The sequence below is a fragment of the Triticum aestivum genome, chromosome 7B (assembly GCF_018294505.1).
Source record: "Triticum aestivum cultivar Chinese Spring chromosome 7B, IWGSC CS RefSeq v2.1, whole genome shotgun sequence".
Classification (NCBI taxonomy): Eukaryota; Viridiplantae; Streptophyta; class Magnoliopsida; order Poales; family Poaceae; genus Triticum; species Triticum aestivum.
In genome coordinates this window covers 760,419,752-760,491,840 of record NC_057813.1, presented here as the reverse complement: position 1 = coordinate 760,491,840, position 72,089 = coordinate 760,419,752, and the positions used below count along the sequence as shown (strand labels likewise).

General features: G+C 43.4%; 1 protein-coding gene and 3 pseudogenes across 1 annotated transcript; 1 reads left to right on the top strand and 3 right to left on the bottom strand.

Annotated features, from left to right (window-relative positions):
• The first annotated feature begins 3,679 nt into the window (after nt 1-3,679).
• Nucleotides 3,680-11,990, top strand: LOC123162479 (uncharacterized). The gene is made up of 11 exons (XM_044580260.1): nt 3,680-3,827; nt 3,932-4,184; nt 4,354-4,576; nt 4,697-4,817; nt 4,923-5,507; nt 8,750-8,929; nt 9,025-9,283; nt 9,508-9,736; nt 9,842-9,989; nt 10,100-10,300; nt 11,194-11,990. Exons 1-11 carry the CDS (start codon nt 3,795-3,797, stop codon nt 11,224-11,226), a joined length of 2,265 nt encoding a protein of 754 aa, XP_044436195.1. The 5' UTR covers nt 3,680-3,794; the 3' UTR covers nt 11,227-11,990.
• Nucleotides 11,991-19,076: 7,086 nt separating this feature from the next.
• On the bottom strand, nt 19,077-33,146 carry LOC123158824 (putative disease resistance protein RGA4; annotated as a pseudogene).
• A 21,111-nt stretch (nt 33,147-54,257) lies between these two features.
• Nucleotides 54,258-54,761, bottom strand: LOC123156128 (pathogenesis-related protein PRB1-2-like; annotated as a pseudogene).
• Nucleotides 54,762-70,043: 15,282 nt separating this feature from the next.
• LOC123155746 (putative disease resistance RPP13-like protein 1) overlaps nt 70,044-72,089 on the bottom strand; it is a 3,735-nt pseudogene continuing 1,689 nt past the window's right edge.

Below are 72,089 nucleotides of genomic sequence, written 5' to 3'. Positions count from 1 at the left end.
GGCTCATCTAAAAACCGTGAACAAATCTGTACACCTTTGATCTACTCATCCAACACTGGATCTACTCAACTAACGCTGGGAACTACTAGGAATAACCACAAAATGGAGCATTAAAAATGGAGGAGGACATACTCAACTAACGTTAGGGGGTTTTGGCAACACTCACGGTTAATACAATTCTACCATGAATCATAAACATTTATCATGAAATACGGGAATAAATAGTAAATTTATTATTGCCTCTAGGGCATATTTCCTTCAGAAACCCCTAAATTAACCCTCCAAAACCCCCTAACCCCCCCCTTCGAAAACAAAAAAACAAAAACCTCGGCTCCTGCTAGATGCTGACGCGAGGATGCCTTTTGGTCCCAGTTGATGTTACCAACCTAGACTAAAGGTCCTCCTGCCTGGACGCCTCGCAGCAGCCACGTGGAGCCCCTTCTGTCCCGGTTCATAAGCGAACCGGGACTTTAGTCCCGATCCTTTAGTCACGGTTCCAGAACCGGGGCTAAAGGGCCTCTGAAACCAGGGCTAATGGGCCATTTTCTAATAGTGACTGCATGAAACCAAATTAATCCGATCTAGACAACAAAGCCCTAGGTGAAATGGGGAGGAAATTGATGACATCCATGGAGTGGCGGCTCATCTAAAAACCGTGAACAAATCTGGACACCTTTGATCTACTCATCCAACACTGGATCTACTCAACTAACGCTGGGAACTACTAGGAATAACCACAAAATGGAGCATTAAAAATGGAGGGGGACATACTCAACTAACGTTAGGGGGTTTTGGCAACACTCACGGTTAATACAATTCTACCATGAATCATAAACATTTATCATGAAATACGGGAATAAATAGTAACTTTATTATTGCCTCTAGGGCATATTTCCTTCAGAAACCCCTAAATTAACCCTCCAAAACCCCCTAACCCCCTCCCCTTCGAAAACAAAAAAACAAAAACCTCGGCTCCTGCTAGATGCTGTCGCGCGGATGCCTTTTGGTCCCGGTTGATGTTACCAACCTAGACTAAAGGTCCTCCTGCCTGGACGCGTCGCAGCGGCCACGTGGAGCCCCATCTATCCCGGTTCATAAGCGAACCGGGACTTTAGTCCCGATCCTTTAGTCTCCGTTCCAGAACCAGGGCTAAAGGGCCTCTGAAACCAGGGCTAATGGGCCATTTTCTAATAGTGACTGCATGAAACCAAATTAATCCGATCTAGACAACAAACCCCTAGGTGAAATGGGGAGGAAATTGATGACATCCAGGGAGTGGCGGCTCATCTAAAAACGGTGATCAAATCTGGACACCTTTGATCTACTCATCCAACACTGGATCTACTCAACTAACGCTGGGAACTACTAGGAATAACCACAAAATGGAGCATTAAAAATGGAGGGGGACATACTCAACTAACGTTAGGGGGTTTTGGCAACACTCACGGTTAATACAATTCTACCATGAATCATAAACATATATCATGAAATACGGGAATAAATAGTAACTTTATTATTGCCTCTAGGGCATATTTCCTTCAGAATTCGAAAACAAAAAAACAAAAACCTCGGCTCCTGCTAGATGCTGACGCGAGGATGCCTTTTGGTCCCGGTTGATGTTACCAACCTAGACTAAAGGTCCTCCTGCCTGGACGCCTCGCAGCAGCCACGTGGAGCCCCTTCTGTCCCGGTTCATAAGCGAACCGGGACTTTAGTCCCGATCCTTTAGTCTCGGTTCCAGAACCGGGGCTAAAGGGCCTCTGAAACCAGGGCTAATGGGCCATTTTCTAATAGTGACTGCATGAAACCAAATTAATCCGATCTGGACAACAAAGCCCTAGGTGAAATGGGGAGGAAATTGATGACATCCAGGGAGTGGCGGCTCATCTAAAAACCGTGAACAAATCTGTACACCTTTGATCTACTCATCCAACACTGGATCTACTCAACTAACGCTGGGAACTACTAGGAATAACCACAAAATGGAGCATTAAAAATGGAGGAGGACATACTCAACTAACGTTAGGGGGTTTTGGCAACACTCACGGTTAATACAATTCTACCATGAATCATAAACATTTATCATGAAATACGGGAATAAATAGTAACTTTATTATTGCCTCTAGGGCATATTTCCTTCAGAAACCCCTAAATTAACCCTCCAAAACCCCCTAACCCCCCCCCCTTCGAAAACAAAAAAACAAAAACCTCGGCTCCTGCTAGATGCTGACGCGAGGATGCCTTTTGGTCCCGGTTGATGTTACCAACCTAGACTAAAGGTCCTCCTGCCTGGACGCCTCGCAGCAGCCACGTGGAGCCCCTTCTGTCCCGGTTCATAAGCGAACCGGGACTTTAGTCCCGATCCTTTACTCGGTTCCAGAACCGGGGCTAAAGGGCCTCTGAAACCAGGGCTAATGGGCCATTTTCTAATAGTGACTGCATGAAACCAAATTAATCCGATCTAGACAACAAAGCCCTAGGTGAAATGGGGAGGAAATTAATGACATCCAGGGAGTGGCGGCTCATCTAAAAACCGTGAACAAATCTGGACACCTTTGATCTACTCATCCAACACTGGATCTACTCAACTAACGCTGGGAACTACTAGGAATAACCACAAAATGGAGCATTAAAAATGGAGGGGGTCATGCAGGCGCGGGAGAAAAATTCTTTCGAGAAGAGCACGGTACCTCGCGTCCGCCGCCGCAACTACAGGGGGGTGGTGTCGGTCCGCGCCGTGGCCGACAACGCTCGCCGTCGCCCGAACGTCCGGTTCCGTTGTCGTCCCCGCAGCATCCGGCTTCCACGCCTCCGCCACGATTCTGGATCTCAGAGTCGCCTCCGCCGTCGTCGCTCGAGAGGGAGAGGAAACAGGGGTGGAAGCACACTCGCTCGAGCTGAGGGGCTCGCAGCAAAAAAAGAAAAGAAAAAAAGACCATCTGAGCGACGCGAGTCCAGACCCCTGGTCGTAACACATATCTGCCGTAGGATAGAATTTGATCCGACGGCGCGCGAGACGGTCGCTCAGCCGGCTGCTGGCATCCCGATGGAACAGAGCGTTTTCCCATTTGATTTCGTCCCGGCCGCCGTGTCCTGTCTCCCTTTTCATTAAACAAATGGGCCCGTGGTGGACTGTGGAGGAGTTAACCCGCTTCTCTGTCCCTCCTCCGCTTTCCTTCCACACAACACGCCCTTTGTCTCTCCCCGCAGCAGCAGAGCACAGGATCCGGTGGGGACGCGACGGCGTGCTAGGAGGAGGCGACTTGGCGGCGTGCTCGCCAGAGCGCAGGGAGGACGCGACGCCGCGGGCCACTCGAGGTCGGCAACTGGGTATTAATCCTTCATATTTTGATGCAGATCCAGATCTCGCATAATCTCCTCCCTTCTCATCCCCTCCCTTGTATAGGTTGAGAAGACATCTGAAATACGTCAATTCACGGCAGCAGGGATTCCATATCCAGCCAGGTAATTGCAACCTCTATGCTTAACCGTGTTTCATTGTGAAAGATATTGCTTCTCAGTTTTGTCTATTTTCACAATACAAGGTCCATACATCTTCTCTAGTATGTATTTCACGATTTGTACTTAATTACTTGGGAAATTGGAATATTCATTAGTTAGTGGCCTCACAAAGCAAGTTCTCTCTTGTTAGCTGAGTCAGCATACAACTGGCCCGGGTGCCCAAATAATGGGTCGCCGAGGTAGTACAACAGAAATTGAGCTAGAACGCATGCTACTTGATGAAGATGCAGAGCCCAGGGCCCTGCCACTCCCACTTTTGGAGAAATTAACGGATGGTTTCTCTGACAACCTGGAAATTGGAAGAGGTACCGTAACTCTCTATGTTCTTCTTGTTTCCGCTCTTACTTGGTCTGATCTAATTGTAACATCAACAACAACTCAAGTTTACCCATGCATTCTGTGGCTTTAGGCAGAGCTTGAGAATGGGACCATCGCTGTAAAGAGGATGTTCAACACACATATGCATGAGAGGGAATTCAACCGAGAGATTGAATGTCCAATGCAAGTGAAGCACAAAAATATAGCACGTTTTTTGGGATACTGTGCAGACACCCAAGGAAGGATGGAGATCTACAATGGTCAATTCGTCATGGCAGATGTACAACAAAGATTGACCTGCTTTGAATATATACCTAATGGGAGTCTTGATGAATATATCAAAGGTAGGATCATGTTTCCATCATATTTTCCTCACTGGTTGCTATTTTGGTTTGTTCAAACAACTGAAATATATAAATAAAATACTTTAGCAGCTGATGTTAAAATATTAAGGTAGACAAGTATCTTGGATATTAACTAATTGAAATCCCATTTTTCATCTCCCTTTTTTAGATCCGTCCAGTGGACTGGAATGGAGAAAGCGGTATAAGATAATCAAAGGGATCTGTGAGGGGTTAAATTATCTTCACCAAAAAAAAATATTGCACTTAGATTTAAAACCAACAAACATATTGCTGGATGAAGATATGACGCCAAAATTTATCGATTTTGGTTTATCAAGGTGTTTGAAGGAAGGGGAAACGCGGGTCTTTACTTCAAACATAGCTGGAACGATGTAAGCCTAACTATGGCCTGATGGAAACAATATCTTTCAGTTTTGTCATCTATAATTATATAATGCACTCTCTCTGTTTATTACTAATTAGTCGTACCACGTGTAATTTTTTTCATGCAGCGGATATTTGGCACCGGAATTCACTAGGGGTGTAATCACATACAAGTTTGACTTGTATAGTCTTGGTGTTATAATTGGGGAGATATTGACCGGGCGGAAGGGGTACCAGACTGTTGAGGAAGTAAGGACAATTTACATATGTCACTCTTCCAATACAAGGGTTCAATTTTAAATTAAAGATCATATGCATTAACATTAACATGTACTCATGATTGCAATGCCCTAGGTACTTGAAAGTTGGTGTAACTGGTCAGATGAATCACAGTTGGAACAAATACGAGTATGCGTTGGGATTGGGATGGAGTGCATTGAATACAACCCAGGGAAGAGACCAGAAAGTATAAACCATATAATTGATAGGCTTTTAGTAACTGAAAGTACAATGATAATTCCAGCAGGTGGACCAAGCGAGCTTCTTGTCCTTGATAAGTTGGCACTCTCCTTCCCATTCGAGCCAAACATGGTTATCACGTGCCCGCTGCAGCTAACAAACAACACTGATAAACACGTGGCATTTAGACTTAAGGAAAATACTGGGAAGTCGTTCCTAAGGCTGCCATTGTATGGGATTGTGACTCCAAGGTCCCTTTACACACTTGATGTGACAATGGAAGAGCATAGAGAGCTGCCACAAAAGAGAAACATGTATATGATCCTCGATAGTGCCACAATATTGGGGGATGATGTTGCCCACATATTTGAAAGCCAGCCAGACGATTTTTTCAAGACAGAAAGAAAGACAGGGAATGTTGTGCAGATCATACTGAAAGCATTTTATACTCTGCACCATGATACGAAAGATCCATCTAAGGTACATCATATTACTACTTCAATACGCTGGATGATCATAGGATTTGCACATCTATTTTTGTTAGTTTTTGTGTAATTTTATATTAACTGAGATATTACTAGGCCTTCAGTGGAGATTCAAAATATAGAAAAATTACTAGTAATCAAAATAGGCCGTCCAAAAAATATTAAGTGATGTTTCTCAGCTACTTATTTACCACATGTTAACTGTTATTCAATTCTTCACCATATTAGCAATGATATATCTTTCAAAATATAGCCAATTGCATCTTCACACAAAATTATTGGGCGTTAATGTTTTCATGAAGTGTCAGAGTTTAGGATGACATAACCATGGGTATTTTTTGGAAAATCTTATATTGTACTCCCTCTTTTCATTATTATAAGATATTCTAATTTTGTCTAAATCAGATGTATGTAGACACGTTTTAGTGTGTATGTTGACCCATTTCAGTCTGTATTAGTCCATATTAAAATATCCAAAACATCTTATAAATGTGAACCGAGGCAGTAAAAAGAAAACACTAGTAAAAATTGTGTCAAACTTGTGGCTAAACCTGGGTTGCACTCATGATGAACAGTAGAATAAAAACAATATCAAGCAAAATAGAAAATTTCTGAAAATTTGTGGCATCATACTTGACAAAATGCTTGACATGCTTGCCAAATTTCATGGTGAAATGAAATTTGGTGAGCTTCATACAAAAAATACAAAATTGCTGCTCAAACAGTGATATGAAGTTTGAGCACTAATTTGGGTTTTTCGTTTTGAGCTCCTCGGATGTCATTTTGCCACCAAATTCTTGCAAGCACCAACAGCATTGTGTCAGGTTTTATGCCACAGAGTTTTAGCTTTTTTTGAATTTTTTCCCTATTTGTTTTGATTTTACTATTCATCATGGGTGCAATGCACCTAGGTTTATGAAAACCTGTCTGACCTTGCTTATATGCTACATGGGTCATATCTAGTTACATCTTACATGTGAAAATCTGACAGCCAAATAAGCAAAATTTTCTTCTTTTTTTGAACCGTAGATCAGAAGAGGAAGACCCAACAGTAGTAAGCAATTTTCTCAAATACTACTAATTATAGTACATGTGACCCAACAGTAGGAAGATGGTTCAACAACGTTGGCGGGACCGGATCCTAGCCGCACCACATTTCTAGCTTCTAGACGCTCAAAATTAGCTATAGTGTGACAGACTAAGCTCTAACCACGCTTAATATGTTCCCTTACTATATGTTCTTTATTTGACCAAATAAACCAGATCCAGTGGGCATTAGCTTAGAGCAAAACCGGACTGGATTAGCCTAATGGGCTTATTGCCCTGGAGGTAGCCACGTGGGTGATTTGTAAGAAGTTTTGTAATGGAGGATTTTTGGCGCTAGTAATAGTACCAAATTTGAAATTATATTATTATATACTAGCAAAAGGGCCCGTGTGTTGCAACGGGAGAAAAAAATATCATAATCTCCAATGTAATTATGTAACACTTTTTTAATTCAATTTTTGTGAATGTCAGAAATAAAGTTACATTGATTATTTCTTTTTGGAGTATAGAATTTGGACGTATCATACCAATGTTTGTCATGACCCATTTCCGATCTCCGATGAAAGAGTCTTTCAATCAATTTTGTTTTTGTTGTTCAGGAAAGCATGAATATATATTTAATTTGAGAAGGTGTTTTTTCTAATTTTCGAGAATATTTTTTAAAAATGGAATCATTTTTATGGTGACTAACATTTTTTCGAATATTATATTTCATTTGTAATAGCTTTTGTGAGAGCATCAAACTATGATGCATCCCAAACTTAATTTTAAAAATGATTAACATGCAATATAATAGCATATTTAAAATCTACACATTTTTCTAAGAAATTTTCATATAACATGTTAGATTTGAAGTTAGGATTTGACAGATATCACTATTTTTAAAATATTTGAATTTGAAAAAAGAAATTAAACAAAGAGAAAAAGCAGGTCGGGTCGAGCAACGGTTACGTGGTGCAGCCAAAAGAAAAGAAATAAAAACCAAAAGAACAGAAAGAAAAAAAGAGGCCAAAAGAAATAAAATGGGTGCAGGGATCGAACCCAGGTCTATCGGATGCAGGGCACAAGCTCCAACCTGGCGGGTATCCAAACGCAAGGCGGATGCAGCAGCAATGAAACATTTTTTTCTCATATATATATAGGGGAAGATATTTTTTATTTTTTTTTTGTTTTTTTTAGAAAAGGAGGATGACCCCCGGCCTCTGCATCTGGGAGATGCATAGGGGAAGATATATAGTTCCTGTCTAATTCCAACGCACGCTCAATTGCCACATCACACATGTTTTCCAAGTCGTCCCATATGGTCTAGAAGAGTACGGGATTGAGAAGCTGTAGTACATAATTTCAGAATACAACTGTATGGTAGGAGAAAGGTGTGATGGTTCTTGGGTGTCCCTACACCCTCTATGAACAGTAAATTCAAAGCAACAGAAAAAAAATCCAAAAAACTCTGAAACTTTGCGATATCGAATATGCTCAAGTGCTTACCAGTTTTCATAATGAAATATTATGTAGAGAAAGGCGTGCACATTAGAAAATCTTGAGCATATTCTCTACATAATATTTCAGTGCACGCCTATCAGTGTTAGAAGTGCTCAAAACTTTGAGCACTGAAATCTTTTTGAGACTAAAAAATATACCGTACATAGAATCGTTGCCTCCATTGCGCCACAGTCGTCTTCATCGCTGCCACCATGCCAGAGTCATCGTTGTAATTGCTCAGTTTCATCGTCGTTGTACTGGTCAGTAGCCGTCATCCTTACAGAAGGATTGCCGTAAGAGCTGGGCCCGCCGTCATTGGAGCCTTTGTGGTTTTCATCCTCTTCCACCATGTCGTGATGGTCGTCACAGTCAAGACTTGGGTACAAGGAAATGAAACATAGCCTAATAAGGAACTCCTACATCTGTGCCAATAATTCCTAACATCATCTGCTAGTATTTTTTCCCATACTCCTCCGCTTGCTGGGAGCCCAGTTCCATTACCAAACTAATATTTGAATGAGCCTACAAACCATATCATCCTCATGTTTTGTCTAATATATGCAGATTAAATACATATAGTCTTTGTTTAGTAGAAATTTAAAGTTTGTTTTGCTAAAAAAAGAAATCCAAAGGTTACCCATAAGTGCTAATCAGTATAGAATAAATGTGTAGTCCTTCATTAATCCAATGAGTTTTAAATACGTGCAGATTGGATCCAAATCACACCATCTGTCATCCGGAGATACGGGATCCAAACCACTCGACCTGTCATTTGATCATATAGGATCCAAACCAAACCATCTGGCATTTCAACATTTGAAGGACATAACAGACAACTTCTCTGACAAGCGAATACTTGGTAAAGGTGGTTTTGGTGTCGTATATAAGGTAAGATTAAAGCATATGTTTTTATGATTTCCCAAATATGTAACCATACCTCACCCAAACCCCATACACCCCTATTACTATGACACTTCAAACAGGGAGTGCTACAAAGTGGGCAAGTGGTTGCAGTAAAGAAGCTTGTAATGGGAATGCCGACCTCAGAGAAGCAATTTGAGAATGAGGTTAATCTTCTTATGAAACTAGAGCACCCAAATATAGTGCAGCTAGTAGGCTACTGCTACGAAACAGTGCGATTGCATACGCCTCACGAAGGAGAGTTTGTTTTTGCTGAGAACACTGAAAGTTTGCTTTGTTTGGAATGCCTGCCTAATGGAAGTCTGGATAAATACATTTCAGGTACGAACTTCAAATTAGGAACAAATCCTGCTATCTACAGTTTCCATCTTTATTTGACACTGCAAATTTGTGGTCTGGTCACAGTTCATAAAAGGTGTGCTCTAATGAAATAAAAGGAGAATATATAATAGAAAATTTCGAAGTAATTCTATCCATAGAGCATAGCAATAATATATTTTAGGACAACACCTATTGAATGCTCTTATTTGTTATTACAAATACAGATGCATCTTCTGGACTTGATTGGCGCACACGGTGGAAAATAATTGAGGGGGTTTCCTTTGGTCTACAGTACCTTCATGAGCAACCTAAAGGTCCCATTGTTCATTTGGACCTAAAACCTGCGAACATACTGCTAGATAAAAATATGGTACCGAAGATTGCAGACTTTGGTCTGTCAAGATTGTTTGATGAAAAACAAAATATTTCGACTGCATTACATGGTGGGACATTGTAAGTAAACGTCTATTGATAAGTACTTGATTTTTCTGGTAATCAGGAGAATTTGTTTTGCTTACCCTTCGGTTAATAGTATACTTCATACTCGTGTATATGCAGAGGTTACATGCCGCCCGAATTTACACGTGGTAAGCTCACGCTTATGTCAGACATATTCAGTTTGGGTGTAATAATCTTGGAGGTAATAACCGGACACAAGGAATATCCATATGATATTAGAACAGAGTCCAAGGATTTCATTGAGCATGTAAGACAATATAGTTTAAACTCTAAATATCGAAGCCCCCATTCTATCGATACCACATCACAATTTACAATTGTATAGTAATAATCTAATTTTTGTTCATTTATTCACAGGAGCTTCAAAAATGGAGAAATGTGCTGCAAGAAGAACCGACATCATCGACATTGCTAGATATGGATTCCCATCAAATAGAAAGATGCATTCAGATAGGTCTAATCTGCGTCAATCTTGAACGGTCTAGGAGGCCTACAATGAAGAAAATTATCGATATGCTGCAAGGGTCAGGAAGTATAGATTGGTACATTACCAATGAGGTAATGTCATCCACAACCCATGTATAATAACTTCAGGGAATTAGATAGGATATACTTCTTAAGTGAAGGAAAATCCACTTTCGTGTCCCTAACTTTGCCCCAAGTGCACTTTGGGTCCTTTTAAACTTTGAAGCCTCGAAACCAGCCTTGGACTTTGGACATTTTTCTCTTTTGAACAGTACTTTGATGTGGTTTTTGCAATCTAATGGTGGGTTTTGCTGACATGGACTCGTACATGGTACCATAATATGTCAAGTGGCACCCTGAACAATCAAAACTCATGATAAATTTGTCTGGAAGATAATGTCATATTAGCCCTCTCCCTTCTGTTTTAAACTTGCACACCGTCATTAATTACCTCACCTCCCACAGTTGGTGAAGTTTCACACACCGTCAGCACCTCACATCCCATAGTTGGTGAACTTCCACATCATTTCCCTGTAGTAATAGCTTAAATAAAACCAGGTCCATGTCGATGCCACATAAGCGGAATACATGTCGAAGTCAAAGGAGGGTCTAAAAGTAATCTATTTTCGCTATTTGAAAGTTTTGGGTACAGAATTGGATTTGAGCAGAGTTCATGACCGAAATTAGGTTTCTCTCTTAGTTTTTTATTATAGTGCTCTGCATCAACAATTGAAGCTAACAGTTTCTTAGTACTTACACCCAAGTGGTTCTCAGTAGCTGTCATTTCAAACTATGTGCACTTATATCTTGAAAAATGTTGAGATTACATACTTTTATAGATAGTTATGTTGGATGTAAAGACCTACTTTGTCATAAATTATTGTTTAAATTCCAATTTTGGAGATCTTTCGAAAACAATAGCTCCGTTGAGAAAAAGCGGAGTATTATCAAGAAAAATATAACCAACAGTCTGATCCTTCCTGCAGCTATCATGCCATGACATCCAGGAGGAGCCATAGTTCATCAAAGGAGATTGTCACGACTTCGATCGTTCTGTCTCTTTTGAGATCAATAACGAGGGAACTCCCTGGTTCCATTACTGAGAAAGAAGCCTGATACATCAGGACTAGTACAAGGGTTCAAAAGATTAAAACAGACTCCAGGGCGTGCCAAACGCGCCAACAGTGAACAATGATCACTGCAAGAACAAATGCCACATTACACATCTAGCTGAAAAGGGACAGGCGGTAGAGTGATGAAGCCAAAGCGACCAGAAGGCGTCGAGTCTAGAGGTAGGGAGGACCGAGAGGAGCAACCTCAATGGCGTCCTTCTCGGTCCCCACTTCACCTGTGTTGGCCCTCTCGTCAGCTGTGCAGGTGTAGACCGAAGAGGTCCATCTGTTCCAGCATATGTTATTTCGAGATCAGGCGCTACTTCATGATTGTCCTTAAAACGAGACGACACCATTGAAGACTAGATTGTTTCTCTTCCACAAAGCCCTCAGAACAGCAGCAATAATTGAATTCAGTTTCTTCCCAGCTACCCAATGGGAAGTGATTGATTCATAATTCTGTATAGTGGTATGCGCCTAATTAATTTAAGTTTGCTCATGTTGTTCTGCAGGGATGTTGATCCCTTTCTGTTCTTCTTGCAAACTGTGCTTATGTGGACGACCGCCTTTGCAAGCGTTTGATTTTTTTTTTTGCCACACATTTGAAACTCTGTTAGTTCTTGGATTAATACGCAGCACAATGGACCAGGTTTCCGTAAAAAGGATAGAGTTTTCCGGAGCTTATGGCAATTCATCAGCATATGTTAACTAGAGTTGGAGCAGGAATAACCATTTAGTAGGCAAGGGCACACGATGGGAGGTGTTCTTGTTTCACTTCAATTTGTGGCATACAGAAGAGCGATTAATGAAAGAGCTGGTGTTGTACTTTTGTTTTGTTGCTAGCGAGATGGGTGAAACTGACCCTGTATGACTTTGTGGGAATCCTTTACTATATATAAGGCATGACATTTTTTTCTTTTTTTTTTGCAGGGAATAGATTAGTCATGTCGGTTGGCAAAGTTTTTACTTGCTATGTCCAAGGTTCATAACTTGATATGTTTTTTTTTGCTTGTTTATTCGAAGGGTTAAACAAACAAACGAAGAGTAAGTTGTATTTCTCTCTGTAATTCCTCTGTTTCTTCCAAAGGAGAGGAAGAAACAAAGAAAAAATTGGTTTGATCCAGCACACTCACAACTGCTCTTCCATTCAGCTTTTTCAGTAGTAGTTTGCCACCAGTGTGCAACAGAAGTACTATCTTGTTCCTAACTGTAAGACGCTTTGACAGTTGAAAGGGTTTAGGAGTCTAGCTTGCAAGCAGAGAGGGATTCATTCCTTGGTGAACAGTTAATGTTTGCTGACCTGATATTTCGCTGGAGAATACAGTCGGGCTCGTTGGGGTTACCATCGATGGGCCGGCGCCTTTTTTCTCCCATTCTATTATCATAATGGAGGAAGGCGGTTTTTGGCATCTGCGTGGCGACATTCCGTCCAACGGCTGCCATGCGCATGTGCTGAGCAGCAGTCCTCTTATTGCTACGGCTCAATCCGATGGCCCACAATCTTGCTTAATCAGTGTTCAGGTTAACTGTACCTTTTCCGCGTCTAGGCGTGTTCATCATTCCACATTATTACAGACCGTAGGAATCAAATAAATTCAGGTTCATCAGCTCACGGTTTTACAATACAATCCAGTAAATTCAGCGACTCTTCATCATCCCACGATTTTAGTAACCACGGGAAATAGCACAGATTCAGCAAAACATAGGATATGGATAAACAAAAGAGCCGGCTGCTCTGCAACCAAAGAGCAGCAAGCGTTGCCACCCCAGTCCCGGTTGCGCATACCACTTAACTACTGGACTGTAGTGGTCCCAGTCGACGTAACTAAAAAAGAGTCAACCTTATGACTGATATCTGCAGCTGCCTGCAAGTGTTCAAAAGTGCTTCTATAAACACAATCACAAATAAAACAGACTTACCTTCCGTGCTATATATTATTCATATGCTAAAATTTGTGCTTGATTATAAACAAATATGCTCCAACCTGCTAGTCGATGAACCACGAGAGATGGCCATGCTCAGTTACTCTTTTGTTTGTGCCAGTCAGCCTGAGCATCATCCGGCGTCAATCAATGAAATTAAGCACATCATCAGTGGAAATACCTGTTTAATTTCCCTAAGAAATGTGTGTTTCTCTACTTGGTTCGGATAAAACTTTCCAGTAGTATGGTGTATTCTTTTGTTAACATGCCACCAAACTTAGATAATCTTGTGTGGCATTAGCATGTGAGCAAGCCAGTGTTGTCATTCCATTTCTTGAACTATAGCAACTAGACTACTCACGTAGTGCATTTGATCCACACATGCATTTCTCAAGGTACAACGGATATTCAATGAGCTCATGCTTCTCCCTCGTCCACAGCAGCACGATTTCTCGTGTGTCCCTGTCAAAATTCTTTTTAAAAAAAATCGACGATTGTTTGGGCGGTAGGAAAAACAACGTGGCGGCAGTAAGCGTGTCAAAAGTGAAGAAATCCAAGCGGAAGAAAGGAGTAACTTAACTAGGTCTTCATTAGCACAGACTATCTGTTCCTCTTTTCGTTGAGTCATCTTTGTGCAGATTTGTTTTTGCCTCCCTGTAATATGTAAGTTGCTCCTGAATTGCTGATTACGAAATGTCCCTGCGCCATTTGTGGTGTGTTGCTACTATTACGGAGGTAAAAACAATGTATTTCATGACAGTGTGAAACTGAACAATCACTTCCCTCTATAAATTTAGACGGACACCACGTCAGTCACAAGTGTCAATTATAAACTGAATTTACTTGGTGTACCCCAGACCCGGATGATCCGCCGGCTGACGGGCAAGAACAACATCACCGGACGCCAGCCAATTGACAGCAGCACGGCGCCCCAAGCGCAAGCAGAAGCTCACAGTGGAGGCGCAGTACAACATCAGGTTGGTGGCAGGCTGCCCAACACATGATGGGTGGCGAGGTGCTGATCCTGAAGCTAGTCTAGTTAATTCAGGTGTTTGCATTTGCAAATACGTACTCCTCAATCCTATAGTTGCACGAGCCTACCGTATATATAGCAGTCTGCGGTTTCAGTTGTAAGTGGAGAGAGATGATACGCCCATAGAATATAAATAGGTGAATGAACCACATATTATGTTTGTTGTATTCCAAACAACTCGATGCATCTCTGCATCCACGTTACAGACATGTATGTGTGGAATCGATTAATAAGTTTTCTTCTCAGTCAAATTTGAAGACAATTACACAAAACATATTCATAAATTTAGGAGCAAAGTCGTCCGACAACAGATGGAGACAATTATCCATCATTCATCAAGGAAAGAACCCTTGTCTTGTTCCAAGTTTTTCAACATACTGCTCCACCACGGTGGTAAGCTACTACTAACAGGTCGGATTCATCTCCCTTCCTCTGTTTTTGGGAGAAACAGAGGACACTGAGAAATACAGTACATGCCACTGGGCACTCCTACCAACTCCACCTTTTGGACTTGCCAATAGCCCCATCAACATCGACGATTTGGTGGGAGAATTATTGACCTCTTCTTTGTATTCCATGCTCCACCCATGGCCCCAGACACTGCTGTCTGCCACTTCCCTCTGCATTGAGCCACCATCAGGCCTCTCGTTTGTTTTTTCACGCTCGTTCGCCCCGTTTTTTTCTTGCTATACCCGTGTCCCAGCAGCTACCGATGTTTTTTTTGAGAATGCAGCTAGCGATGTTTGGGGGATACAACTGACACGGAAGACTTCAAGCAAGCTTTTTCTTGTTACAAAGAGAACACTCACCATTTCCCGGATAGCTTCCACATGTGTTGGCCCGCACATCAGTGGGTGATGACTGATGAGCTTAAGATCAAGATGGATTTTGCTCGCTGCAGCCTATGGAGAATAGAATGGTGAAGAAGTCATATTAAGGATAATATCACAAACTCAGAAGGTTCAAAGAGACATTAAGAACTAAGCGTAATACTCACCAGTGAGTACCATGCAGGTCAAGAACTTCTTCGGGCATTTGTACATTAGAACTTGAAGCAGTTGAAAACTTAATCCACCAGCCTGGCATTAGCTCTAAACAAACTATGTACCTACAGAAGTAGGGAAAAGGGCAAAAAGAGGGAGGCACTCAAAGATCAATAGATGGTTAGGCAAGATTACCATATACGCAGTCGAACAGCAAATCGTCAATCCTTGGCAAAAGTGACATCCTGATTTAATGTTGACTGATAATATCAAAATTCCACTGTTTTGTCATCGAGACCAGCGCGAACAAAATAAAAAAAATTACAGATGTCAAAGATTCTGATAAATATCTTTCTCATAAATGGAGGTCCTATAAAGTCTTAAAAGATGCTGCCCTGGATTGTGGAACAAAAGAAGTTTCTAACATTGCTTACTAGGCTGGGAAAGGAACAATGACAAACTTAACAAAGGCAATTTATGTCTAATGTTTTGCCGAGATGCAGCTGAGGACAGCTATCACGCAACAGAATAATATTTGTTCAATCTGAACATTGGAACCATAAACACCGAAAAATAATAAACTGGAACTTTCTAACATATTCCTACTGTTTTTCATAAACACCGAAAAATTATGCAACCACCTTCCATACAGATGCAAAGGGAGTACATACTGGACGAACCTTTCGTTAATAGCCTGAGGTCTCAACAGATGAAGTTGCATCTACTGGGTAGTACCATTCTCACGTGGATGTCCGACGGATGATCTACAAGCTAAAGTAACATCTTAATTTACGTGAGTCACTGTTGAAAATCCTGGTCAATTCATGAACTTACTGTGCTGTTCCGTGAGTATGTTGACAATTGCACAAATTTGAGTGCAACTCATGTGAAAACCTGCAGTACGCAATGAGGGCTCCTATAAGAACATGCCTTGATTCTTTTATAGAGAAAATAAAAATATTTTTTGATTATATTAACTGAAAACATCACGATCGCAAATAATAATCACTGAAGTGTAACCAAGAACCACCTCATGTTCTTTTAAGACGAAACAAGTGACTACAAAACGTAACAATATGTGAAAAATCCATACCACAATCAGACTAGTATCCAAAAGAAACTGTTAGGATAAAGTAATTGGAACAATACGTATTCAAGGTTTGGTAGTAAACATGACCACTCGCCACATCACACAATTTTCCTGCGGAAGAACACTCACAGCTCACAATCCTCTTCATAGGTTGAGCTGACAACGCAAAACTGAAGGGCAAAGAGGTACATAATGGTAATAAAGACATAGACCAACATAATAGGCTAGTAGGTTTTCAATCATGTGTGTTGGTGGCATTTCAAAATTTTAAAATTGCACATGCCCTTCAATTTACCTCCACTACAACACATTGCATACTTCACTATTTAATACAAAACAGGAGAAGTACCGTTAGACCTGCTACTATTATACTGTTGATTACCAAAGTTGTACCACAATCTACAGCTATTAAGGGCATCTCCAGCCGCGCCCCCAAGAAGGCCTCCCCAGGCGATTTTTTCGCGCCGGCGCCGAAAAAACGTCCCAGTCGCGCCCCCAGGACGCCGAAAGTCGCCGGTTCGGGCCTTTTTTCCGCCCGGCGGTCACAGGCCGAACCCGGCGCGCTGGGGAGCCGTTGGGGGCTCCGGCGCTAGTGAAAAGCGCGCCTGGCCCACACCGACAGGGGAAAAGTCAAGTTTTGCTTCCCCGACTCGCCTCGCACCCCCCGCGCCCTCGGCCACCACTAGCGGTATCCCGGCGACGGTCGCCGGCCTACTCCGCCTAGATAGCCATTCCCCACCTGAAAATAGCAGCGCTTCGCCGCGGCAACCCCTCCCCGCAGCACTAGGCGGTGCCGGCCGCCGTTTCCGGCTGCGGAGGCGCGGTTTAACGGCGGGTACACGCCCACGAGCGCAAGGTGTTCGGCGTTTTGACTGACTCGGCGATGGACTCCGATGAGGAGGAAGAGCTCGCCGCGCTGCTGGAGGAGGAAGCCGCGGCCGACGTCCAGGAAGAAGAGCATCTGATGGTGCTCGCCGCCCTCGCCCAGCTGCTGGCGAGCAATGAAAAGCCGCGTCGAGGTGGCTCGGCGCCGGGGCGGGTGAAAGCAAAGAACCGGCATCGTCTGCAAGGCTACTGCATGCTCTACTCCGACTACTTCGCCGATGCTCCACTTCATGGCGAGAGAACATTTCGGCGCCGTTATCGGATGAGCCGAAAGCTCTTCCTCAGGATTGTGAATTCCATCCGGGAGTTCGACAACTACTTCAAGTGCAAGATGGATTGCACTGGCGCTCTTGGATTCACCTCCATCCAGAAGTGCACGACAGCGATGAGGATGCTTGCATATGGAGCTCCCAGTGATTCACTCGACGACTATGGGCGCATGGCCGAGTCCACCAGCATAGAGTGTTTCTACAAGTTCTGTCGGGCAGTGGTGGCAGTGTTTGGGCCACAATACTTGAGAGCACCCAATGCGGAAGACACTGCTCGGATCCTAGCCCAGAATGCAGCAAGAGGATTTCCTGGGATGCTTGGAAGCATCGACTGCATGCATTGGAAATGGAAGAACTGCCCATTTGGTTGGCAGGGGATGTACAAAGGCGCCAAAGGCGGTTGCAGTGTGGTGCTTGAGGCGGTAGCCACACAGGACCTCTGGATTTGGCACTCCTTCTTTGGTATGCCAGGAACTCACAATGACATCAACGTGTTGCAGTGCTCTCCTGTTTTTGCCAAGCTCGTTGAGGGCCATTCTCCTCCGGTGAACTTCGAGATCAATGGGCACCAATACAACAAGGGGTACTATCTAGCTGACGGCATCTATCCGAGATGGTCGACATTTGTGAAGACGATCTCAAACCCTGTGCCAGGAGGCAAGAACGCCTGGTTTGCGAAGGTTCAGGAGGCTTGCAGGAAGGATGTCGAGCGGGCATTTGGTGTGCTCCAATCTCGATTCGCTGTTGTTCGGTACCCCGCTCAGACATGGTCGAAAGATCAAATGTGGGAGATCATGACTTGCTGTGTCATCTTGCACAACATGATCATCGAGAGCGAGCAAGAAGACCCAGTGTTTGACACTGAACCATACTACAGGCAGGGTCCTCTAGCCGAAGTTGATCACCAGCTACCGGCAACTTGGACTGCCTATCTCAGTATGCGTCAAGAGATCCGAGACCCACAGGTGCATCATCAACTGCAGAAAGATCTGATTGAGCACCTATGGAGGCTCAAGGGGGACGCCGCGTGATGAAATACGAGTTTTTATTTGTTGAACTATATAATTTGTATTGAACTATTTGTTGTTGTACTATTTTGTTGAAGTATTTGATTTTTCTGTGATGAAATATGTGATAAGGAATAATTATGTTGATAAATGAACGCCGAGACAGGGCGAAACCACGCCGAATATGGGCCTATTCTCGCCCATATGGGCCGTTTATTCGCCGAAATTGGGCTGCAAAGCGGGCCAATTTCGGCGCCTGGGGGCGAGCTGGGGGCGGCGACTGGGCGAAAAACCGCCCCCAGCGCCGAGTGTCTCGCCGGCTCGCCCCCAGGGGGCGATTTTTGTGCGTCCTGGGGGGGCCAACGGCTGGAGATGCCCTAAGAAACCCAAGAACCTTAGTTTTGTGTGAAAGTTGAAGATAAAAAATGCCTTTTTAGACCGATGCAAAGGGAGAAGATGTTGGGTACCCCTACTTAATGATAACCTGCTATATGAACTGGGTCTAAGGATGTACTGATGGGTATTCTACTAAAGTTCCAATATACTGTTGAGTTTCATTAAGTGACATCAATTATGAAGAATGGAAAACTGCCTCGCATTGGTAGCAATGCGTCTCTGAATTTGAAAAGCTGGAAACCATATTATGAGTAGAAACACACAGAAAAGCCACTTTTTCCATAATTATCCATGATGGTGTTTTGATCCTCAAACCTGAACTTTCTAGATACGCAACCAAATCTTCATGTGTGGCGACCAAATGTAAATACAAATCATCAGGAACTCTCTCAGAGCAAACATGAAGAATACCTGCACAACAAACTAAGAGAAACGGTGAATGCAAGAAAAGATGGCATCGATAGCAATGTAGCAGCAGGTGAGAAAATGGCAAACCTTCATATCGGCAGACAAGCTCCAAAATCACTCTTATTCCACAATTATTCTGTGTTGATAGATTGATACTCACACCCGAACTAGCCATACACACCCACCAAGTCTTGAAGTTGAAGAGTGATACTAACCGAAATTCAAATGAAAAGAATGTAGAAGCCTATGAGAACAAAGCAACAAACATAAGAACACCTGCACAACAAGCCAATAAATGTGCTGAACGCAAGAACACCTGGTAATGATAAACTTTTGTATATAGCAGTGGTGAGAAAATTGAAAACCTTAGTATCAGTAGAGCACCAATGTAGTCTGATTTATTGCACAACCATACAGTCATGCATGCATGTATACACCATAAAGTTGTGATTTCTGATGGCAAGCGAAATTTCAATACAAAGTATGTAGAAGCTTATGAGAACAAACATAAGTACACCTGCGCAAAAAACCAAAGCAAATGGTGAATAAATGACAGATGTCATGAATTTCATCCAGGAAATAATTAAAGAAACTCCCAAAAGGAATTAACTGGTAATTAAATTAATTTCCTCCACTTATGAACAAAAATACAGGTTGCACAGAGAAACAACTACTAAATAGTGCTTTTGTAGGATAACCATTTTCACTGCCAGGAGTATAAGCGGAAGTTGTCATAATAAGTAAGGTGCGGCAGGACTGAAGTTCAGTTAACGATGTACATACCAGATTTATGTTTAGGAAGGAAGAAGATGGTCATAGTGTCTGCGGCATAGCAGTGAAGTACATCAGTTGGTCTTGATGAGTGACGACCGCCCAGGTTCATAAGTAAAGTATGTAGAACTCTATGAGAACAAACATAAGAATACCTGCAAAGAACCAAAATATAAAGTGAATATGTAACAGATTTTATGATTTGCTTCCGGAAGAGAAACAAATAAACTCTAAGAAGGCATTGAATAATAATCACATTGGTTTTCTTAACTTGTGAGAAACACAAGGCTTGTAGAAACAAATCATAAGTGATGTTGCAGTTGTACAATTTTCCCAAACTTTGAGGGAAAAATGGTATTCTTAATTCTGATTAGCAGGAGCACAAGTGGATGTTGTTATACAACTGATACTGTACATAATGAGTAAGGTTCTAATTCATATTACTTACCAGATTTATGGACATATGGAGGAAGATGACCACAAGACCCTCATGTCATGAGTGTGGCAAGTGTTGATTGTATTGAAAGAGTAGAGCTTTACAAGGCAATAAGAATGTACATGGGAAAACCCTCCAAGTCAGACGCCTGTATAGTAGGAGTAGATGGAAACAAACACTAATTAAATTGTAATGCAAGAAAAGGTGAGGTGGGAAAAAGCAATGAAATATATTTGTGTTACCTTGGATCAGCGGCCTGTTCTGATAGTCGGAATGGTCCCCACTAACCTGCTGCATTGCTGTTTTAGCTCCTCATTGCGGCAGGCGGAGACATCTAATTCTTTTAGTGATTCAGGGAGGCTATCTTTGGGCAGAGACCGGGTGGCCGGGCATGACCAGACTTGTAATTGCTTGAGCCCGGTAAGCTTGTGCAACCCTGCAGGGAGGGTCTGATGCTTGCCGAAGTTCCAAAATTGGAGTTGCTGGAGGGAGGCGAGGAGATGAATGGCGCCCTCCTGCTCCTTGGTGAAGAACTCCATCTCTCCAGAGTCCCCATAAAGGCGCAGGTGGGTGAGGGAGGAAGACAGGAAGCAGCAAATGGGTGCAGCAAGGAGCCCCACGACCTCATCCGTCCAGAGCTCCTCCAATGTGGAGGAACTCGGAGCAGAAACGAGATGAACCTTCTGGAACTCCATCTCTCCCTCCCCTTCATCCTGCAGCTCCTGCCTATGATTGGGATCCCATCCAGCAAAGAATCCACGGCTGCCATAGACGTATAATTTTTTGAGCTGTCCCCGGGTGGTAAGGAGAGGCCCTAGGCCCTTGCATCTTAGATCCTCTCCACAATTCCGCAAATTTAATTGTGCGAGATTGGTGAGGTTTGAGAGCGACTCCAGCGTCCGCATGCCTTTCACATCGGAAAGAATGAGGGATTGAAGAGAGGATGGGAAAATGAAGCATGAAGGAGAAGAAAACCAGCTCTTGGCAGATAGTATCTTGGGGGGTGAATAGCTCCCATGCGACGTCGTTGGTGTGAACTGTCTCTCATGCGACGTCGTTGGCTGTAATAGCTTGCATGCGACATCTTCGTTGGAAAAAATAGCTCCCATGCGACACACCATTTACGCGGCTAGTTGGCTGTCCGTTAGGCTGAGATTTGGTTAGGACACTGGGGGTTATGTGCTCTGACTGGTGGGGTCCACCTATGGCCACGTAGTCAAGAGTCAACCGTCCACGACTCGACCGGTGACTGTGTGACCGTGCTCGACTCGCCCGTGCTGGACTGGGCGAGCGGCGCCACCGTAAGCATCTTCTCCGGCAGTGGTTTCTTCTCCGCAGTGGTGGAGCGCATTTCTCGGCAGCGGCAGAGCTATTGCGAGGTGAGCCCGAAACCCTAGTCCCACTTCCCAGAATTTTGGGGGATCTGTGGCCTCATGCTGCCCTCTGTTTCTTGGCGATTTAGAATCGGGCTCCATTGGATCCGGGGGTTGTTTCTTCTCCGCGGCCCGGTGGTGGAGCGCCTATCCCTGCAGCGGCTATTGCGAGTGAGTATTTTCCAAACACTACTCCCATTCCACTGGATTTTGAATAAATCTGTGGCCTCATGCTGCCCATGTTGCTTGATTGGATAGGAGATGGAGCGAGGGCTAGATGAGATGGAGCGAGGAGACCGGCTGCCCCGAGGAGACAATGCTTCAAATCGGTAATGCCACCCTCTTTTCTTGGCGATTTAGAATCGAACTCGATTTGGTAGTGATTGTCGCCGCTGCCTGCCATTGACAAAACAGGGGAGGTTCAGGTTCTGCCACCACATTCGCAATTATAGTGGAATTTTTTCCCTGTAAAGCCAAGCTCAGTGATGGCAGTGTCCAAGACATTGATAGAGATACCACCGTGAGGTTGGATGTCGATTTTGCAGATGTTGATCCCCAGGAATTGGAGATCATGAAGGAGAAGGCCGTGGGCAATTTGGTGGAGAGAATTGGGGAGAGTATTGTTTGGGGTCCAGAACAAGAGGTATCTCTGCAACGTTTCGATAACTATAATGGTGAATATGTGAGAATTGAAGATGGAGAATCCATGGTTGCTGAAATTGATCAGCAAGGAGGATGGGCAAGCAAACAAGTAACATTTTATGCAGAGCTAATTGATCTGCAAACTCATTCCAGAGTTGGTTATGTGCCATCAAAGATGGCTGCACAGATGGAAGATGATGAGTGGGTTTCACAAAAGAAGATGTTGGCATTGTTGACTGAACCGACTATAGTAGCTGAAGATACTGGGATTGATGCAGATGGAGAGGAGGGAACCCATGGTGCTAGGAAGATTGTTGTTGACTGGAATGTAGTAGAGTTGAATGAAAAAACAGATTTGGTCATTACACCAATATCTGACATTGATATGGCCGAAATGTTTGGCATTCAAGTTGATGACAAAGATAAGGAGAAGGATGACAGTTCTTTGCCAGCTGAAGGTAACACAGGCCCTAGAAATGCAAATGAGGATGAAGAACACCTGATGAGAGAGGCTGCAGATGATGTGGATGATGCAAATGATAATGAGCTGGTTTGTTTGTATGACAAAGAGAACCCAGTTATTGAGGTGGGAAAGTTTTGGCCAAGCATGAAGGAGTTTAGGATGTCTTTCAGGACCTATGCAGTGAAAAAAGAGTTTGATGCCAAGACTATGTGGACTGATCGAAAGAAATTTTATGCTCGGTGCAAAGGTTATGATGGTGGTGGCAATCCTTGCAAATGGTACTTGTCTGCAAGACTACAACCTGATGGAAGTACAGTAAGGGTAAATCAAATACCACACCAGCATACATGTATGACCACTTCACAGAGAGTTTCAAAGATGACATCACAGCTTTGGGTTACAGAGAAGATTACTCCTATTTTAGCCAAGACTCCAAACACTACTGCAAAGAGGCTTAAAGTTGACTTGGAGAAGTTGTACCCCATCCAGCTGCAATATACCACGGTGTGGAAAGCAAAACATTGTATGGTGACTGGGCAAATACATTTAGGATGTTGTATAGTTTTAAAGCAGAGGTGGAGAAGAGGTCACCTGGGAATGTGGTGGAGATAGATACAGAGGTAACAGAGGATGGCAAGGTTTTATTCAGCAAGTTTTTTATGTGTTTGAAGCCTTGCATAGATGGATTCAAAGCAGGTTGTCGTCCATATTTGAGCATAGACTCATCTTTTTTGACTGGAAAGTGGAATGGTCAGTTGGCTGCATGCAATGCTCTAGATGGACACAACTGGATGTTCCCAATTGCAATAGGAATGTTTCAATCAGAGACAGAGGCATCATGGATATGGTTCATGATGCAACTGAAAAGATGCATAGAGCCAGTTTCTCCTTTGGCCATCCACACAGATGCATGTAAAGGGTTGGAAAATGCAGTAAAAAGTGTTTTCCCCCATGCTGAGCAGAGGGAGTGCTTTGGACATATGTGGATGAATCTGATAAAAAAATTCAGAGGAGATGAATTTGGGCGCATGTGGCCAGCAGCAAGATCCTACACCAGACAGACACATTCCTATCACCTTGGTAAGATATTGGCATCATCTAGTAATAATGAATTTGCTTCATGGTTGAACACCCACCATTCTCTGTTGTGGTATAGATCAGGTTTTAATACTGCCATAAAATGTGATCATATCAATAACGACTTGGCAGAAAGTTTTAACAACAAAGTGAAGCATTTGAAAGACTTGCCTGTGCATGACATGGTGGACCAAATAAGGATCATGATCATGCGTTTGTGGGAGTTGAGAGGAAAAATTGCTAATATTTTGGAAGGGGACAAGCTTCCAGCAGTGGTACAACAGGTGGTCAACAGGAGTAGAAATCTTTCACATCTATCTGTTGAGAAATCTTCCTTGTGGGGTGCTGAAGTTAGAGATACAAAGAGTGGCAAGAGGCATGTGGTAAATACTGAGTTGCATGAGTGCACTTGCCAAGAGTGGCAACACACTGGAAAACCATGTGAGCATTCCATACTTTTTTTGGCATCTAAACCCAGGTTAAATATGCACCCATATTTGCATGAGTATTATTCAGTACAAAAATTCAAAGCTGCATATGCAAGTCCAATTCCTGCACTGACTGACCAATCTCAGTGGCCAGAGGTGGAAATAGAATTTATCTTGTGTCCCCCTGTCACTAGAAGAAAGGCTGGGAGGCCTAAACAGAGCAGATTCAAAGCTTGGTTTGAGAAAGGTGGTTGTAGTAAGAAGGGGAAAAAGGAAAAGGAAAAGAATGATAAGCCCAAAAGGGCTCAAAAAGGTAACAAAAATAGGTGCAAGTTGTGTGAGGTACTTGGGCACAGAATTGGTTCATCCAAGTGCATCTACACTCCTCGGAGGCCAAAGTATGTTTATGTTACTGTTTTTGCAAGTTTTTGATTTTGCTACTTGTTCTAGTATCTAACCAAGTCAAATGCTTTATTTTTTAGGAGGAAGCGTGCAGAAAAAGCCCCACCGCTTGTTGTTGAACAATGCTGGCCAGTGAAAAAAGCAAGACTCAGTGGCTATAGAAGGAAGAGCACTAAGCAGATAATGTTTGGTGACAAAGATATGGAGCTAACTGAAACTGTTACTGCTGAACATGAGCTAAGTGTTTGTGTTTTGGACGATGTGATGCATACTGAATCTGTTTTGCAGACGCTAGGGCAATCTGAAACTGTTGCAGATGAAGCAACTGTTGTGCTGCCATTCAAATCTGCTTTGACAACTGTGTTGCCATGTTTGGAGGTTGTGCTGCCAAGTGTTGAGTTGCAAACTGAAGTAGTTGAACAATGTGTGCCATCTACTCAATCTGCAGAAGTGCAAACTGAAGAAGTGAGACATGGTCAGGTGCAAAAGTTGAGGGGGCCTAGTGGAGTTTGCAAGGGGCCAAAAAGCAAGAGCATCAGCATCAACAAACTATGCGCCGTAGAACCAAACGGTGGAAAAAAGCAGAAGAAATCGAGTGGTAGAAAGAAGCAAAAGAAATAGAGTCGAAATCATTCAAATTTGATGTGAAAACTTAAGTTTGTTGTCATATGATGTGAAAACTTATGTTCTTTCATGTGATAACTTATGTGCTATGATGTTGATTTGACTTGAAATAAAATTCAAATTTGAACCGATATTCAAATTTGAACCTATCTCCAATATTTTTTGAGTTCATTTGTTTGTTCTGTGATGTTGCATCGTTTTATGTACTACTATGCACTTTAGTTCATAAATCCAACCCTTTTTCTGAATTCCAACTCATAGTCACGGACAATGTTGTCCAAACAGGCTCCAAAGTAAGGGAAAACGGCCCCATTTCTAAGCAAGTTTTTTTCGACCTTCTCAAAATCACCCAAAAAAGATTTTCTTAGCTTATATTATACCTCTATAGGATCAATACGAAGTCTCACCTATTTTTGAATAAGTATTCATATTATTTAATTTATTTTTGAAAAACCACCCTTTAATACAAAGTTAGCAATAAAACAAGTTTAAAAATTTTAAATGCAAAAATAACTTCAGATCCTCCTTAGTCACTCTAAAATGAAGCTAAGGTGATGTTTTTGATTTTTTTGCATTTTCAAAACCTCAAACCCTCTTCTCACTCCTGTGAACTCCATGCAACCTCAGTCGAGATAGTCCAATTTGTGAAGGTTTTTTCAAGCAAAGATCATTAGATCAAGTTTATCATTTTATATCATAACTATGTAACATAAAAAGGCTATATGTGCAGGTTTTTCATTTTTTAGATTTTTTTTGAATTAGTTATACACATTTGAATGTTCGGTCAAACCTTTCAAAACCCCGTTGACTGCCTCCAAACCCCATGTAACCCTAGCGCCAAACGTCCACCGTCGATCTAACCCTAACGCCAAACTGCGGCCGTCGGATAGGCCTTCTAGAAGGATTCCGTGGGGGCGATCCGTGGGCTCCAATCTGATTGGCCACCGTTTTTTCTCTCTGACGAACAGATAACGTTGAGCGGGGGATCATCTAAGTGACCGTTGGGCCGAGCGGATCGGGCCTGGCAGAGCCTGGCGTGCGTGCGCACGGCCGTCGAGAGGGGGATGGGCTGCATGCGAGAGGGTCAATGACATGTGGGCCATCCCTGTCCCATGCATGCCATGCAACGTCGCAGCCTAGCTATTCTTTGCTCGTGAACACCTAGCCCGCCATTGCATGCACGCATCGACGCAGTAAAGCACGGCAGGGGCGCAGCGTATAGGTACGTCGCATCTAAGCTATTTTAACAAATGCATGTACGATGCAACTCGCCTGGATGCTCTGGCCGCCGTTTTTTGAATTAATGCCCGCAATTACTTATGCCAGTGCGAACGGAGAAGAGAAAACGATCCAGAAGGCACCGTGTACACATTGACCACAGCTGCAACGCGGCTATAAAAGGGCACCATTTCCTCATCCTCTCACACTCATCTCTCAAGCCTCCTCCCCTTCTTCTCTCAAGCCTCCTCCCCTTCTTCTTTTCGAGCCAAATCCACCATTCGGGCCACCATGCAGTTCAACGGCCCTACCTACCGTCGCCCTCGCACCGTGCTGGAGAGGCAGTACCCGGCCGGAGTCGTCGTCGAGAATAGCCTGAGGGTGTGGGCCATCTCTAGGTGGAGGGGCCCTAGAGAGTTGGCTCGCTTCTTCCTCCAAGCCGGCTACCGCCACCTCCCTCCGGGCACTCCGCCCATGTTCCACCTCCACGAGCAGTACGATGGCAACGCCAACGGCCTCGTCATCGGCCTCCACGTCACCTTCACCAACCCCTACGACACTCACCACCTCCTCGGTCAGAGGTTCTGGTGTGGATGCGAGTTTATCGCATTCACGACCGACAACATCTTCACCAACTTCCACCACATCTTCCCTCACCCCAATGGCATGCACAACCTCCCCTACCAGATGCCGGAGAACGACGAGTGAGGGGCCCAAGGAGGAGGGGCCAAGGAGTGGCAAGGAGGAGGGGCCAAGGAGTTGTTCAAGTGCGAGTCTTCTATCTATCTAGTTTGTGTTTGTGTTGGTTCGGGTGTGTGTGCCCGTGTCTTCTATATATCTAGTTTTAGTTATTTTACTTTCATGTTTTATGAACTATATGTAGTGGGGGGATGCCCCTCTATATGTTCTATCTATCTATGCTACTAGGGTGCCCGATGCCCCTCTATCTATCTATATGTTTTTTCGGTCCTAAAGTTTCTCCATTGCATTTTATTTATGTGGCCATGTGTACTAAAAAATGCACTAAAACATGATCCAATCATAGAAGTTGTTGTTAGCACGTGTCTAGTTAATTATCTTCCTTTTATGTTTTATGCACTATATGCAATAAAAATGGTGCTTCGTTGAAATAAACTAGAACCAAACAAATGCAACTTTTTTGTTTCACAAAGACTACAAGTTAGACTGCTAACTAGAACCAACCTTTTGTTTTAGCCGAAACAACACGGGACCCTACAATCGGACACGATAGCTTATGCATAAAAATAGCTCAAATAATTATCAGATGAGTTATCTAAAAAAGGTGAAGGCAGGAAACTTAAAATTTGTAAAATAACCTAAAGCCGAAAAGATATATTGATGTCAATGACCGTGTGCACTTTTTTTTGCACTAGCTACACTTCTTTTATCAACGGGCCTGGGTATGTTCTATTCGGCCTGGGCCCTGCGTAACTTCTATATGGGCCTGGCCTTTTCCGTCAACTGTGGGACGAATTTTTTTTCTTTTTCTCCCTCTACCACTGAAACTGAAACTGATGACTAACTGAAGAACTGAAAAAACAAAACAGAGTGAAGAAGACAAGCCGAATTTGTACAACGCAACACTTTTATTCAAATGTACATATCATTACGATTACAAATGATGCCCAATCTATTCACTTACGACTAATTATCATCACATAAACAAATGCGAGACCAATTACACAAACATAAAAAAATGCGGCCATCAGCCCCATCAAATTGCCCTGCTTCTGCAATTCGATGAGTTTCTTCATCTGCTTGTTCAGCTTCTTCAGCTCTGCCGTCACTCCTGCATCCCCCACAGTAGCACCAATGGAAGGGCGGGCGCCCCCGATGGAATTGCCAGATACAGGGGCCCCGGATCCAGATGCGCCCGATCCAAACTTGCCCAACTTCTCCGCCTCCAACGGTAAATCGAGCTCCCCTGATGCACCCTCCAGTTGAATCCGCTCTATGTACTCATCTAGCCACTCAAAATGGGTGCATTGCTTCAATTTCTGAAATCGGAAAGATGAACCCTAAATCCCAAATCCGATGGGGAAAAATGGGCAAATATGAAATTGGGAGATAAAAACCAAAATTGGCATATTGAGAAGTAAAATCTCACCTTTCCCTGCTCTGGTTTGCTCTCGCATTTCACGAATTCCCGCCCAAGGTTGCCATTCTTATCGGTCGTTGTGACTAGCCGCTTCAGGGGTGCGATACGTTGGCATGCAGGGCATCTTGTCATGGACACTGCGCCATAGCGCGGCCATGAGCGGCGGGAGGCTGAAGCAGAGCTCGACATTGCTAGGTCACGGCCCGGAACGGCGTTGCTGCGCGTCCTCGCCGGAGAAAAAGAACAACAACGGTCGGGGAGGGGGAGGGGGGAGGATGGGCTCGGGTGCTGCACGGCTCGGGGCACGGCTCGGTGTCCTCTTGTACCAATGCTGACCTGGATAAGTTAGTGGGTCCCACGCTGTGGGTCCCGCTCACCTGACCAATGCTGAGTTGGATAAGTTAGTGGGTCCCATGCTGTGGGTCCCGCTCACCTGATTCGAGTTTTAAACATGTGTCTTTGGATTAGGCAGCAGTGTCGCACGGGAGCTATTTTTTCCAACGAAGATGTCGCATGAGAGCGATTACAACCAACTACGTCGCATGAGAGACAATTCACACCAACGACGTCGCATGGGAGCTATTCACCCGTATCTTGGGACATCCTGTAATTCGTAACCACTGCAGGCCAGGAAGAAAATTTGAAAGGGGGTCCACTAGGACCAACTGTCGACAATTGTGGATGACCAAGTCCTGTAGTAAGGCAGACAGATAGGCCGGGAAGAGCAGCATCCCATCTTCTTCTTTCTCGTGCTCCACCTCTGATGTTGCTGATGTTGTTTGTTGCACATCCACCTGCACACCCAGTTGGGTTATATTTTTACACTCGATGATATGCAATTCGGAGAGCCTTGTGAGGTGGGTGAGGAGATCTGTCAATTCTTTCCCATTAGTACCACGTGGTTTCTTGACCACTAGAAGCTCAATAGGGTGTTTCCATTCCATGTCACCTTCACCTTCTACTAGCCCAACCACACCATCTAAACACTCTACATTCAATCTCTCCAGTGAAGTTAGCATCAGAAGGTCCTTCAAATCTAGAGAAGGGCAGTTTTCCAGTGTGAGTGCCTTGAGCCCAGTCAGTTTATGGAATGCTAACACCTGATCTAAGCTGCACAATTCATCCTTCCCAGTAATATTCAGATAGGATAATTCAGGGTTGTAATCAAACTTCTTTAATAGCTTTACATCACTTACGCTGGCGTGATGCAGAGTCTCGGTCCATGGGATACGAGGTACTAACATGATTTCTAGACACTTCTCTATCTGAAGCCATTGCAATCTGGGTAACCAATCAATGTTCCAATATTGATATGCTGGATAAATAATGTGGTTTGAAAATGGCAACTGTAAGAGTTTAGGGCACTCTCTAATAATCAGTTCTTCCAAAAGAGGCAACATATGATGAGCATCCTGTGATGGTACCCATTTTTCAAAACTTCCCAAGCCAACAAGTACAAGGCTTCTTAGCATGCAAAAGGATTGCTCACTCTTTTACTATGGCAATATGCTCCAATACTAGTTTACGAAGATCCCACATCTTCCCTAATGGAGGGAGATATTCCCAAGAAACACCAGAGAGATGAAGAGATTGTAGAACTTCAACAGTGAGCTCATCACCCAGCCACATTGGACAACAAAGGCATTTATGCCCTTTAATGCACAATTCTTTGAGATATCTATGTGGTTGAAGGCTTTCAAGAACCACTTCTTCTGCATCAGGCTCAGTATTAGACCACTCACTATCCCACTCTAATGTTAACCTCTCCAAGAAGTATTTCTCTATCAATTTTGCTTTGGCTCCTTCTTCTTTTGTGTGTATCTTCTCAAGGTTATAGATACCAAGCTCCCTTAGTTCAGTCAAATTCTCTAGTTGCTTTAATTCAAATCCATGACTTTCTTTATTAACTCTAAACACCTTCAACTCTTGTAAGAGGCTGAGTTGCCCCACATTAGAAATATGAGAATGAAGCTCATCACTTGGAGTATAAAAATGACGCAAATTTGCAAGGTTGCTCAAGTCCTTGGGCAAATCGTGACAACTGTGCCATGATTGCAGATCCAAAATCCTTAAATGATAAAATCTAGAAATGGTGGGCAGTAAATGCACCTTGCTGCCAAACTTTGTGTTAAGATATAGGTACCGTAGGTGGACACGTGTTGAAAAGTTGTGTAACATAAACTCCACAGAATACAAAACTTTGACCAAATGGAGAACACGGAGAGAATTTGCTTCCCTAAAGAAATCACTCAAAATTGTGGCGAAGTTTTTATCGATTGTTCCAAATAACATCAAAGTATGCAATTGTTCAACCTTCAATCTTGTCTTCATATATCTAATTTGGCTCTCAAAGTTCTCACAAAACATTGTATCATTATCTGTGATTATAGACAAGTGACGGATGCTTGGATAAATTTCTACAAATCTCACATTAGAGTGATGCACAGTAAGATATTCATGAGATGCAACCTTTACTGCTAAATCATGTATTAGGTCATGCATTACATATCGTAGATGGCCATAACTTGTATCTTTTTTGAAAAATCCATGTGTGACTAGATCATTTAAATTGCTCCGCCCTATATCTTCCAAAGTTCGGTTTCGACCATCAGGTTGCAAAATATCTAGTCCTATCCACAAGTTGATTAGCTCAGAGGCTATGTACCTGTGATCTTCCGGGAACAATGCAGAATAGGAGAAACATTGTTTTTGTTGGAAAGGAAGATAGTCATAGCTAAGCTTCAAGGCAGGCATAATGTCATTTGCATCGGTTTGACTCTCCCATTCTCTACTTTCTAATACTCTTCTCTAGTGACGCAAACTAAGGTCCTTTCTCAATAATGTACCAACTGTTTTTGCAGCAAGAGGGGGGCCTTTTAGTTTTTCCATAATCCTGTCTCCAGTCTCGAGCAAAAAATTGTGATCAATTCTTAAGGGCTCATCACCAAAAACAAAAGCATGGAATAACTTCCTATGGTCTTCGAAATTTAATCCTTTCAATTCTATATGGTTTGTTGTTTCAACCATCTTTGATATTTCTGGAAACCGGGTCGTGAGTAGAATCACACTACCTTTTTCTTGTGATGCTTTGAATGGCAGCAGTAACCTTTTCCACTCATCCTCATTACTGATCGCCCATATATCATCCAATACAAGCAAAAATCTTTTTGATTTTAATCTCTGTTCGATTAACTCTTCGGTCCTGCCATCTTTTTCCCCTTCAACATGAGGGATATTTGTTTTAATCTCTTCTAGCAGCTTATTCAAATTGAAACTGAGCGACACACATACCCAAATAATGACTTGAAAATAATTTTGAACTTTCTTGTTTGTATGTATGTGTTGTATCAGAGTTGTCTTTCCTATTCCCCCTGGACCGACAATTGGAAGCACAGTTAGATCGTTGCTACGGTATTTACCCTCGGCCATATCATGTATTATGCTATTCATGATATGGTCCCTCCCATATAATCTTGGCTCTATACTTTGACCAGTGGTGATGAGGCGACTTTGGGCAATATCTGGGACAGTGATACGATCACAACTCTGCAATATCTTGGCAACCTCTGTACGCACAGGCTGCAGCTCTTGCACAATGCTCTTCATTCTTTCGGACACATTAACCCTATTAAACCCCATCATTGGTGTTTCTCTCTGTGGTGCACCACAAAGAGTTGGCTGCCCAGAGTTATCATCACGAACATGTGGGGAACGTGAGCAAGGGAAAAGTTTACTGAACTTAGGCATGCATTCAGTGACCTCTTGATTGGCGTTTGGCATGGAGGATGAATTGCCACGTGACCTCTGCATAGCACGCCGCCAAGCGCAGCAGCCGACTTGGTGTCTCGCACCTTCTACTTCACCAGGATCACCTATATGGTTGGCAGCAGAAGAGCTCGTGGATAAACAAAGCAGAGCTTTTGCTGCCTGACGTGCATTGAAGGCAAGGTTGTGGACACCGCCCTTGGCATGGTGGTCGGCAGCCTCGTTGTGCCGTGAAGCTGGTCGTGGATGCAGAAGTAGTCCAGCTCGTCCAACAAGTCCTCGGCACAGTGCGCTGAGTCTCGCAGCTTCCCCAGCAGCTCCTCCGTGGCCTGGCCACGGATCTGCTTGCCGTCAGCGAGTTCAAGTGTGGCCTTCACAAGCAGAAGCTCCATCCTTAGGGCCTCAATGTTTGGACCCAAGTTCTTTGTAGCACCCCAAGCCTCCAGCAGGCCATCGGCAACAGGGGCCAATGCCTTGCCGACCACCCATACCGCCGCGCTGACGAGTGCGTTCATCCTCTCTTCCTCCTCCTCCTCCCCTCCTCTATTCAGTCAGTATTCTAGCCGGTGCACCTGCATCCATGAATCAGAGGAAACTCATCCATAAGTGCAGGTGCCATCAGCAGTAAAGTAAAAATGACAGAATTTATGGTCTCTGGCTCTCTACTATATGTTTTATTTTTGAGACATCTCTGCTATATGTTTGTTGATGCTGAAGGATTGAAAAGGGGGAGACACACCCAGTTGGATTTGTAACTGTATTCAATTAAACTGAAATTCTTGCAGAAATATGAAAATTTCGAATCTGCTTCTAGAAATCCAACTCACTGCCCCGGAGCCAAGCTTGGTGTGGGGGATCCGTAAAAGCAGCAACAAATCGGTAGAGTAAATAATACTGTAGTACTGTACTAATTAGACCAAAAAGAAATCAGATTTACCACTATAAGTCGCTGCTTGGTGGAAGACGGAGGTGAGGAATATGCGCGAGAGAGATCTCAGGGTAAGCGAGATAGGCAAGCAAATCATTCATCCCCCATGCGCTCCGGCGTGCGTGCGGTGGTCCCGGCCCGTCTCGGTCCCGGATCTGCTGCTGCTTTCGTGTGGTGAGAGACAAGGGGAGATGGAGCCAGCTGCCTGCTAATATAGGCCTCACGGAAAGGAGGAAGAAGAAGACATGATTAGCTGTTGACTTCGGGCGAGCAGCGAGGAGGCAGAGGGCTGTTCCTTTCACCCCTTCCGCCAACTGTATTCATTTCTGTCTAATTGCACTATTATTTATCATGCCAATTGACATGGATGCACTTGTTGGGAAAATACGTTAGCTAATGAACAAATATTGTAAACAAACTGCGCGCTTTTATTTTCATGTATTCATTATTTGTTGCAGAAATGGATAAAAATGGATGTATCTTAGAATTAAAATACTTTCATATGCATTCATTTATACGACAACTAATTTCGGAAGGATTGAGTATATTTCCGGTAGAAAAAACATTATGGGTCAAAAAAATGTGACAAAGTATTTAGAAACAATATCAGCATCACCAATACCAAATAAATATACCATTATTATTTTTAACCACTTATCTAATGATATTGATTTGATGTTTCCTACTTTTCGCTCTAAACTTGGTCAACCTTTAGAAATGTTCACTTAGTGCATCTCCACCGTGGACGCTCAAACAACGCGCAAACGTCTGGACCAAGCTATCAGGACATAACAAGCCATCCAATGTCATCCCACGTACGTTCGTCGACTTGTCCGACTGTCCAAAATCCCGCAGCTGGAATCAAAGCTGCCGGAGCTTTGCAGGCGTCCGAACCTTCATCAGGTAGGACTCTGACACATCCGGCTCAGGCTGCAAGTGGGACTGTCTGCGGGAAGCCCGCATCTGCCCAACATCCGCCGCATAGTATAAGTGGAAAGCCCGCATCTGCTGTGGCCCCGTCTGTGGCGGCAATGGCCGTGTAGCGTTGTGGTCATGGCCGAGCTACACGGTGGCGGGCCCTGATTCGAGGATGTGTGAAGGAAGTGGGCTCGCGGGCGCCGCAGGACAAACCCATGTATCCCACATATCCAGTCACTCTATCCGTGGGTGTCCATGAACACAGATTACGTGGGCTTTTAAGTGGGCACCGCGGGCAGCCCGCGTCCACTTGCAGCCTGACATCCGGTCCACTCAAAACCCCACCTGGTCCCATGTCTCTGTCCCTTCCCCTACTCACACTGCAACCGCTTCCTCCCGGCCGCTGTCATACCACCCTGAGCCTCTAGATCAATCCGACCTCCTACCAACGCCTTGCAAGACCCCCGCCGCACCACTCGGTCGCCACGCCACCACAATTCCACCTCTCATCAACTCGTAACGTAGGTACCATCTGCCCCTGCGGACGTGGTCTGTGGGTCACCATGCCAGTTTTGCGAAATGCACGTGCTAATTTTTTTATAGTATATCTCCCTTCTTTGCGGACGTGGTCTGTGGTGACGAAGGGAAGGCCTCCGCCAAGTATGCGCACGACACCCTCAGCCCACTCAAATCCTTCATGATGGACGACTACTTTGCCCCCCATGACCTATTCATGAACAATTTCGCCAATGCTTTCCAAGGCAGGAAAAAGTGTCCGACCGCTTATACAATAGTGTTTGGGACTGTGATTACTGCTTTATCTTGAAGAAGGATGTTCTAGAAAGAATTAGATTCTTCGGTTACCAGAAGTGCACAACTACCTATTGACATGGATGCACTTGTTGGGAAATTACATAAGCGGATGAACGAATCTTGTGAATAAACTGTTTTTATTTTGGTATATCAACAAAAAATGTCATGCACCTATATTGGTTGTACAAAAACATGATGTGTCAAAAAAATGTGAACAACTATTTAGAGAAAAATATCTACATCACCAATACCAAATTAATATTTTCCATAATTTTTCTTGATTTATCTATTGATATTGGTTAGATGTTTCTAACTTTTCGCTATAAGTTTGCTCAAACTTTACAAAAGTTCAACGCAGGTCTATATTTGTATGTGGGCGCCTCCGCTTGTCCGAATTCCCCCACCACTTTATTTCCATTACGCCCTTGCTCCCTCCTTGGTATGCATCCGCACCATTCTCGTTCGACACCGCCGCTGTACCTCTCCCGCGGCCGCATAGGCATTTTCCGACATGTGCAGCTCCCACCCGCGTGCCTGCCCACCTCGGGCTAAACCGTCATCCACCTAAGATCTGTTCCCAGCCAGGTAATACTTCGCCCCTGCCAGTGTCATCCATGGCGGACACGAGTCCCGTTTGGTGTTCGTTAAAACACCATTGAGCTTTTGTGACCTTCTTGTTGTTTTGCAGAGCAAGCATGATGGTGAGGTACTCGGTGATGGAAGATGAGTTGTTTTGCATTATGTGGAAGGTCATATTTGCGGAATTTTTAGGCATGAGGCAAGGGGGGGGGGGGGGGGCGACCTTTTGGCAAATCCTACATGTTTTGTTTCATCAGCAAAAGCAAATTTGCACCCTTCAATTTGCATGTGATCCATAAGCGTAATGTGAGGTCGCTAGCCCATCGGTGCTACACTATGTTCAACTCTGTCATGAAGTATTGCAGTGTGATTGCACAAGTGGAGAGAAGGAGGCCACATGATGCATCGGCCATGAAGATCATAAGTTTTCCTTGTTGATGTACATGTTGGTCGATTCATTAATTCGCTCAATGTTGCAACTTGATAATCATCGCATTGTAATACCTGGACGTGCTACCGTGCTATACCGCTGAACCAACCGCAGGCCGTTTACATTCATACATTATAGGACGAAGCCCAAGGCACACATTGCATGAGACGACATGTGCGGATTGTGGTTCAAGTATCGCTGCATTTGGAATTGATGAATTCAAAAAAACTAATTGAACATCCTATTATCTCAGATGTAATATTTATATTTGAACTATTATATTACTAGGATACTTTCATCATATTTATAGATCAATTGTGTTATTTTCTATAATTACTTTGAGTGCTACAGAACTAGTGAAAAAGCCTAGGCGCGGATATTTAGGGAACATGTTGGATAGTCACATCCCATATATGTGTCCGCGGATGAGTCCGGACCAGTCCAGGGACAAATAATGTGTCCATTTTGAGGATCAGTGTTGGAGTTGCCCTAAGGAACGGACCACTAAACCAACATAGTATTCGTACGCAAATGCGTCTGCAGACAGCAATGTGAGAGTCGGGCATCCAACCCTATCCATCAAACGTCCGAACACATTTGGAACATAAATTGAACAAATCGGACAAATTGAGCGCTAAAAATATTAATTGCACGTTAAACATATTGAGCGCTCACCATTGGAGCAATCTATATTGTTGGATTGAAATAACTTGACGGCCGAGATTTATTGAATCTGCCCCGTAGGATCTTTTTGAATTGATATTGATTGATATAGATATAAATATAGGTAAAGATGTGTTAAAAAATTCAGAGCAATAATTTTGCGTGTACATCTGGACATTCTTTATTTGCACACAAAATTTTGCAAAGAAAGAACATTTTTTGTGGCATGTATAAAAAGATAAAAATGTCTCCTCAATAGTTATAATCAAGCATCCAAAATGTCTTTTTTACAAAAGCCAGAAAAAATTCCCCCTTTTCACCGAAACTTTGTGCATGATCATATAATGTCCGAATGTACACTCGGGCTTTTTTTCTCAATTTTCTTCAACTTCTCAAAATTTGTATTTAAACAATGGGTGCATCTACATCTATGAGCCAAAGTAAATTTCCGCTAGATATACACATATATTAGATGTTTAAGATTTCCGTCTGCTAAAAGTTTGCCAATCCATTGTGATATATCGTGGGTGTCTTTCCTCCTCCTTAAGAAAAGTCTCCACCCTCATCCTACGGGCGCCGCCGCTGATCCGCCCCACCTCCGATGGCCTTTGGGCCGTGGAGGTGCGGAGGATCTAGGTCCCCCATCGGCGGGAGGGACCACGTTCTCGTTTTTGTTAGTTTAATCATCTTGGTTGCGGCTGGGTGGTGGCGGCGATGTCCCTCGGTAGGAATAATTTCTCGCACGTCCTATCCCCATACCGATGGTGCAAATAACATCGTCGGAGGATGTGTGAAGGTGTGTCTCCATAGGATCTCGCGGGATTCGGTCGGTGCTGGTCTTCAATGGATTTATTTGGATCCATTTAGTCTTTGTTCGTGTGGTTACATGTTTGATCTTTCCGATCTACAACTATCCTCGTCGGCAATGGTTGCTGCTTTGGTGTGCTGGTCCTTTGGGGCCTTAGCACGACGACTTCCCGACTGTCTATTCCAAAAAGGTTTGTCCGCCTCCGGTGAAGGGGGGTGGGGGGAGGTGGGCAATGACAGCGGCATTCCTTCGGTTCTCTCCAATGTTAGTAGCCTTCGCTAGGTCGTCCATGGACCTAGTTGTAAGTTTTAGTATTTCTAGTTCGTTGTACTGCCATGATTGATGAATAGATTGGAAATTCCTATCACAAAAAAAGATAGCAGGATGCCTAGATAACTTCATAGTACTAGGAAAAAGTCCAGTGCGTTGCAACGGGAGAAAAAAATCATAATCTTCAATGGCCAGGACCATATGTTGCCGCATAACCAAGACACACTATCTCGTGTAATCGTGAACATTTTTCTAATTCATGAACATTTGTACCAATTTTTGAACAAACTTTATCAACGAGCATTTTATACTATACGCAAACATTTTTTACAAAATTGTGAACATTTTTTGAAACAGTTTTCTTGTATTGGTGAACTAATCTAGCATGGACGAACAAATTGGTGGAACCATTTTTGAAATTCATGACCAATTTTTGGATTGGATGAACATTTTTTGAAATGCATGATAGTTTTTAGTCAGTGAATATTTTTTGAATGAATAAACTATTTTGTAAGTCACCAACAGTTTTTGAATCTTTAGGATATTTTTCCATTTATGAACATTTTTTGAATTGGTGAAATTTTGTTCAATTTCGTTAACATTTTTAGAAACAAATGTTTTAAAAAATCATGAACCGATTTCCCAAACATTTTTCATTCCAAAATGCAAACATTTTTTAATAAGCAAACGATATTTTTACAAAATCACCAATATTTTTATTTATTAAACATTTTATTTCAAAATTCTGAATTTTTATATTTCTAAACTTTTTTGAAGTCCCAAATTCTTTAAAGTAGACAAAATAAAAACTAAAAGAACAAAAAAAATAGAAATGAAATTTAAAAAACAGGTTGCCTGGACATGGGCCAGCCCAAAGCGGTGCGCAGCATCCTGTCCCAACGCCCAGAGCGCAGTATGTATCGGAGAGGTCCCTACTGCCTGGGCAAGCCCAGGCCGGGATTCCCCTATGTGAAAAGTTTTTTAGCACTTATAGGTGAGATTGGTGGATATTATTTTAGCACTTTCGAGGCAATTCCCGTGATGTATCGCCAGAAGCAATACCCCCTTTTTTTGACGATGAACAGTAGGAAAGGCTCCTACTGTGTTAATATATTAATAAAATAGGGGAGCACTTTACAATGGAGTATTTACATGGTGGGTGTCTCAGCCACTTTGTGGCAGGAGAAAAGGATGCTAGCTTGATGTACTATCAGAGAGAGCTTACAAAGTTAAGAATCAAAGGCCTATATGCCTCTTTGACCCTGTGTTGAAGTAGCTCAAGGTCCCTCTTGAATCTGTTGAGCCAGGACTGAAAGGAGGGGGTACAGCTCTAAAATGTTTATTGTTCCTCTCCTTCCAGATGCTCCAGGCCACCACAATGAATTTTTCTAGGAACAGAGGTGACGGATGGGCATTCTTTTGGTCTTCAATAGCTTGCAGATGGCCGGGGAAGGGATCCCAGTGGATATCAAGTTTGTCCCGACATTGTTTGCTGAAGGAGCAAGTGAAGATCATATGTTCAACAGTTTCCTCGATGTTTTGGCCGCAGAACAGGCAGTTGTGATCATCCACAATGTTGTAGTGCCTTCTTTTAAGCATATTGTGCGTGTTGAGCCTACCTGAAATAGCAGCCAAGCAAACACCTTTAATTTCATCATACATTTTGATTTCCAGATCCAACTGAAAGCCTGATGGGAGTCCATGTCTCTGAAAAAGAAATGGTAGTAATCCGTAGACGTGAAGCTCGTTTTGCCCCAGATGTAATGCCACACATCCGATGTTGCCGTTGATGTTTGTAGTGTTGCAGCAATGGTTTGCATGTGCCTGATCTCAGCATGGGCTTGAGGGATCAGAGGAAGGTGGAACGCTTCATCCAGCGACGTGATCCCCTAGAAATCTATGACCGAGACGTCTTCGTTCAAAGAGTGGGAGAAAGCAGGTGGATGTGAGTCTTGAAGAAGCTGATCAGCCCAGATATCCTTCCGGAACAGAGCTGTGGTGCCACAAACAATGTTGATGCGAGAGACCCCACCTGAACTTGGGAGAGAGTTTGAGAATGTCATGCCACCAAAAGGATCCAACTGGACCAGAAGCGTGTGGTATTTTCTTAGCATAGTACGAGTCCCAAGTCAATTGCACCCAAGGAATATCCAACTTATTGTAGAATTTGTGCAGAAATTTGAGGAGCAAAGCTTCATTCTCAATACGTAGGTTGAGGACCCCTAGTCCACCTTTATTTTTGGGCTTACACACCATATCCCAGGCGGCCAGAGAGTTGCATTTGTCGCCTTGCTCGGTTTTCTTGATCCACAAGCATCTCCGTCTGATTTTATCAAGCATTTCAATAAGCTTCGGTGGAAAATGAAGTGTGCACATTGCATAAATGAGGAGGGAGGTGACAGTCGAGTTAAGCAGGGTCAATTTCCCTGCATGTGACTCCTCTCAGTAGAACTGACCAGCGGCATGAAATCTTGGATTGTGGGACGAAAAGTGCCCAAAGGAAGACCTGGGTATGTAAAAGGCATGGCACCAATCGAGCAATCAAAGATTGAGGCAATTTGTGTAGCAAGATCATCTTCCAAGTTAATGGGAATGAGCGTTGATTTATGGATTGAGGCAATACCCCCTTTATTATTAGGTATAGATTACGCTAGCGATCATGACGCCCGATCGACATCATGTATATTATATTTATGTGTTCAAAGTCTATCATGTGACATTATGCAAAGGAAAATTACATGTGCACGCAAAGTCATTGAGTTAGGTACCATGTAGCTGTCTCGATATCTCGCAAAATGGTAGCTGTCTGGACAATAGAGAAAATTCGAGTAGATTCGATTATAATGCATGCATGTTCATCTCAACCATTGTAAATATATGTCCCACTTGTCACTCTTTGCTATTATACAGATTGGTACCAAACGACAAAACTAGCATATCGACACCACCTGCTCTCCGTCCGTCGTTGTGAATTGTGTCTGTCGTATTTGTGGACTTTATAAGCATGAAAAGAAGTGATAAGTTAGTTTGACAACCTTAAAATAAGTACCATCAAACAAGAGAAGGTTCTAAAGTCAGTTACATTTTGTAGTTTTTTTTCGAAAAGGGGGACTCCCCGGCCTCTGCATCTGAGTGATGCATACGGCCACATTTATAAATAAATAAAGTGGTTCAACAATGTCTTGCAATGTGCTGCAACAAAAAAGGCTGGCTCACAAAGAGCTAGCGAGAATTAAAACAAGGCCCAGAAGCCACAACCGGCTGGCATATATAGAGAGATAGGTAAACTAATCGCCTATCCTATTACATGACCGCCATCCAAACCGTTTGAAGATATCCCGCGCTACCATCTCCCACCGGACAGATCCAGTAACCAAACGCGCCTTGGCCTCCGTTGGAGTGAGTAATGACCATATACGGATTAGCGCAGTAGCCCGGAATACAACCTGCAAAAAATGAATAGTCGTTGTTCTGTTAAAAGCCAAATCATTTCTATAGTTCCAAATTGCCCATAATAACGCACATGCTCCTACTCGAATTTGTCTAGCTGTTTCGGCCTCTATACCGGCAAGCCATGTTCCAAAAAATGACCTGACCGAATTTGGAGGAGTAATGTTAAAAGCAATTTGCACCGAGCGCCATAACACCCTCGCCAACGGGCAGTCAAAGAAAAGATGCTTGATATTTTCATCCCGATCACAGAAACTACACCTAGTAGAACCTGTCCAGTTGCGCTTAATCAAATTATCTTTCGTTAGAATGACTTGTTTATGTACAAACCACATAAACACTTTAATTTTCAAAGGAACCTTTACTTTCCAGACATGTTTGGAACTAGGAATAACACCAGAGTTGATGACATCAATGTACATCGACTTGACTGTGAATTCATCAGATTTAGTAAGCTTCCAACACAACTGATCGGGCTGATGAGTAAGCTGAACCTCCATCAGTCTACTCACCAGATGAATCCAAGCCTCCCACCAGTCACCAACAAGCACCCTCCTAAATTGAATGTTAAGAGGAGTGGATTGCAAACTTGTTGCAACCAGAGCATCCCGTCGCTGCACAATACGACATAGCGATGGATACTGAAGTGCCAGCGGAGCATCACCTAGCCAAGTATCCTCCCAGAATCGAGTATTATTGCCATCACCGACAATAAACTTTGTTCTATTAAAGAAAGTAGCTTTGACCCTCATTAGCCCCTTCCAGAAAGGCGAATCAGTTGGTCTAGCTGTCACCTGCGACAAGGTCTTAGACACTAGTAGAAAACGGGGCAATGGTCCAGGCAGGGCCAGCCCATTAGTCCCGATTCAGTCCAGAACTGGGACCAATGGGGGCATTGAACCCGGTTCAGTTCAGAACTGGGACCAATGGGGGCATTGGACCCGGTTCGTGAGCCCCAGGGGCCGGCCGGGCCACGTGAGCCATTGGTCCCGGTTCGTCTGGACCTTTTGGTCCCGGTTGGTGGGACGAACCGGGACCAATGGTCCTCGCTCCTGGCCCACCACTATTGGTCCCGGTTGGAGGCATGAACCGGGACCAAAGGCTTCCCATTAGTCCCGGTTCATACCACCAACCGGGACTAAAGGCCTGGTCCTCGTTCAGGCCAGAGTTTAGTCCCACCTCGCCAACCGAAGGGGCCTCACACCGGTTTATAAGCCCCTCCCTCTCTGCCTTGTTGAGCTCCTCTAAAAATGAAAATAGATTCCCTTATACAGGGAATTTGACCTCAATTCATACTGAATTTCTCTGAAGTTAGTAGAAATTTATTATGAATTTAGGTTGAATTTTCTCTATAAGCGCATCTATGCTCATTTTTTTAGTAAAGTTAATCACAAGTATTTTTTCTTCTATTTATTTTTGAGTAGTTTTTTATATAGTTTTTTTTCTTTTCTGCTATATTTATTTTTTTTCTATTTATTTTTGAGTTGTAATAAGTCATTAAAAATAAGCATCTACGCTCATTTTTTTAGTAAAGTTAATCACAACTATTTTTTCTTCTATTTATTTCTGAGTTGTAATAAGTCATTAAAAATAAGCATGTATGCTCATTTTTTTAGTAAAGTTAATCACAACTATTTTTTTTCTATTTATTTCTGAGTAGTTTTTATATAGTTTTTTCTTTTCTGCTAAATTTCTTTTTTTCTATTTATTTCTGAGTTGTAATAAGTCATTAAAAATAAGCATCTACGCTCATTTTTTTAGTAAAGTTAATCACAACTATTTTTCTTCTATTTATTTCTGAGTTGTAATAAGTCATTAAAAATAAGCATCTATGCTCATTTTTTTAGTAAAGTTAATCACAACTATTTTTTTTCTATTTATTTCTGAGTAGTTTTTTATATCGCTTTTTTTTCTTTTCTGCTATATTTATTTTTTTCTTTTTATTTCTGAGTTGTAAGAAGTCATTAAAAATAAAAAAGCGGTGCAATGCTCGTTAATTAGCTTCAAGCCTTTCGGAATAGTGTAAACTGCACTGCACATAGCTCCGTGCAGTCTACCCTAATCCTCAAGGCTTGAAGCTAAGCAACGTGCAGGTAAGCATTGAGCGTCTTCTTCATCGTCTCTGCACTCAGGGCTTATAAACCGCTGCGAGTGCCTCTCTCTTGGCGAGGTGGGACTAATTAAAAACAGCTGCAGAAAGAATCAACTAAAAAACAGCTGCAGAAAATAAATAAGTAATTAGACGGGTGCATTGGTACCGGTTGGTGGCACCAACCGGTACCAATGCCCCTCTTTGGTCCCGGTTGATGGCACCAACCGGGACCAATGCCCCTCTTTTGTCCCGGTTGGAGCCACCAACCGGGACCAAAGGTCTTTGTTTCCCGCCCTTTGGGCTGCTGAAAAGAGGCCTTTGGTCCCGGTTGGAGGCACCAACCGGGACTAAAGGTGGCATTGGTCCCGGTTTGTGGCACGAACCGGGACCAAATCCTTTGCTATATAAGTAGCACTTAGCAAAATTTGAGAACCGCATCCCCACTTCGATCTCTCCTCCTCCTCTCCCGACGCCGCGCGCCGTCCCCTGCCGCCACCTCGCCGTCACCACCCTGCCCCGACGCCGTCGCCGCCCCGCCCCGACGCCGTCGCCGCCCCGCCCCGCGCCGTCGCCGCCCGCCCTGCCGCCCTGACGTCGCCGCCCCGGCCCGCGCCGCCTCGACGCCGTCGCCGCCCCGCGCCGCACCTCGCCGTCGCCGTCGCCGTGAGCAACTTTTTATTATTTTTGTTAGATTTTTTTAGATTTTTTTGTAGTTCATAGATTTTTTTGTTAGATTAGATGTGTAGTAATTTAGATATGTAGTTCATATTGTGTAATTCAGATTGTGTAATTAATTTGTTCATATTATGTTAGATTTTTTTCTATTAATAGATTTTTTTGGTGATATTATTATTGAATATGCATGTTTGGTGATATTATTGTTAATAGATTTTTTTGTTAGATTAGATGTGTAGTAACTTAGATATGTAGTTCATATTGTGTAATTTAGATTGTGTAATTAATTTGTTTATATTATGTTAGATTTTTTTTCTGTTAATAGATTTTTTTGGTTATATTATTGTTGAATATGCATGTTTGGTGATATTATTGTTAATAGATTTTTTTGGTGATATTTAGATTGTGTAATTAATTTTGTTCATAGAATTTTAATGATTTTTTTGTTCATAGTATTTAGAAAAAGGAAAAAAATAAGAAGAGAAAGTGTTTAATATAATTAGTTAGAAAAATACTAGTTTATTTTTAGTAAGTACTATTTTACTTTATTTATAGTAAGTGCTTCTTATATAGTTGAACTAGCTAGTTGATTTAATAAACTAATTTATTTTACTATATATAGAAGTAGTTTGTTTTTAGTAAGTACTACTTTATTTATTTATAGTAAGTGCTTAGTAGTTGAACTAGATAGTTGATTTAATTAATAAAACTACTTTATTTAACTATATATAGAAGTAGTTCCCGCATCGACGTCGGTGATGCCTATCCCGCATCCTCGTCGTCGTCGACTCGGCGGTGGAGGCCTGCTTGATTAGGGCCGTGTTCGGGACTGGGCTCCGTAGGGCTGGTATTGGGAGGTGCTACCTTCCGGGGGACGTAGGTTGGTGAGGAGGCTGCCCGTTGTTGACCCGATCCTTGTTTGGTGGCGGTCGCGTGGGCCAGTGACAGTGCTGAGGCTTCCGGACACCGCGGAGGTGGTACGTCACCGTGTCAGCGAGGAGGACGAGCACGTCCGTCGCTACATGGTTGCATTGGAGGGCAGGTTCGACAATACCTGGCAGGTTCTTCAGGGATCTCACTGGAGCTATGATCCTGTGATGGTTCCTTATCTTTGGGTGTTCACCCCCCGTATCGATACCCGTCGGGCGCTACAGTTCTAGTTGTATTAGTGATGCTATATTAGTGATAATATTCGACGATGTACGGACACCAAGAGATGATATACTTTTGCTTATAATTATTGAATGCATGCTAATTTGAATACTACTTTATTTTATGATTTGGTTTTGCTTATTGAATGTTCATATTGGATAAGTTCTCCTTCATTCCCGTGTGCTAGAAAATTTGGTGTAATAATGCACTCAGGAATGAAAGGAGGAGCTACGTACATCACCAATAGTCAACCCGTGATTAATAATCTAGTTTAATATTTGAATTATGAACATAGGGCGGAAATGTCGTACTCGGACGACGAAAACCGCCCGGGGGAGTGCGACTGGTGCCACGACGACCGAGGTATGTGCGACAGGTTCATTGAGCTGGACGAAGATCGGCGCTTCAGCATTAAGCTCGAGGAGACCTTCGATGTTCATACGGTACGCAACGACTACAATATTTTTTTTCGTAATTAAGCACGACTTCAACTATTTTAACGTGTATTTTTCATCTTTTCCAATTCGACTAGTTTATCCCATGCTTTGCAAGACGCTATGTCTTGGAGAGGATGGGTTTTGAAGACCATGAAATTATGGAAACCAAAAAAATTATCCTAAGTACCCATCATGGTGTGGATTTTCAAGTAAAGTTGTACAATGCTCAGAGTGTAACCCATTTTGGTTGCAAAAATTAGGAAGCACTTTGCAAGATGTATGGTCTTGATGAGGGTATGCTTGTCACCATGGATCTTGGTGATCCTACAATCGAGAAAGAGAGACCTTCGATTTGGGTCCTTGTGGATACACCTCCAATTCTTCCCCCATGTGAGCTTAACATAGTTATTAAGTAATTTATATTTTTTATTTCAAAATAGTTGACAACTTATTTCCTTTGACAGCTTATTTTCATTCTTCAAAGAATGTGCGAAAGATGGTAGACAGAACCTACTACACCGAAGGTTCTGAATTAACTTATCAGGAGAAAAATCATCTGGTCGCATTTTGTACTGTTCTTAAGAATTACAATATCTATAATCAAACTCCTCAACATTATGGTCAATACGTGTCACTAGTGCACGTGTTGAACTACGGTAACTACCATGGAGATACCCCGGTAAGATTTTTTACTATTACGACATCCGTGCATCTTTTTGCACACTTCTAAAACTAGTACATCATTGCTAACTACGAAGTTATTACTATGTTTTCAACAGATAAACCCGAATGATTGTGTGCCTCATCTGATGTATACGCACAGTACCCTTCATGTTTTGAACATACAACCAGGTCTTCCTACGAATCTCAACTGTCCATACCGGGTTTCTAAAAGAAGTGGAGACATGACAATCAAAGAATGGAATAAATGTATGGACAGTCGTAAGGAGCTTCTTGGAAGCAAAAGGCAGCGAAGGGCAAGAATTGGATACAGGATGATCGCCATTCTTCATAATGGAGAGTCAGGGTCTATATTGTTTTATGCAATTTTACCTTAAGGGTGTTTAGGTCCTACCTGATACTGATGATCGTGTGCTAAGAACAATTATGTAGGGTTGGGTTCAATGACTATGAGGACGATGATCGTATGACTTATTATTAATAACGAGTAGAAGTTGTATGATGATGCATGATTAGTAGGACTTGTTATTATATATGATGATGTATGATGCGAGCATGCATGAGTTGTTATATCAGCAGGTGAAATGAACATAGCAGCAGCGTTGGTAAACCAAAGACGAAGATATAAGAGAGGACACTTCTCTCTATTAGCTAGCTAATAACAACCTAAAAATAACCCCTAAAACCCCTAAAGCAGCCACTTTTCTAAAAAAACATGGACTCCCTGACTGGGCTCGGCGGACCGGCCACGTGGAGGCGCATCTGTCTCGGTTTGTGTTTGAACCGGGACTAATGGGTGGAGGTATTAGTAACGACCCATTAGTCCCGGTTCATGAACCGGGACTAAAGGCCCTTACGAACCGGGACTAATAGGTGTTTTTCTACTAGTGAGAGTACAGATACTTGTTATGAAGAATCTGTGCCCAAGTTGCCTCAGTCTCCGCAGATAACTTATATAGCCACTTACTGAGTAGGCATCTGGTCTTGACTTCCAGGTTCTCAACCCCAAGACCCCCTTGGTCTTTTGGTCTGCAAATAACATCCCATTTGGCTAGTCGGTACTTTCTCTTAGTTTCATCACTCTGCCAGAAGAAACGTGACTGATAGAAGTCCAGCCTTTTCCTAACTCCAACTGGTACTTCAAAAAAGGATAAAAGAAACATCGACAAACTCGTGAGCACCGAATTAATGAGAATCAATCGGCCTCCATACGACATGAGTTTGCCCTTCCAGCATCAAATATTACATCCTTAATAATGGTAGAAAGTATATCTTTTCCAAATAGAAAACTTAGATGATCACTCATAAACTGATCATCTATTTTGTTGTGCAACTTTTTCTTGATAACATTCATAGTTGAAAAACATATTTCCACTGATATTTTGGCAATCAACAATATCAATACCAGCTTTGAAAATTAATAGACCAAAGAAAAAGAAACATGTTCATTTACCGATACTATTTGCGAACCTTTTACGGTTCACACACTGTTAATGTAAATGCAAAGTATAGAACACAGATCATCAAGTATTTTGAATCATTATTCAAATCTGACGATTGATTTCTCTTCAAAAGTATTGCCCCATAACATAGATAATCAAAGTTCAGGAAAACAGTAATTACAAAAGTAGGGCAAAGACCATCACCGCACTAAACTACAAGACTGGATTGGATATGCACAACTGCGCAACAGATAGAAGAGATGATCTTCCGTACCTTGAATATGTGCTTGGGCCTACCGTTGCCGGTGGCGCTTCTAACGATCGAACGACATGCGAATAAATGGAATGGAAGGGATGTGAAGCAAGAGATCGCGGGAGTTGCATTGAAAGCGATCGAGTCATTTCACAAAGGAGAAGAGTCCAAGTGACGTGTCCAACTCCACCTATGGCGTTGAAACCAACTAGTACGTCGACATAGGTGCCACCGACCACATCACAGGCGAGCTGGACAAGCTCACCATGAGGGAGAGGTACAACAGACATGATCAAGTGAACATGCCAACGGAGCAGGTATGAAAATTAAACATATTGGTCAAGCATATGTTCGTACTCCCACTCGTAATCTTCATCTCAAAGATGTCCTTCACTCACCTAAAGCCACCAAAAATCTTGTTTCTGACCATCATCTATCACAAGATAATCATGTGTTTCTTGAAACTTATCATCGTTTCTTCTTCATTAAGGACAAGGCAACGAGGAACACCCTCCTCCACGGCAGGTGTAGAGATGGCCTCTACCCCCTATCATCGGCTTCTCTAGGCCCGGGCAGGCAAGCTTTTGGCGCCACCAAGCATGCTCTGTCGAGGTGGCACGATCGATTAGGTCATCCGTCCTCGCAAATCGTCCATCATGTTCTTAGGAAGAATAAAATTCCCTTTTTAGTTCATGAGTTGAATAAAGGAGTGTGTGATGCATGCCAATAAGGCAAAAGTCACCAATTTCCTTATCCAAATTCTAGTAGTACCTCGAATGCTCCTTTAGAGCTTATTAATTTTGATGTATGGGGGCCTGCCCATGATTCGATCAATAAGACAAATTATTATGTGAGCTTTATTGATGATTTCAGTAAGTTTACTTGAATATTCCTTCTCCAACATAGGTCAGAAGTTTTTAATGTGTTTCATAAATTTCAAGAACTTGTTGAGAGACTTTTGCTCGCAAAATCATCACCATGCAAACGGATTGGGGTGGTGAGTATGAAAGGTTAAATTCCTTTTTTCGCCAAATAGGCATCACACAGCATGTTTCTTTTCTGCATGCTCAACAGCAGAACGGCTCCGCCGACAAAAATCACTGTCACATTGTCGAGGTTGTCCTTTCTCTCTTCGGTCATCCGTCTATGCCCTTGAAATTTTGGGATGAAGCATTCATAGCTGCCACATATTTGGTCAACCACACCAAGTAAGGTTATCAATCTTGAGACTCCACTAGAAAAACTATTTCATGAGACACCAAACTATCATGCCCTTCGTACCTTTGGTTGCGCATGTTGGCCTAACCTTCCTCCTTTCAATGCTCGCAAGCTTGAATTTCGCTACAAACAATGTGTGTTCCTTGGCTACAACAACCTTCACAAAGGTTTTAAATGTCTACATATAGCTGTTGGACGTGTTTATATTTCTCGTGATGTTGTGTTCGTTGAAACATTGTTTCCTTTTGAAAAATTAAATTCTAATGCCGGTGCCATTATCAGATCTGAAGTTCCTCTTCTCTCTGAAAAATCCCCCTTCTTACCTCTTGATCATGGGGACAAACATATAGCTGATGATCACTTGGGTAATTCTCATAAAAATTCCTCTATAAATTTTGGAGGAAATCCAGTTTTGCACAATGATTTTATGCAGCAGCAGGGGACAAACACGGAGCACGAGGATGCTTCAGGAGCTGCACCTGAGCTTGATGATAGAGATCCCGATGAGGATTCGCCCTCGCCTACCGTGCCAAGCAGTGGCAGCGCGTCCGCCTCGAGGTAAGGCGGGCTAGTGACAGGCAACCACGTGTCCCGCCGCGGCCCCGTGGGCGAGGTAACGACAACCCACGGCGGGCCCAGCGATTGTGGTGGGTCATTCGCACTCATGCGCCAGAACGGGCGGTCTCTAGCGCTCGATGGTTCTCCAGCTAGGCCTCGACATGTGGCCCAACAAGTGTCGTGGGGAGAGGCCGGGATCAACCTGGCATCAGGTGCCTTTGGGTCCTGCGCTGCGCCGGATCCTTGTGGATCTTCTGTGCAGCGGCCCTCTGCTGGAGTTTTTGTGCAAGTACAATGAACCAGGTCACAACATGGGGTTTTGAAACCCAAACTTCGTACAGATGGTACGATCACGTATGATAATATGTGTTATGGAGGTCTAGCTGTCACAGGTGAGCCAGGCAATTTAACCGAGGCTTTTGAAGATGAAAATTGGAAAAATGCTATGGATGAGGAATATAATGCTCTTGTTAGAAATTAAACATGGCACTTGGTTCCCCGGCAAGAGGTAGAAATATTGTTGATTGCAAGTGGGTTTACAGAGTTAAAAGAAAAGCTAGTGGAGAGATAGACAGGTAGAAGGCTAGACTAATAGCAAAGGGCTTTAAACAACTGTATGGCATAGACTATGACGATACCCTTTCGTCCTGTTGCTAAAGCAGCTACTATCAGACCTGTTCTCTCTGTTGCAGTATCCAATGGTTGGAGCCTTCGTCAACTGGATGTGCAGAATGCGTTTCTTCAAGGCGTTCTAGAGGAGGAAGTTTACATGAAAGAGCCACCTGGGTATGATGTACAGTAAAAGAAAAGCATCATTATGTATGCAAACTTGACAAGGCATTATATGGTCTAAAACAAGCACCTAGAGCATGGTACTCTAGGTTGAGTGAAAAACTTTGAAGACTTGGGTTTCGACCTTCAAAGGCTGACACATCACTTTTCTTCTATAAAAAGGGCAAAATAATCATTTTTATGTTGGTTTATGTTGATGACACTATTGTGGCTAGCTCATCACAGGAAGCGACCAATGCACTTTTAGAAGATCTTAAGAGAGGCTTTGCTCTAAAGGATCTTGGAGACTTGCACTACTTCTTGGGAATAGAAGTAAAGAATGTAACAGATAGAATAGTCTTAAGTCCAAAAAAGTATGTGTCGGATATATTAAAAAGGTCAGGTATGATGAATTGTAAAGTCTCAAACATGCCGCTTTCAACTACTGGAGGACTGTCCAAGGAAGAAGGTGAGCCTTTGGGAGCCGATGGAGCTACAAACTACAGATATATGGTAGGTGCTCTACAGTACTTAACACTTACAGGGCCTGACATATATTTTCCTGTCAACAAAGTGTGTCAGTTCTTGCATGCGCCTACTCAGCATTGGACTGCAGTAAAAAGGAATATGAGATATCTTAGAGGTACTATGAGTACAGGGCTACAGTTCACACGATCAACCTCAACTGTGGTAAGTGCTTTTTCAGATGCAGACTGGGCAGGTTATCCTGATGATAGAAGGTCAACAAGGGGTTTTGCTATTTTCTTTGGACCAAATCTTATATCTTGAAGTGCACGGAAACAAGCAACTGTGTCAAAATCTAGCACAGAGGATGAATATAAAGCCTTGGCCAATGCCACAGCTGAGTTGATATGGGTTCAAATCTTACTTGATGAACTTGGTGTGAATAGTTCTTCAGTTGCACACTTGTGGTGTGACAATATTGGTGGTACCTACTTGTCAGTGAACACAGTGTTCCATGCAAGAACAGAACACATTGAAGTTGACTATCATTTTGTTCTTGAAAGAGTAGCCAAGAAGCTATTGGACATTCGTTTTATTTCCACCAATGATCAAGTTGTAGATGGTTTCAGTAAACCCTTATCATACCGCAAGTTGGAAGAATTTAAGAGCAATCTTAACTTGGTGAACTTGTGATTGCGGGGGCGTGTTAAAGTGTATACTATAGGATGTATACAGTGTATGTATAAACCATATACGTATGTGGGCGTGCGTTGTAATCCAGGTAGTTAGAATGTGTTCGGTTGATCTCTATCCTTCGTATAGATCATGACTCGGAGATCAATTCTACAACAACCTAACAACCTAACTCTGTAATCTTCTGCCTATAAGTAACACGCAACGCGTCTCTGCTAGATGCATACGCTTAACGCATCTTTACAGTTTTCACGGACGTACTTTGTCTCCATGACCGCATAGTACATTGGGATTTGGGTACGTTGTCGGGTCCAATGCGACGGAGGACTCGTTCCCAGCCTGTCTTCGGTTTGGCGTACGAGCATCTGATCAGAAACAGCCTCGTCGGAGGCAACGTACAGAGCAAGCCTTCCCTACCGACCAAGCAAACCTCACACACGATCAAATCGATGACGCCAGGGAAGTACCAACAAAACGACAGAGGTGCGCCTTCGCCGGAATCGTAGATTGCGACACCATGGGCGTTCCCGACCAATCTCTTGCTTGAGATCGTGGCACGCTCCGACCAGCCTACACTCATCCGCTTCACCACAATCTGCAAGCACCTCCGCCGTCACATCCTCTGCCCGCTTTTCATCCGTCGCATCGCCAAGCAAGTGGCTCCCACCATCCTCGCCTACTACACCACCTATGACGAGCGACCCTTGACTTTGGTCCACCCGGTCACATCCACCACCATGTACCTTTGCCATGACTACCTCTTTCCCTTTATGTCACGCCGCGCCGATGACCTCTTTAACTGGTACTTTCTAGTGACGTCCCGCCGTGGCTTTGGCGTCCTTTGCCACCTATCATACGTGGACATGCCATCCAAATCCGAGTCCTTCTGTGACCTGTGCATGTACGAACCCATGACCACCTATGTGCAGTAACTGGAACAACTGGCAGGTGTACGTGTTGCTCACCGCTGCTGATGGTATCGAATGCTCCTTCATGCTGCTCTTCTTCGATCTACTAGGATTGTATCTTCTACTTGGGCTATTTTATTAGGATGATAAATCAGGCTATTACCGCCCTTGCATCCATAATTAGCTCGGTCATTTTTCTTTCACATCAAGTAACAGTCATGACTACTGTTCTGTTCTTGTATGCTAGCCGTGTGCGTGTGGCCAATGGAGAGTGTTCACATAAAATAAAGGTGAGAGGGGACGACAATCCTTCCCCATCGTCCGCCGCCGGTGTTGAGAACGCCTGCGAGTTTCTTTGCTTGGTTTTGTTCAAACGACAAGTACGTCGAGCACGGGCATGTATCCAGCGCTAATCGATTTTGAGTAGAAAACAAGGAAGAAAAATGATGAAAGTCGATTTGCCCAACCCCGTCTAGCTGGGTAATGCATGCAGGCATGCGTGAATACTTTACGTGTTTCAACCCTGTCTAGCCAGCCACCGTCCACGGCACAGCGGGCAAGCCACTCCGCACGCCGGTACTTCCTGCCAGAACGCCGTCACTGCTTGTACCCTTCTCCAGCTTCGAGAGCACGACTTGCAGCTCCATCTGTGACTTGGTGAACTCGACGTGCCAGTCTGCGTGTTAGCGTGTAGACGGCGAGTCCACGGGCGGAGGCGCAGCACAGCGCTATGCTTGGCCAACATTCTCGACATTGCCACCGCTGTGCTACTTGTCATGGCGGCCTCGGAGTTGACGGGTCGTTGTCGACACGGTGGAGTGCCATGTCCTTGGTGCTGTCCCGACAACCAACACCATGTCGCCGCATAATGACTCCGGCGTCTAGCTAGTACGAGTGGTTCGTTAAAGGGATGAAGAAATCAACCGAACTTGGGAATGAAAGGAAAACCCAAAGAAAAAGCGGACCTAAATTTGGGCAGAAACTCAGAAAGGCGACCAAACTCTCGCCTCGATTGAGGAGTATGTGGACGCAAAAACCAGAATAATCTTTCCGCCTGAAAGGAAAGCACAGCAATGCTTCCGCGTGACGTTCATTTGCCTGTGTGGATCTTTTTTTTAGCATCAGTTCACCGAGCACCAGGATTTGAACTCTGATGGGTTGGGGATACCACTGTCCACCTAACCAACTCAACCACAGGTTGATTCGCACCCGTGTGGATCTTTGCTAACTTCAAGAGTTGAACAAAACAAAATATATAAATAGACGCATACAAGCGTATAAATACATTTACATGCACCACAGAGCCTGGGCACGGACACATGAAGGCGGGAGTAAATATTCGAAATACACTACAGTTTTTTCGCTTTATAAAACCCACACACACATAAGCACGATAACACAAATCACATACAAACACACGTACTACTTGGCGAGGAAAGGGCCCCGGCCTCGGACGTTGCCCGGAGGATCGTAGCTGCAGATGATGAAGACACCCCAGTTCCTGTCACAGATCACACGGGCGCAGCCGATGCGGGTCGACCTGCGCCACACCACCTGCGTGTAGTGCCCACAAACCTTGCCCGTGTCGCAGGTATTGCTGCCGCGATGGTAGTTCTGCTTCTCAGATACCCAACTGTTCACCGCGTTTGCTGCGGTCATCCGCTGCGAGGACCCCCACTAGATGTTCCCGCCGAACCGCCCACCGGAGTGCACCAGCCGGCAGTCAGCGCGGCGCTCCGCCGTGTAGTCCTGCGCGAACTTGGCCACGTTGTTGTTCCACACCACAGGGCCGACGCCGTCTGCTGCACGGGCGCGGTTGTGCAGGTTGACGTAGTCCTGCGGAGTGTTCTGCGCAGAGACATTGGCTACCACGGCTATGGCCATGGCCAGGGCGAACAATGCAAGACTACTCTTGGAAGATGCCATGACTAGTAGTGGTGGCTCGAGATCAATGTAGAGCGCTGCAATTTGACGTGTATTTCTAGCCTCGAGACATGGACAAAGTCCATGTATTGCAAACAAGCAACAAGGAGATGCATGTATCATGACTTGCAGCTCCTAGCTACAAGTGGCAACATTCATACGTATGACAAGAACTAGCTAGTTACTTCCATGCAATTTCCAGAGACATAGACATGCTGGTAAATTAGGTCGGGGAGTTGGGTTAGTATGGAACTACCTACATCATAAGAGTATCTCTAATCGATCCACTATAATTTAAGATATAAACGGCCGAGTATAGTTTAGAGGAGTATATTTACTCCTCTAAAAAGGTGTGGTTTCTAGCCGATCCCTCCCTTAATTTTTTTTTGTGCAAAATATACCTAATTTTATTTAAATACTACATTTCAGCTACACACTACCAGAAAACAGACTTTTCCCCACGGCTAAGAACCGACAGGAAAAAGCCAAATCCCGTCAGGAAAATATTTCCTGACGGTTACCCGACAGGAAAATTCCGCCAGGAATAAAACGACAGGGAAATCTTTTAATGCCTGACGGCCAGCCGACAGGAATTATTTTCCTGACGGTTATTCCTGTCGGCTACCCTCAGGAAAATCTTGATGCCGTCAGGTTTATAGGTAGACTTATTGTGATGGCCAGCCTACAGGAAAAATGGCACGCAGGAAAATGAATTATGTTGAGCATGTAATTTTCTTTCTTTAGGATCAATGTTGAGCATGTATCTGACAAATCCATATCCTTCTATAATTACAAATTTATTAGCACATATCAATGGTCCACGTATGATCCCATTAAGTGAAAATCCACATCATATCTTCGTACAAGCATCCAAAACCAGTATATACATAGCACGTATCCATGCATGATTGAACATCTGGTAGATGACATCTGAAAATTTTAATTGCTGTTGTTTTATTTGCTCAACAGCAGTAACATGTCAGTTGTACGCATACATGCCACCGCCACCCAAAACAATAAGACTCATGTTTCTAAGTCCACTGGTTCATGATCTGGAGCATCATCTACACCTTCATAAGTTTCTAAGTCACCTTAGGCTACCACCATGTTCTCACCATCATTGTTGCCTTCGCTGTTGCCATTGCCGACGTGGTCGCCCATAGCACCATCCTCCAAGCTAACAGAGGATAACTCGGTGTTCCCTGCAAAGTCATGTACACAAGTAACGGGAATAATATTGGAAAGAGAAGGAGATGATGACCAACATCTTTCACCATATGAGTTGTTATCCGCTTAACTCTTTCAAGTTTCATCTTTTAGCATATCTATACAATATATCCTACAGCCCCATGAAACATATATTTTATATTTTAAAGTGGCTCCAAAAGATAATCTGGTCCACTTGATGATAATTTAGCTAATCAAGGACTAAAAAAGGATGTTCATTTAGTTTTTCTTTGTAAATCTTAGATATGGCATATGGCAGCAATGCAACCATTAGATGTTATACTACATCTTGGTGCTTTATAAAATAATGGATAGGATTAAACAATACTCACTGGTAGCTTCATGTTCGACCTTGTGCCCACTAGGACGACATTCTTAACGAGGTCCTGCCCTTTTTGCCCTGATGAAAAATGTGCAATCTCAAGATTCCAATCAAGGATAGATGATTTTGTTCAGAACAAGAACTAAAGATTTCTGGAAAAGCAGAGTATACTTGTAGCCAGCGGAATAACAGTTTATCTAAAAAGATGACCAAGAAGGCAAGAACTTAAGAGATTGCATAATCCCCTAATTTTAGATATATAGTAAATTCAGCTTCATCTAAACTAACATGATGGGTGAAGATTGTAATTCAAGGAAGTAAAATAAATTAATGGGGTTAGGTAGACGTTGGGCAAACAATGGCTCCAGATTCAATGCACAAGAGCCAAAGACTGGACAAGAAGACCTGAACTAAATCATGCCCTCAAAGAAGATCCAGCATGCCATACACCCTTGAGTAACTGAGGAATATGACTGCCAGTCTAGATACATGATGGAAGTAACACACAAATCAGATAGATATGCATGTGCATTAATCACCTCATGTTGCTGACCTGCGAGAACTTCATAAAGAAGAGGTATGTACTCCTCATAGTCTTCAGCATCCATGGGCTTGCACCTGAACCAAACACACACACACACGCGCGTAAAACAGAGCACGGACACGCACTGACTCACTCTTCGAACAGGGCATATGCGAACAGGTGCCGAGCTCAAGGGATGACATGTTCCAAACAACAAGGTACCTGCGACCAAATATGTGTTCAGGAGAAGATTAGAGGAATGGATTAGTGGCACTGTGCATATGAGGAGAGACTGAGTTAGCATCAGGGATAGATGGTGTATAGTTTCAAAACAATTTACACTACCTCATCATAAATAAGTAATTTGCCAAATAAATAAGGACAACAACAAATAATAAGGTAACAATTTGAGAGATAATTGCCACATAAAGGCAAGTATGTATATTTCCAAAGTGTGAGAGGTACCTGAGACAGGTTTTGCCTTGCCCTTCCTTCCACTACAAAGACTTCTAAAGATGAGAAACAATACCTAAAAGAGAGTGGCACAACTATGCAAATAATTACTTACATTGCTAACTAAAATATGACTAACTTGCTTCTAAAATTGAACGTTTACTGCCAAAATTATTTGTAAAGGGAGGCGATATATAGAAGTTGTACCAGTGTGGCTGCAGCTTCAACAAAGGATCCTTGATATGGCAGATTCAAGCTACAAGAAATCAAGCATGAAAAAAGAGTAAATATTTGACATCTGATTTCAAGACATTATACTACAATTTGCTCATAAAGTTTTTCAAATGTACATAAATACATAAATACCACTGAGAAAGCAGCTATAGGCCTCATCTTTATATGCGGTACATATTCTAAAAGTACATATCTAGCAATGATACAAGAAGCTTTTCAGTTTCTCAATTATATTAGCTAACATCAGTGCTAATAACACAACCAATTGTAGGTCCTAAAATTTTGAGATATGTGAGAGAACAAAACTCTTTCTAGCAAATTGAAAATTGAACAAATCAACATACTGAAAACAGATGCAAAGGGACCCTTATTTTCCCACTCACAAGCCTACTCTTTTCACCAATGAGCCAGCAAAAGAAGGAAATCAAGATCCGGATGCCCTCAGATCTAGATTCTACATAAATTGTATGAACAACTAAAGATCCTGACTTCGTTATTTGGATGACCATGGTTGGACTTACCACAGAAAAATGGATCAACTGGCTTGGACAAAACGGAGAGGAGGAGGCCGCTGCTGTCACGTCAGACGAGGAGGAGCAGGCAGTTTACTGGATGTGCAACAACAGACTTACCCAGATCTGGAGCAGGGAGCACGGGTACATCATCGCGTCCAGGGAAGCCGTGTTGGGCGGAGTGGGCCGACGAAGGTGGGATGCAGCAAGGGTCGGAGCTGCAGGCAAGCGACGGTGGAAGTCACAGACATTAAAGGTGGGCGTCGGTGGCGGATGCAGGTTGACCCGGGCGGCGGTGGTGGAGGTGAGAGACGACCAGTAGTGGAGGTCGGGAGAGTGGAGGGTGAGCGGCGCCGGAACGATTTAGGGCGGCGGCGCCGGCCAGGAAGTTTGAGGAGGGCGGCGGCCATGGAGCAGATGTGAGATGGAGAGATGGGACGAAGTGGGGAATTGGTGGTCTAGGGATTCTATTCATCTGGATGGGCTTTTTTCCTGTAGGCCCATACACACAGGAAAATCGGCGGAAGTTTCATTTGAGGCGCCAAAGCGGAAAAAACGCGGGAGGTAAGAATTTCCGGCGCCAGAGCCCGTTTCGCGGTGGAGAAATGGCGGGCTAGGCCTCAAATATTTTTCCTGTGGGCTGGACTCTCAGGAAAATAGTCAATTTTCCTGGGAGCCAAATTTAGCCCGTCAGGAAAATTTATATTCCTGTGATGGGCTTCGGGCCTCACAGGAAAATTCGTCACCTACAGGAAAAGTACAGTTTCTGGTAGTGACATATTTTCATAGGTATTAAATCTAAACGTAATAATTGTGGTTCATACAATTAACAAATATTAGAAATTCAAAGTTTACAAACCAAATTATTCAAATTCAAACACACAGAAGGGTTCAATTGAAGTAAAGAGCAGGATAAAAGCACAACTATGAAGTGCCATGAGGATGTCAGTGATGCTCAATAAGATCATCCAAGAGTACGGGTATGAACTTCTCGGTTCTCCATGCTACGATTAGTTGTGAGGATCTCTGTATCATGTTTACATCGTGATCTAGGACCTTGGAGTTTCAATACTCGGCAAGGCCACGAATGATGCCAAAGTGCTTCTGAAGCACACCAAAAACTCTCTTTGAATCCTTCCTTTTTGACTATTGGTAAACGGTCTAGTTTTTTATTGAGAATATAACCAGGCTGTTTGTAACCATGAGTACCACTACTTGCATCACACATATGCATGTCAAGATTGAAACATTGAGTAGTGATGGATGTAGCTCATCAATAATGAAATGTATCATTGTATTTCATCTGAAGATTCCACATGGCTCTAATCCTGGAAAATCCCAATATGTTGTCGTTCGAATCTATTCAAATTGTAAAGCTAATCCATCGATTTCCTGGAGGAATGAAACAATCCAACTATTTATACTTCAATCAGGTAAGTAACTAATTGAGTTCGACCAATAAAACAACAAACATGATTTAAAACTAGACGGAGCACCTAGATATTCGTGGATGCAGTGGAGGAAGAAGTTCGGATGGGAGAAGATAACAGTGGTCACTCCTTGTCCCTGCAACGCAATGAAGTTGAAATACATAGCAAATAATCCAGCTAACTTTAGACATGTAATTATATTGATAGCCACATCCCCATGTATACGTTTTTCAATGAAGAAAATCGACTTATATGAAAATTAAATTATAGAGCAATATGGTTAATTAATCACGTCATTTGATTGCAACATTAGAGTTGACTCTAGACACGTGAATGTGTGATGCTAGTATAGGGATCGGATAAGGACTACCATTTCCTGTTTAGCTTAGATGCTTTGATATTTTTTAACATTAATCCATTGCTCCCTTAGCTTGCCTTGACAACTTCTACACGCCTGTAGCTTAGAGTAGCGTGTTTGACTGTAACAAGAGAAGGTTTGCTTAAACATGATGGAAGTAGAGAAAATGCAACACTGTCACTTTCTGTAAACTAATCGGCTGATCCGTCCTGGTGTGCCTGACTAGTTCAAAGGCTGAGCACAGCGACTAAGCAACAACATTCCACCGTCTCTTTTTTGTGGATATAAGGATCTTACCAGGCAAAATACCCCTTTGGTACAAATAACAACTAGCTACATATTAGATTCATAATACGGGCCAGTAGCACCTTGAATATGGTTGAAATAGAAAAGGTCCACGACTGTCACTCTCTGTAAACTAGTGGCCTCATCTATCATGTTGGTTGTAGCCTAACGACCCAGCACAACGACTAAACAGCACATCACCATCTCTTTATATATCACAAATGTACATCGATCCACAACTAATTTAGCTAATTATACAGATCTGTACGGGAAAGATGCTACTTGTTACTAACAAGATGAGTATGAAATTATTAGTGTGGACCAAACGCACCTCCAATATGATAGCTGAAGTATGTGTTTAGTTACAGTAGACCATTATTAAGCGGTGAAGACATGAGATGTCAGTAAGGTTACAGCAACCAAAAAGGTCTTAAAACCTGAAATCCATACAACGACATGCATGTCGATCATTTGATATAACAATGAATATAGCACACAGACAAAATTTATTCACACAAAAAAATACATAGTTCAAACATAAAATTTGTGAGCTCTTTTATGGTGATTGGAGAGTTACCACATGTACTTTCAGGTAACTCTCATTTTTATTTTTTTCTATCGTCTAGTTTAACATGTTAATTAAAATTATTATGTTTAATCAATAAGAGAACAATCATCAAAGTTGGCCAAATTTACAAATGTTCTGCCACCGCCTATGTGAGAAAAAAAGTTTCGTAGAGAGTCAACAAGGTAGCTTGGAGAAGTCTAGAAGCATGAGCAATAAGGTAGCTTGGAGAAGAACTGCCTCTTGGCGACTTAATTTCATGTAAGGTCTTGTGAGAATAATTAATAAAGTGGCCGTATGCATTGCCCAGATGCAGAGGCCAGGGGTCATCCTCCTTTTCTAAAAAAAAGGATCCATGCTATCTCTTTCAACATACGGCATCATACATGTTTTTGCTTATTCTCATCACCGCCTTCATCGATGATAGCGTTACGTCTGAACACGGCCAATCATTGGACAAGTCAAAAATCTCAGTCTTGAAGAATTTCTGTCAGATTTGCGTAGCATAAGGGTCCTCCAGAGGGATTTATTTATTTGGATGCACTGTGGGCATAAGGGCATCTCCAAAGCTGAACCGCCGGATGTCTTCGGGATATGTCCGTTTCTACATCCGGATGTGATCTGCGGACATGATCTCAAAGGGAGCTATCGGAAGCTATTCATAAATTAATTAGGTTGGGAGGAGAGAGACCATGCATGTGGTGAGATTTGTGGCTTGGTGTCCGGTGTGGACCTTGCATGTGAAGAGACAGAAAATAGATGAGGGCTGAGGGGAGGCTTGTGGTTGGTCAAAGTGGATGACCGGACTCCGGCAAAGCCCCCACGTTTGTCTCTAGGGTACCGTAGTTCGTACGTCTGGACTGCTAAATAGACACATACATGTCCCATTGAATGGCAAAAGTGATCCGGACACTGAGGTCCAAACATAAAATGAAGATTTGAGTATCCGCTTTGGAGATGCCCTAATGAAACAAGTGTGGTAAGCAGGTGTGGTAAGCAGGTGTGGTAAGCGGGAGTTTGTGTGGCGGTATTATGATACGGGGACGGCTACAATACAATCTAAGCTTCCATTGCAAAAATGAAAAGACGATCACAGACCGTCGGATTAGAGATGAATGACCTATATTCTATCAGAGGGAACTCGACAAACAATTATGCACTTGCAAGAGTAGCTGGCACTTGGCAATGAGGCCAATTCCTGTAGTGTGTTAAGGCAATCGTTATCACACTATGAGCATTCCCACGATGAAGCCCATTCTATAATTACTAAATTCATTGGCATGCATCAGTCATATGCGTGCTTAAGCAACAAACTATTTTTTCCAAAACATTAAGGTAAATGGGATAAAAACCAAAGCAACAATTTACTCAAAGTGACGACTTCATAGTACTCAACCGCAGATGACAATGAAAGTTCCATATTGTTGATCAATGTGAAATCTCGAAAAGAAATTTGCGTTGTGCTTTGAAGTTTTATACGGCAGATAAGTTTGGGCACTTTCTTATCAAAAAAAATTCTGACGTATGAAAAGAAAGATGCATGACCATATGTTAGTCACTGGCAGAGTAAAAACCATAAAAGTAATAGTTTTTGGGCAATGGTTCTTCAGAACTACCTTTTTTTGTGATACCTACCACATTTTTAACTTTTCATTCAGAGAACCACAAATGACCAGTTGGTCAATTATTTTGGTGCAAAGGTTCCTCAGAACTACCTTTTTTTATGACGTCTCTCGTCCACCCCTTCAGCCCACATGGTAGCATATATTAAGTATGTAAGATTGAACCGCTAAGTTTGACGATGGCCCACCGATCATCTTCTTCTTCACCCCCTTTACTTCCTTTGTCCACCAACCACCACCTCATGTTAGAGTACTCCCTTTCTCCCCACGACTGCTTGCCGTCTAGAGCGACACTGCCACCATCCCATTTTCAGAAGAGGATGCTGACAGTTAGATGGAGGAGACTCGCAGCTATTGTACATCTCTCACACTGTCCATGGCACCACACGAGCTACCTTTGTGTGGTGATCAAAGGAGGAGGGCAACAGGTTCACCATCTTTGCAAACATCCCGCTCCACTCCTTCGGATCCACCAGCCATGCCACCTCCTACCCTTGATCCGGCAATGACAACCGCCTGCTCCCCCGACCGGGCAGCCATGACGTTGCTCAGAGGTCCATGAGCAACTGGTGCGGTGGTGGAGTATAGCAGCCACATCTTTTCCACTCACCACCCCACGTGCCCGAGGCACCGCCAACGGCCGGTGCGCTTTTGTGTCCGCGACAAAGGCAAGTTGTGGCCATGATAACTCGCGAGGCATTGACCGGAGCCACGCTGTGTGACCGTGAGGAGGAGGGTTGGCGGGAAGCTAACCATCAGAGAGAGGGGTGGAGCTTCGACGGCTCCGACAACGAGCTCACCTGTGGTGTGCTCCACGACTGGAGGATGGGCGGGCAGGGAACCAATTTCCTTTTATTTATTTGGCGCGGGACCGTTTGCTTGTAAAAATATTAGGGACCTGGTGGCTTTTTAAAAATCTTTGCAGGGACCGATTGCTTCGTAAAAATATTTTTAGGGGTTGTTTTGTAAAATGATGACTTGTTTGTAAATTTGGAATAGAACTGGGGATTGAAGAAAAATATTTACACCGAGATTTTAGTGATACCAATGGTCCAATCTAACGGTGTTGGCTCTTATACCACGTCAGACATGACGCTGTCATAATTATGCTTAATAATAAACCAACATATTCATTAGTGTTTTCTGAAACGAGAAACCAATTTTGCGGTATACATCAACCAAAAGAAAAAAGAGGTAGTTCTACAGAAAACGTGTGCTTGTACATCAATCAAAATACTGGTAGATGTAAGAAAAGAAGATGAATGGACTAGGGCGTTCTCGTGAATGGGCTCCATGGAGGCTGAAATTTTTGAAAAATAAGATCAACCTTTCGGGTTCAAAAAAGGTCTGAAAAAGTATGCATGTAGATAAGGATGAAATATGTGTGTGTGTAAAAATTTACGATGATGCCTTGAATTGCAATATGTACAAGAAGAGAAGAAGTTCATGGACTTTCGAGATGCACAGTGTCATGAGTTTGAAAGCTAGGAATTTATTTTTTAGCGTAGTCTTCATTTCAGCGTATTTCATTGTGAAAATTTACACACATGTTCATTATGCCTCCTTGTATGTTTGTATTTTTTCGAGATGGTTTTGTAACGTAAAATATATGAATTTTATCTTTTTCAAAAAACGGCATCCGTGGAGCTCGAGCTCCAAAAGCAATTTTTGAGATGAGAGGCCATAGCTCAGTCGTTGGTAGTCTGATTGATTGAGCGTGCGAATGAGATGGCCAGAAAACTAGGTGCGTACATACATGCGTTGCATCTACGTGCATGGTGTTATATCAAGTCTGCCGCGTCCGGCTGCTTCTCCATCGTATCGAACAGCTACAACGCACCGTATTTATTTGTTGTTCGCTGGTCGCTTCCCAATCTGTGTATGGATCTAGAAACGAGCCGAGTCCAGTTCGGCCTTTGCTTGCACCATAAATAGAACGGGCACACATCAAATTAAGCCGATCCATAAACCAGCCCTGACGGCCGGAGACAACATAACGTGCTAGCTAGCTTGGTCCGCAGACACGACCGATGGAGCCACAGAAACGCAGACGAAGAAACTCGCCCGTGCCTGAATCATCGATAGGATGCAAGCTTCCTGTGGACCTCGTGCTCGAGATCGTTGCGCGCACTGATACCTCCACCCTTATCAGTTGCGCCGCCTCCTGTAAGTTCCTTCGCCGTGACATCCTTAGCCTGTCTTTCATTCGCCGTGTGACGCAAAGAGATGGCATCGTGCCTCCCCGTATTCTCGCCTACCTCTATACGGACGAGGATGTGGATGCTCCACGACCCCTCTCGCTGGTTCACCCAATAACCCCGGCAGTTGTATCCTTCTCTCATGGCCATCTATCTCCCTTCATGTCATACCACACCGCTGATGTCTTAGGCGAATATGAACCCGTGACATCACGTGGCGGCCTCATAATACTCCGACGACGGAACATCAGATTGGAGCACCATTCGGACTACCTATGCGTGTACGACTCCATGACCGGTGACCGCACCTTCTTCTCAGATCCACCAGCCATCTCAAAAGACCAAGACTTACGCACATATGTTTTGCTCACTACCGCAGATGGCATTGGTTGCTCGTTCAAGCTATTGGCCGTTGAGGTGGACTCCTACAAAGATGACACTGGATGCAATATCAAAGTACAGACCGCAACATCGTCGGATGTCGGTGACACTAGCTGGGGACCTCTAATTTGTGATGGTGACATTGACCTACCATTAGGGTCACTCCAAGAACAGCGTGACCCCGTCGTCCTGCATGGCAATGTCATCCATTGGCTCGTATGGGATGATGAAGAAATACTAACCTACAATATACACAACCGGAAGCTAGGTGTGGTGAAGCTCCCGCCCATCAACTACCAAGAAAGACAGCGACACCTGGGAAGATCGCCGGACGGAAGGCTGCAATTGCTCGTCACTGCACTGGTGGAAAAAGGGCCTTTGGTCGCGGTTCGCAACTGCCATTAGTCGCGGTTGCGCAACCGCGACCGAACGGGCGCGACTAAAGCCTCCCCCCCCCCCTTTAGTCGCGGTTGCTTAAGAACCGCGACTAAAGGCCCGTCCACGTGGGCGCCAGGTGGCCGTCGGGGCGGAGGACCTTTAGTCGCGGTTCTTCTGGCCAACCGCGACTAAAGGCCGCCGCAGGTTTAGGGTTTTAGCCCCCCCCCCCCTTAAACCTGTTTTCTGTTTAATTTGTATTGTTTTATTTCTTTTGTGCTTTATTTTAATTTTGAAGGAGTTTCATATATTCTACGGTACTACATACATGCATAATGGCCTTAGGTACACATCGATGTCGTTGCCGGGTTGCTTCGGACCTTGGATGAGCACTGGCATCATAATGAACTTCCGCTTCATGCACAACCAAGGAGGAAGGTTGTAGATGCATAGAGTCACGGGCCAGGTGCTATGGCTGGAGCTCTGCTCGCCAAAAGGATTCATGCCATCCGTACTTAGAGCAAATCTTATGTTCCTTACGTCAGCTGCAAAATCTTTGAACCATCTGTCGATCTTTCTCCATTGCGTTCCATCTGCGGTGTGTCTCAACTCCCCGTCCGACTTACGGTCCTCTTTATGCCATCGCAACAACTTGGCATGCTCTTTGTTCCTGAACAGACGTTTCAACCGTGGTATTATAGGAGCATACCACATCACCTTGGCGGGAACCCTCTTCCTGGGTTTCTGGCCCTCAACATCGTCACCAGGGTCATCGCCTCTGATCTTATAACGCAATCCAGTGCATACCGGGCATTCATTCAAATTCTCGTATTCACCGCGGTAGAGGATGCAGTCGTTGATGCATGCATGTATCTTCAGAACCTCTAAACCTAGAGGGCAGACAACCTTCTTTGCTTCGTACGTACTGGCGGGCAACTCGTTATCCTTTGGAAACATATTCTTCAACATTTTCAGCAAGTTTTCAAATGCCGAGTCAGCTACACCTGCCTCTGCCTTCCATTTCATCAAATCCAGTGTGCAGCCCAGCTTTTTCAGACCATCATCGCATCCGGGGTACAGCGCCTTTCTGTGATCCTCTAACATGCGATCCAAATTCTCCCTCTCCTTTTCAGTTTCGCAGCGTCTCCGTGCATCAGCAATGGTCCGACCAAGATCATCAACGGGATCATCACGTGCCTCTTCTTCACCTTCCCCTTCACCTTCAGCATCCTCCATGAAAGTATCACCGAAATGAGCAAGATAGCTTTCATCGATGAAATCATCCTCTTCTTCATCTTCTTCCATTATAACCCCTCTTTCTCCATGCTTGGTCCAACAATTATAGCTTGGCATGAAACTGTGCCGAAGCAGATGCATGTGAACATCTCTTGAGGAAGAGTAACCCTTCTGATTCTTACAGATAACACATGGACAGATAACAAAACCCCCCTGCTTGTTCGCATTAGCCACTACGAGGAAATCTTTCAAACGCGTAGTGAACTCGCCGGAGAGTCGGTTACCGTACATCCATTGTCGATTCATCTGTATTATTATAATATAAAATATATAATTAACCATCATGCATTTGTTAAACTAACTAGCTACAAACAATATAAATTAAACAATGAACTGCACACATGCATATTTTATCAATGACACACATGCATGAAAGGTTCAAGTTGCTAACCGCGATCGAGGAGGAAAAAATAAATGAGGAACCTCAAGTGTGGCTCCAACACTTCATATCATGTTTGTTTCACCCTCTTAGGGCATTTCATCAAACACCTTGTGTGCATAAGAGGAACCAAAAGCAAACCTACACCCCCTTGTGAAGCTTGTGAAGAGAAGTGGCACCAAATGGCTAAGTGAGCGTGCTGAACTGGTATATATAGGGGAGGAGCTTTAGTCGCGGTTGGCCTGGCCAACCGCGACTAAAGGCCTTTGCGCACCTTTAGTCGCGGTTGGCCTGGCCAACCGCGACTAAAGCCCCTCACGTGCACCAGCTGGCCACCGAGCGCCCTGGGCCCAGGCCTTTGGTCGCGGTTCGTCTGCCGAACCGCGACTAAAGACTTCATTAGTCGCGGTTCCTACAGTTTCGCGACTAATGGGGCTGGACGGAAGCCTCTTTTTCTACCAGTGCACTGATGGGTTCTTGATCTCCGTTTGGCTACAACAGTGTGGCGGTAGTTGGGTGCTAGAAGCCGTGATCGATGCAGAGGAGAAGCTACGGGCGTTAGATCCTTACATCCCTCCTGGCCCTGTGGTAATTGAGTTTGAATGCTCAGGAGAGATGTGGCAGGTCGTGTTGATGAAGATATGGTTTAATGAGTTACATCATGGTCCGCTCATTGTTCTTGACTTGGAGACAAAGGAGATGCGCAGGCAAGCCCAACATCCCTGCTTGCTGTTTGAGGTTGACTTGACTGCGCGGTTGCTAGCCATGAAAACATTTTCCTAGTCATGACATGTGTTGAGTAATGGAGTAAAGTTGGGCAGCAGGATGCTAATGCATACCAAAAATTCAAAATGCTTTTGGATTTGTCATTGTACAACTCATGTACTTTGTTTCAAATAAGTAGTTTTCTTTTTCAGCTGGTGTTCAAAGACATAAAGCCATGGATCAATTAATTTGGGTTAATGTTCTGTTATGCAAAAGAAATTCAGCTAATCAGCCGGTATTAGTTTAGGTGAGGAAGAATCTTTTGATCACAACCGCACAGCGTTGCTAGGCTGATCATTTGATTAGGCGATGACAATTGACTTGAACAAAACAAACAAACAAACAAACAAACAAACAAAAACATTTTCAGTCTCTCTGAGTCAGCGGGCCATGGTTATTGTCATAATCAACATAATGTTTATATCCTCACAAGAAAAATTGTTAAATTTGAAGTAAACGCATAGGTATAGATGCTGCTACAAAATCAATATCAGGAGTCCAATGTAGGAGCGGATCGAGTCCAGTCTGTTTCCTAGTCGAATTACGTTGGCGGGTCCTAGCTAGCTAGAGTACCTAACTAGCCATCAACAACCTGTACCGCTGATGGCGCCACCGGAACGTCCACGAAAAGGCCCGTGCACTCCTAGGAAGCTCCAGCTTCGTTGACCACGTGTACGCCTTCCGGCGGACCTCCCGCTCGAGATCTCACACCATTCTATACTTACCGGTTGCGCCTCCATCTTCATGCTATGCCCGCGCAAAGTAGTTTCGTGTGACTTAGAGTGTTTTCGTGTGAGACAAAATGGTTCTGTTAGAGGTCATTTGGCAGGGGTTGCGTCTTGAGGGAGGTGTGAGTTATTTATGTTGTGCGTGGGTGGGTGCGACGTAGACGTACTAACTCGTTTGATAAGATATAAATGCATAGCTTGTATCTTTATGGTTGAGCCAAGAAATAAAAATAAATTACAACAAGAATCAGCATCCCACATGCATAGTTGCATACGCCCATGATGCATTTTGTGGTTGACGTCGTCGGATGTACACGTGCATGCATACCACCGATAGTTGCATACCACCGATGTATACCACCGATGTATACGCCCATAGTTGCATACCACCGATGTAGGATACACCTTCCTCTTCCAGGTTTTTCTTGGTTTATCCTTCATCTCCTGAATAGGTTGAGCATCGGTGTCATGGGTGGCCTTCTCCCTAATAGTACTGAGGACACCCACATAAGACACTATTGTTTCAGAAGTTACAACAACTTTGCTACGATTGTGCAAACTGGGAACTGATAGTTATCAGCACAAATATGGATTACAGATTAATGGAACAGAACCATAATATGGATTACAGATGGAATAGTCCCGTTGTCCTCGGGTCTTCCAACTTCCATGTAGTCCAGCCATTGGTTCCAGCTCGATCGCCTGTCACATAGTCCTCCTTGTACTTGAAGAAGAAAACATGGTCAGAAAGCAAATTTGGCTCCCCAAATAAAGCAAAGCAAATTTGAGAAATAAAAAGGGAGAGTTTCTACTAAACCCGCACAGAACGGCAGCACTAGCTAGTACATCTACAGGTTAGCAACTTCTTTCAAAACATGGTCACATGTATGGAATTACTCAAAACATCAGGATTCTATACGGGCTAATTAAGCATGGGAACTAACAAGCAGAAAAAAGACATATATGATACAATACAGGTAGGTGTGTTCAACAAGTTCGGCGTACTTCAGTAATAATGATACAAGTTGAATTTTTACTGCACAATGCATGAGTTATTTCCAGTATATAGGGTATTTCGAACAACAGAGAAGTAAAAGCTGGACAGAAAACAAATGCTAGCACAAATACCTTTGGCGGGGCCACCTATTGATCTGGTCCGCTTCCTCTAACTTTGGACACCCCCTGACCTCCACCTCCTTTATATTTGCAACCACCTCTGCTCCACCAATTGAAACTAGGTCTTGACATTTCTTAATCACCAATTTCTCGAGTGATACAAGATAATTGTGCCAAACGTTGCCTGGAATGGATTTTATTCCGTTGCATCCTTCAATTTCAAGTGAGACGAGGGATGTGAGGTTCTCTATGCAGCTGGGAATACATGGAGAGATATCCCCACATTCGTTTAAGCGTAGGCTTTGGAGGCATGATGGCAACACAAAACCTGTTCGCCACTTGAGACTTGTGCACTCATCAACCACCAGATGTTTTAGATAGGGAAACCATTCAGCTGGCAGGGACTTTAACTCCGAACAACAACAGCTGATTTCAATTTTCTCAATAGCAGGTAGATGCTCTTGTGTTACCAGGTCATCAAGGGTTGGAAATTTACGACAGTCACTAAATTTTATGACTTTAAGGGACGAGAATGCTCCAATTCTGCTAGTGCCCGCGGGAACGGACCTATTAGAGGAGTCTCTAATAGATGCAAGAGATTCACACCAAATATGCAGCTCTCGTAGTGCTGGAAGACTCCACGTTTGCAGTTGGATGGATGTGACAGACTTGCATGCTAAAGTAAATTTAGTGAGAGAGCAGCAGTCGATATTGCAAAAGAGACCAGAATCCCGTAGGCCGAGCTGCTTAAGGGACCGAGAAACCAATCTCTGGAGGTGGATGTTTTTACATCGGGATACGTACAGTGCTTCAAGTAAATGCAAATCCCCAAATTTTTCAGTTGGTATTGATGCTAACATGTTGCAATCTCCAATTACAATTTTCTTGATGCCTGGTACATAACCTCGATGCAGAAAATCTTCGAGGCATGATATATTTTTGCACCCTTCAATTCTTACGTCTGTGAGGGACTGGAATGCGGGTATTTCATTTAAGTTTATGTTGTTGATTCCATCACAACTTTCCAAAGTGAGTGATTCTAAACTTGGCAAGTTTTGTGGCTGAAACCAGCTTGGGAGTGAGGAATCGCCATAATTCTGGAGGAGCAGAGACTTGAGACTGGTAGGAGGTTGTAGAACTTCAAGCACTTCTCTGTTCTTAGGCTGATGAGAAGCTTATATGATGGTTGGAATTAGCGGGTCCCAGGGCGAATGCATATTCAATGTCAACCTATCAAGATATTTCTTATTTTTCAGTTCAGCTTCAGCTGCCTGATCCTTACTTAGGATGCCAACATTATTTATCACCAAATACCCGTGAATTCGGTTCAGATTCTTTACTGACATAACTCCTTGCTCCTCTTTATTGGCCGAGTCAAGAGTTAATCCTATTGATTCGAGTTTCTCCAAACTGATCAACTTCCCAAAGTCACCGGGAATTTCCAGGTTGCATTTCTTGGCATATAAAATCTGCATATAATATAGCAAACAGAAAGTTGAAGGAATTTTCTTCAAAGAACAAGCTCTGGAGATTTCAAGGTACCGAAGATGCTTCCAGTTGCCAATATTATCTGGTAACTTATCTGCAGAGGCACAAGACATCACACGCAAACGGAGAAGTTCAGTACACCAGCGACCCATTACAATAACTGCATTTCTTCCTAAACTCTTCTTGCAAATTAGGGTACGCAGCTTTGTGTACTTGCATAAGCTCAGCAAGTTGGATCTGTCAAAATCACTGCTAGGGAGTACGTAGAAATGACGAACCTTCTGGGGAATTTTATTAAAGACACTCTTATTTTGTAAGATGAAGCAGTCATACTCCGACACTTTTTGTGCCATGTCATGCAATAAGTCATGGATCACGTATCGATCACTAATCTTTTGAAAGAAAGACCGTGCTACAAGGTCTTCAAAATACTGACAGCCAATATTTTGAATTGGAGGTACAAAGCACAGAATGCGAAGCATTGCTTCAAATAGAATGGTAAATATATGTAGCTCAACCGAAGGGCAGGTAAAATGTCAGTCTCCTTTTGTTCCAACTCCCACAGTTCACTCTCAAGTATAGACTTCCAATGTGACACTTCAGGAATTGCTTTCAACATGCGTCCCAGAGTAATGGTAGCCAAAGGAGAGCCCTTCAATTTAGGAAGTATACTTTCACCAATGCACTCCAAGTCAGGATAATTTCTACAATCCTCAGATCCAAACATGCATAATTTGAAGAATTCCCTAAAGGCATCATCATTTAGACCATCTAATGTAACAGACTCATTTGTGCACACCCCCTTGGTAACATTTTCACATCTAGTTGTGACCAACATCGCACTTCCCTCTTGGACACCGCAAAAAGGTGCACAAAACTTCTCCCAACACCGCCCATTATCCTTCAAGGCATCATCCCACACATCATCAAGGACAATCAATAACCTTTTATTGTTCACGTGCTTCTTCAGAGCATTTTGAAGAGATTCCAAACTACTCTCAGTAGTTGCCTCTTTTCCAGTAAAGGATTGTATGACCTCTTTAGTTAACCTCTTAACATCAAAGTCATCTGAGA

Bases quoted from the DNA above. Each gene is read 5' to 3' on its own strand.
- LOC123162479 (XM_044580260.1), top strand. From the start codon at position 3,795: ATGGTTTCTCTGACAACCTGGAAATTGGAAGAG. The intron at 3,828-3,931 runs GTACCGTAACTC...CTGTGGCTTTAG, and splicing joins CAACCTGGAAATTGGAAGAG to GCAGAGCTTGAGAATGGGAC. The intron at 8,930-9,024 runs GTAAGATTAAAG...CACTTCAAACAG, and splicing joins GTTTTGGTGTCGTATATAAG to GGAGTGCTACAAAGTGGGCA.